Raw genomic sequence first — 72,089 nt, forward strand, 5'->3', positions numbered from 1 at the left:
GCAAGTGGACATTTGGAGTGCTTTGCGGCCTATGGTAGAAAAGGAAATATCTTCACATAAAATCTAGACAGAAGCAATCTGGGAAACTTCTTTGTGATGTGTGCATTCATCTCACAGAGTTAAACCTTTCTTTTGATTGAACAGCTTGGAAATGCTCTTTTGTAAAATCTGCAAGTGGACATTTGGAGCATTTTCAGGCCTATGATGGAAAAGGAAATATCTTCACATGAAAACAACACAGAAGCATTCTGTGAAACATCTTTCTGATCAGTGCATTCATTTCACTGAGTGAAACCTTTCTTTTGATTGAGCAGTTTGGAAACTCTCTTGTAGAATCTCCAAGTGGACATTTGGAGAGCTTTGAGACCTGTTGTGGAAAAGGAAATATCTTCACATAAAAACTGGACAGAAGAATTCTGAGAAACTTCATTGTGATGTGTGTATTCAACTCACAGGGCTGAACCTTTCTTTTGATTGAGTAGTTTTGAAACACTCCTTTTGTAGAATTTGCAAGTGGACATTTGGAACACATTGTGGCCTATAGTAGAAAAGGAAATACCTTCACCTAAAATTTCAACAGAAGGAATCTGGGAAACTTCTTTGTGATGTGTGCATTCATCTCACAGAGCAAAACCTTTCTTTTGATTGAGCAGATTTGAAACTCTCTTTTTCTAGAATCTGCAAGTGGACATTTGGAGTGTTTTGAGGCCTATTGTGGAAAAGGAAATATCTTCACATAAAAACTAGACAGAAGGATTCTGACAAAATTCTTTGTGATCTGAGCACTCACTCACAGAGTTGAACTTTACTTTCGATAGAGGAGCTTTGAAACCCTCTCTTTGTAGAATGTGCAAGTGGACATTTGGAGCACTTTGGGGCCTATGGTGGAAAAGGAAATATCTTCACATAAAAACTAGGCATAAGCATTCTGACAAACTTCTTTGTGATGTGTGCATTCACCTCACAGAGTTGAAATTTACTTTTGATAGAGCAGCTTTGAAACTCTCTTTTTGTAGAATCTGCAAATTCCCATTTGGAGCGCTTTGAGGCCTATGGTGGAAATGGAAATATCTTCACATAAAAACTAGACAGAAGCATTCTGACTAACTTCTTTGTGATCTGTGCATTTGTCTCACAGAGATGAACCTTACTTTTGATGGAGCAGTTTTGAAACCCTCTTTTTGTAGAATCTGCAAGTGGACATTTGGAGTGCTTCGAGGCCTATGGTGGAAAAAGAAATATCTTCTCATAGAAACTAGGTAGAAGCATTCTGACAAACTTCGTTGTGATGTGTACATTCATCTCACAGAGTTGAACCTTACTTTTGATAGAGCAGCTTTGAAACTCTCTTTTTGTAGAATCTGCAAGTGGATATTTGGAGCGCTTTGAGGCCTATGGTGGAAAAGGAAATATCTTCACATAAAAACCAGACAGAAGCATTCTGACAAACTTCTTTGTGATGTGTGCATTCATCTCACAGAGTTGAACCTTAGTTTTCATTGAGCAGTTTTGAAATAGTCCTTTTGTAGAATCTGCAAATGGACATTTTGAACCCTTTGGGGCCTATGGTGGAAAAAGAAATATCTTCACATGAAAACTAAACAGAAGCATTCTGACAAACTTCTTTGGGATGTGTGTGTTCATCTCACACAGTTGAACATTATTTTTGATAGAGCAGCTTTGAAACACACTTTTTTTTTTAGTTTTGTTTTTTTTATTATACTTTAGGTTTTAGGGTACATGTGCATAATGTGCAGGTTTGTTACATATGTATCCATGTACCATGTTGATTTCCTGCACCCATTAACTCGTCATTTAGCATTAGGTATATCTCCTAATGCTGTCCCTCCCCTCTCCCCCAACCCCACAACAGTCCCCGGAGTGTTCCCCTTCCAGTGTCCATGAGTTCTCATTGTTCAATTCTCACCTATGAGTGAGAACATGCGGTGTTTGTTTTTTTGTCCTTGCGATAGTTTACTGAGAATGACGTTTTCCAGTTTCATCCATGTCCCTACAAAGGACATGAACTCATCATTTTTTATGGCTGTGTAATATTCCATGGTGTATATGTGCCACATTTTCTTAATCCAGTCTATCATTGTTGGACATTTGGGTTGGTTCCAACTCTTTGCTATTGTGAATAGTGCCACAATAAACATACGTGTGCATGTGTCTTTATAGCAGCATGATTTATAGTCCTTTGGGTATATACCCAGTAATGGGATGGCTGGGTCAAATGGTATTTCTAGTTCTAGATCCCTGAGGAATTGCCACACTGACTTCCACAATGGTTGAACTAGTTTACAGTCCCACCAACAGTGTAAAAGTGTTCCTATTTATCCACATCCTCTCCAGCACCTGTTGTTTCCTGATTTTTTAGTGATGGCCATTCTAACTGGTGTGAGATGGTATCTCACTGTGGTTTTGATTTGCATTTCTCTGATGGCCAGTGATGATGAGCATTTCTTCAAGAAAACACACTTTTTGTAGAATCTCCAAGTGCACATTTGTTGCGCTTTGGGGCCTATGGTGGAAAACGAAATATCTTCACATAAAAACTACACAGAAGCATTCTGACAAACATCTTTGTGATGTGTGCATTCACCTCACAGAGATGAACATTACTTTTGATAGAGCAGCTTTGAAACACTCTCTTTGTAGAATCTGCTAGTGGTCACTTGCAGTGCTTTGAGGCCTGTGATGGAAAACGTAATATTTTCACAAAAAAACTGGACAGAAACATTCTGAGAAACTTCTTTTTGATGTGTGAATTCATCTCATGGAGTTGAACTTTATTTCTGATAGAGGAGATTTGAAACACGCTTTCTGTAGAATCTGCAATTGGACATTTGGAGCACTTTGAGGCCTACAGAGGAAAATGAAATATCTTCACATAAATACTAGACATTAGAATTCAGACATACTTCTTTGTGATGTGTGCATTAAGTTCACAGAGTTGAACCTTACTTTTGATAGAGCAGCTTTGAAACACTCTCTTTTTAGTATCTGCAAGGGGACATTTGGAGCAATTTGAGGCCTATGGTGGAAAAGGATATATCTTCACATAAAAACTAGGCATAAGCATTCGGACAAACTTCTTTGTGATGTGTGCATTCATCTCACAGAGTTGAAACTTACTTTTATGGAGCAGTTTTGAAACACTGTTTTTGTAGAATCTGCAAGTGGACATTTGGAGAACTTTGAGGCCTATGGTGGAAAAAGAAATATCTTCACATAAAAACTAAACAGAAGCATTCTGACCAACTTCTTTGTGATGTGTGCATTCGTCTCACAGAGTTGAACCTTACTTTGGATAGAGCAGCTTTGAAACACTCTTTTCATAGAATCTGCAAGTGGACATTTGGAGTGCTTTGAGGCCTATGGTGGAAAAAGAAATATCTTCTCATAAAAACTAGACAGAAGCATTCTGACAAACTTCTTTGGATGTGTGCATTCCTCTCACAGAAACGAACCTTACATTTCATGGAGCAGCTTTGAAACTCTCTTTTTGTAGAATCTTCAAGTGAATATTTGGAGCGCTTTGATGCCCATGGTGGAAAAGGAAATATCTTCACATAAAATCCAGACAGAAACATTCTGACAAACTTCTTTGTGTTGTGTGCATTCGTCTCACAGATTTGAACCTTACTTTTGATTGAGCAGTTTTGAAACACTCTTTTTGTAGAATCTGCCGGTGGACATTTGGAACCCTTTGAGGCCTACGATGGAAAAGGAAATGTCGTCATATAAAGAGTAGACAGAAACATTAAGAGAAACTTCTTTGTGATGTGGGCATTCATTTCACAGAGTTGAACATTACTTTTGATAGAGCAGCTTTCAAACCCTCATTTTGTAGAATCTGGAAGTGGACGTTTGAAGTGCTTTGAGGACTATGGTGGAAAAGGAAATATCTTCACATCAAAACTAGGCATAAGCATTCTGAAAAACTTCTTTGTGATGTGTGCATTCAACTCACAGAGTTGAACCTTACTTTTGATAGAGCAGGTTTGAAACTCTCTTTTTGTAGAATCTGCAAGTGGACATTTGGAGCGATTTGAGGCCTGCGGTGGAAAAGGAAACATCTCCAAAAAAAAACCAGACAGAAGTATTCTGAAAAAGTTCTTTGTGATGTGTGTTTTTATCTCACACAGTTGAACTTAACTTTTGGTTGAGGAGTTTTGAAACACTATTTTGTAGAATCTGCAAGTGGACATTTGCAGTGATTTGAGGCCTATGGTGGAAAATGAACTATCTTCACATAAAACTTGACAGAAACATTCTGAGAAACTTCTTTGTGATGTGGTCATTCATCCCACACAGTTGAACATTACTTTTGATAGAGCAGCTTTGAAACACTCTTTTTGCAGAATCTGCATGTGGACATTTGGAGCACTTTGTGGCCTATGGTGGAAAAAGAAATATCTTCACATAAGAAATAGAAGCATTCTGACAAAGTCTTTCTGATGTGTGCATTGATTTCACAGAGTTGAACCTTATTTTTGATAGAGTAGCTGTGAAACACTCATTTTGTAGAATCTGGAAGTGGACAGTTGGAGCACTCTGAGGCCTATGGTGTAAAAGGAAAAATCTTCATATAAAAATGAGGCAGAAGCATTCTGACAAACTTCCTTGTGATACATGCATTCATCTCACAGTGATGAACTTTACTTTTGATAGAGCAGTTTTGAAACTCTATTTTTATAGTATCTGCAAGGGGATATTTGGAGTGGTTTGAGGCCTATGGTGGAAAAAGAAGTATCCTCACATAAAAACTACACAGAAGCATTCTGACAAACACCTTTGTGATGTGTGCATTCATCTCACATAGGTGAACCTTACTTTTGATGGAGCAACTTTGAATCTCTCTTTTTGTAGTTTCTGCAAAGGGGACATTTGGAGCACTTTGAGGCCTATGGTGGAAAACTAAATATCTTCACATAAAAACTACACAGAAGAATTCTGACAAACTTCTTTTTAATGTGTGTGTGCATCTCACAGAGTTGAACCTTACTTTTGATAGAGCCGCTTTGAAACTCTCTTTTTGTAGAATCTGGAAGTTGACATTTGGAGCACTTTGAGGCCTATGGTGGAAAAGGAAATGTCTTCACATAAAAACCAGACAGAAGCATTCTGACAAACTTTTTTGTGATGTGTGCGTTCATCTCACAGAGTTGAATCTTACATTTGATGGAGCAGTTTTGTAACACTTTTTTTGTAGAATCTACCAGTGTACTTTTGGAGCCCTTTGAGTCCTATGGTGGAAAAAGAACTATCTTCAAATAAAAACTAAACAGAAGCATTCTGAAAAACTTCTTTGTGATGTGTGCATTCATCTCACAGAATTGAACCTTACTTTTGATAGAGCAGCTGTGAAACACTCTTTTTGTAGAATCTGCAAGTGGACATTTGGAGTGCTTTCAGGCCTACAGTGGAAAAGGAAATATCTTCCCAAAAAAACCAGACAGAAGCATTCTGACAAATTTCATTGTGATGTGTGCTTCATCTCACACAGTTGAACTTTACTTTTGATTGAGCAGTTTTGAAACATTTTTTTGTAGAATCTGCAAGTGGACACTTGCAGCGCTTTCAGGCCTATGGTGGAAAATGAAATATTTTCACATAAACTAGACAGAAACATTCTGAGAATCTTCTTTGTGATGTGGGCATTCATCTCACACAGTAGAACATTACTTTTGATAGAGCAGCTTTGAAACACTCTTTTTGTAGAATCTGCATGTGGACATTTGGAGCGTGTTGAGGCCTACGGTGGAAAAAGAAATATCTTCACATAAGAAATAGACAGAAACATTCTCACAAACTTCTTTCTGATGTGTGCATTGGTCTCACAGAGTTGAACCTTACTTTTGATAGAGCAGCTGTGAAACACTCATTTTGTAGAATCTGGAAGTGTGTTGGAGCACTCTGAGGCCTATGGTGTAAAAGGAAATACCTTCATATAAAAACGAGGCAGAAGCATTCTGACAAACTACTTTGTGATACACGCATTCATCTCACAGAGACGAATTTTACTTTTGGTAGAGCAGTTTTGAAAGTCACTTTTTCTAGTATCTGCAAGGGGATATTTGGAGTGGTTTGAGGCCTATGGTGGAAAAAGAAGTATCCTCACATAGAAACTACACAGAAGCATTCTGACAAACACCTTTGTGATGTGGGCATTCATCTCACAGAGATGAACCTTACTTTTAATAGAGCAGCTTTGAAACTCTCTTTTTGTAGTTTCTGCAAGGGGACATTTGGAGCGCTTTGAGGCCTACAGTGGAAAGCGAAATATCTTCACATAAAAACTAGACAAAAGAATTCTGACAAACTTCTTTGTATTGTGTGCGTTCATCTCACGAAGTTGAACCTTACTTTTGATAGAGCTGCTTTGAAACTCTCTTTTTGTAGAATCTGCAAGTGGACATTTGGAGCACTTTGAGGCCTATGGTGGAAAAGGAAATACCTTTAAATAAAAACTACACAGAAGAATTCTGAAAAACTTCTCTGTAATGTGTGCATTCATTTCACGGAGTGGAACCTTACTTTTGATAGAGGCGCTTTGAAACTCTCTTTTTGTAGAATCTGCAAGTGGACATTTTGAGCGCTTTGAGGCCTATGGTGGAAAAGGAAATATCTTCACATAAAAACCAGACAGAAGCATTCAGAGAAACTTCTTTGTGATGTGTGCATTCAGCTCACAGAGTTGAACCTTACTTTTGATAGAGCAGCTTTGAAACTCTCTTTTTGTAGAATCTGCAAGTGGACATTTGGAGCACTTTGAGGCCTATGGTGGAAAAGGAAATATCTTCACATAAAAACCAGACAGAAGCATTCAGACAAACTTCTTTGTGATGTGTGCATTCATCTCACAGAGTTGAACCTTACTTTTGATAGAGCAGCTTTGAATCTCTCTTTTTGTAGAATCTGCCAATGAACACTTGGAGCTCTTTGCGGTCTATTGTGGAGAAAGAAATATCTTCACATAAAAACTAAACATAAGCATTCTGACAAACTTCTTTGTGATGTGTGCATTCATCTCACAGGGTTGAACCTTACTTTTGATAGAGCAGCTTTCAAGCACTCTTTTTGTAGAATCTGCAAGTGGACGCTTGCAGTGCTTTGAGGCCTATGGTGGAAAAGGAAATATCTTCACATAAAAACTAGACATAAAAATTCTGACAAACTTCTTTGTGATGTGTGCATTGATCTCAGGGAGTTGAACCTTAGTTTTGATAGAGCAGTTTTGAAACTCACATTTTGTAGAATCTGCAAGTGGACATTTGGAGCGCTTTGAGGCCCGTGGTGGAAAAAGAAATATCTTCTCATAAAAACTAGACAGAAGCATTCCAAGAAACTTCTTTGTGATGTGTGCATTCATCTCACAGAGTTGAACCTTACTTTTGATATAACAGCTTTCAAACTCTCTTTTCATAGAATCTGCAGAAGGACATTTGGAGACCTTTGATGCCTATGGTGGAAAAGCAAATATGTTCACATCAAAACCAGACAGAAACATTCTGACAAACTTCTTTGTGATGTGTGCATTCATCTCACAGATTGGAATCTTACTTTTGATTGAGGAGTTTTCAAACTCTCTTTTTGTAGAATCTGCAGGTGGACATTTGGAGCCCTTTGTGGCCTATAGGGGAAAAAGAAATATCTTAACGTGAAAACTAAACAGAAGCACTCTGACAAACTTCTTCATGATGTGTGCATTCATCTCTCAGAGTTGAACTTTTCTTTTGATAAACCAGCTTTGAAACTATCTTTTGTAGTATCTGCAATGGGACATTTGGAGCACTTTGAGGCCTATGTTGGAAAAACTAGACATAAGCAGACAAACTTCTTTGTGATGTGGGCATTCATCTCACAGATTTGAACCTTACTTTGGATAGAGCAGATTTGAAACACTCTTTTTGTAGGATTTGCAAGTGGACATTTGGAGCGCTTTGAGGCCTATGGTGGAAAAGGAAATATCTTCACATAAAAACTAGCATAAGAATTGTGACAAACTTCTTTCTGATGTGTGCATTAAGCTCACAGAGTTGAACCTTACTTTGGTAGAGCAGTTTTTTTGTTTTTTTTTTTTTTGAGATGGAGTCTCGCTCTGTCGCCCAGGCTGGAGTGCAGTGGCGCAATCTCGGCTCTCTGCAAGCTCCGCCTCCTGGGTTCACGCCATTCTCCTGCCTCAGCCTCTCTGAGTATCTGGGACTACAGGCGCTCACCACCACACCCGGCTAATTTTTTTGTATTTGTAGTAGAGACGGGGTTTCACCGTGGTCTTGATCTCCTGACCTCGTGATCCGCCCGCCTTGGCCTCCCAAAGTGCTGGGATTACAAGCGTGAGCCACCACACCCGGCCCGGTAGAGCAGTTTTGAAATGCTCTATTTGTCAAATCTGCAAGTGGACATTTGGAGCGCTTTGAGGCCTATGGTGGAAAAGGAAATATCTTCACATCAAAACTAGGCATAAGCATTCTGACAAACTTCTTTGTGATGTGTGCATTCATCTCACAGAGTTGAGCCTTACTTTTGATAGAGCAGCTTTGAATCTCTCTTTCGTAGTATCTGCAAGGGGACATTTGGAGGGCTTTGAGGCCTATGGTGGAAAAGGAAATATCTTCACATAAAAACTAGACAGAAGCATGCTGACAAACAACTTCTTTGAGATGTGTGCGTTCATCTCACAAAGTTGAACCTTACTTTTGATGGTGCAGTTTTGAAACACTCTTTTTGTAGAATCTTCAAGTGGACATTTGGAGTGCTTTGAGGCCTATGTTGGAAAAAGGAATATCTTCTCATAGAAACTAGACCAAAGCATTCTGACAAACTTCCTTCTGATGTGTACATTCATCTCACAGAGTCGAACCTTACATTTGATAGAGCAGCTTTCAATCTCTCTTTAATGCAATCTGCTAGAGGACATTTGGAGCGCTTTGATGCCAACGGTGGAAAAGGAAATATCTTCACATAAAAACCAGACAGATGCATTCTGACAAACTTCTTTGTGATGTGTGAACGTTACTTTTGATTGAGCACTTTTGAAACACTCTTTTTGTAGAATCTGCAGGTGGACATTTGGAGCCCTTTGTGGCCTATAGTGGAAAAAGAAATATCTTCATGTGAAAACTAAGCAGAAGCATTCTGACAAACTTCTTGGTGATGTGAGCATTCATCTCACAGAGCTGAACCTTATTTTTGATAGAGCAGCTTTGAAACTCTCTTTTGTAGTATCTGCAAGGGGACATTTAGAGTGCTTTGAGGCCTATGTTGGAAAAACAAATATCTTCACATAAAAACTAGCCATAGGCATTCAGACAAACTTCTTTGTGATGTGGGCATTCATCTCACAGAGTTGAACCTTACTTTGGAATGAGCAGATTTGAAACACTCTTTTTGTAGGATTTGCAAGTGGACATTTGGAGCGCTTTGAGGCCTACGGTGGAAAAGGAAATATCTTCACATAAAAACTAGACATAAGAATTGTGATACACTTCTTTCTGATGTGTGCATTAAGCTCACAGAGTTGATACTTACTTTGATAGAGCAACTTTGAAACACTCTTTTTGTAGAATCTGCAAGTGGGCATTTGGAGCACTTTGAGGCCTTTGGTGGAAAAGAAAATATCTTCACATCAAAACTAGGCGTGAGCATTCTGACACACTTCTCTGTGATGTGTGCATTCATCTCACAGAGTTGAACCTTACTTTTGATAGAGCAGCTTTGAAACTCTCTTTTGTATTATCTGCAAGGGGACATTTTTAGAGCTTTGAGGCCCCTGGTGGAAAAGGAAATAACTTCACATAAAAACTAGACAGAAGCATACTGACAAACTTCTTTGAGATGTGTGCATTCATCTCACAAAGTTGAAACTTACTTTTGATCGAGCAGTTTTGAAACACTCTTTTTGTAGAATCTGCAAGTGGGCATTTGCAGCGTTTTGAGTCCTATGGTGGAAAAACGAATATCTCATCATAAAAACTAGACAGAAGCATTCTGACAAACTTCTTTATGATGTATGCTTTCATCTCAGAGCTGAACCTTTCTTTTGACAGAGCAGTTTTGAAAGTCTCTTTTTGTAGTATCTGCAAGGGGACATTTGGAGCGCTTTGAGGCCCATGGTGGAAAAGGAAATATCTTCACATAGGAACTAGACAGACGCATTCTGACAAACTTCTTTGTAATGTGTGCATTCATCTCACAGGGTTGAACCTTACTTTTGATGGAGCAGTTATGAAACACTCTTTTTGTAGAATCTGCAAGAGGACATTTGGAATGCATTGAGGCCTACGGTGGAAAAAGAAATATCTTCACATAAGCACTAGGCATCAGCATTCTGACAAACTTCTTTGAGATGTGTGAATTCATCTCACAGAGTAGAACCTTACTTTTGACAGAGCAGATTTGAAACTCTCTTTTTGTAGAATCTGCAAGTGGACATTTGGAGCACTTTGAGGCCTATGGTAGAAAAGGAAATATCTTCACATAAAAAACAGACAGAAGCATTCTGACAAATTTCTTTGTGATTTGTGCATTCATCTCACAGAGTTGAAACTTACTTTAGATTGAGCAGTTTTGAAACACTCTTTTTGTAGAATCCACAAGGGGACATTTGGAGCCCTTTGAGGCCTATGGTGGAAAAAGAAATGTCTCCACATAAAAACTAGACATAAGCATTCTGAAAAACTTCTTTGTGATGTGTGCATTCATCTTATGGATTTTAACTGTACTTTTGTTAGAGCAACTCTGAAACACTGTTTTTATAGAATCTACAAGTGGACATCTGGAGCACTTTGAGGCCCATTGTGGAAAAGGAAATATCTTCACATAAAAACTAGCCGTAAGGATTCTGACAAACTTCTTTGTGATGTGTGCATTCATCTCACAGTGCTGAACTTTACTTTTGATCGAGCAGCTTTGAAACTCTCTTTTTGTAGAATATTCATGTGGACATTTAGAGCACTTTGAGGCCTACGGTGGTAAAAGAAATATCTTCACATAAGAAATCGGCAGAAACATTCTGATGAACTTCTTTCTGATGTGTGCATTCATCTCACAGAGTTGAACCTTACTTTTAATAGAGCAGGTTTGAAACACTCATTTTGTAGAATCTGGAAGTGGACTTTGGAGCACTTTCAGGCCTACAGTGGAAAAGGAAATATCTTCATATAAAAACGAGACAGAAGCATTCTGACAAACTCCTTTTTGATACCAGCATTCATCTCACAGAGATGAACTTTACTTTTGATAGAGCAGTTCTGAAACTCTCTTTTTCTAGTATCTGCAAGTGGACTTTTGGAGTGCTTTGAGGCCTATGGTGGAAAAAGAAGTATCTTCATATAAAAACTAGACAGAAGCATTGTCACAATCATCTTTGTGATGTGTGTGCTCATCTCACAGATGTGAACCTTACTTTTGATTGAGCAGTTTTGAAACACTCTTTTTGTAGAATCTGCAAGTGGACATTTGCAGTGATTTGAGGCCTATGGTGGAAAATGAAATATCTTCACATAAAAACTAGACAGAAGCATTCTGACAAACTTCATTGTGATGTCAGCATTCATCTCACAGAGTTCAACCTTACTTTTGATAGAGCGACTTTGAAACACTCTTTTTGTAGAATGTGCACGTGGACATTTGGAGTGCTTTGAGGTCTATGGTGGAAAAGGAAATATCTTCACATAAAAACTAGGCATAAGCATTCTGACAAATTTGTTTGTGGCATGTGCATGCATCTCACAGAGTTGAAACTTACTTTTGATAGAGCAGATTTGAAACACTCTTTTTGTGGAATCTGCAAGTGGACATTTGGCACTCTTTGAGGCCTATGGTGGAAAAGGAAATATCTTCACATGAAAACTAGACATAAGAATTATGACAAACTTCAGTGTGATGTGTGCATTCATCTCATGGAGTTGAACCTTACTTTCGATAGAGCAGTTTTGGAAGACTCCTTTTGTAGAATCTGCATGTGGACATTTGAAGCTCTTTGAGGCCTACGGTGGAGAAAGAAATATCTCCACATGAAAACTAAACAGAAGCATTCTGAAAAACTTCTTTGTGATGTGTGCATTCATCCCACAAAGATGAACCGTACTTTTCAAGAGCAGCTTTGAAACACTCTTTTAGTAGAATCTGCAAGTGGACATGTGGAGCGCTTTGAGGCCTATGGTGGATAATGAAATATCTTCACATAAAAACTAGGCATAAGCATTCTGACAAACTTCTTTGTGATGTTTGCATTCATCTCACAGTGTCAAACTTTACTTTTGATAGAGCAGCTTTGAAACTCTCTTTTTGTAGAATATGCATGTGGACATTTGGGGCACTTTGAGGCCTATGGTGGAAAAGGAAATGTCTTCACATTAGAAATAGGCAGAAGCATTCTGACAAACTTCTTTCTGATGTGTGCATTCATCCCAAAGAGTTGGACCTTACTTTTGATAGAGCAGTTTGAAACACTCATTTTGTAGAATCTGGAAGTGCACATTTTGAGTCCTTTGAGGCCTGTGGTAGAAAAGGAAATATCTTCGCATAAAAACGAGATGGAAGCATTCTGAGAAACTTCTTTGTGATGTGTGCATTCATCTCACAGAGTTGAACCTTACTTTTGATAGAGCAGCTTTGAAATTCTCTTTTTGTAGAATCTGCAAGAGGACATTTGGAGCGCTTTGATGCCTATAGTGGAAAAGGAAATATCTTCACATAAAAACCAGACAGAAACATTCTGACAAATTTCTTTGTAATGTATGCATTCACTCACAGAGTTGAACATTACTTTTGAAACAGCAGATTTGAAATACTCTTTTTGTAGAAACTGCAAGTGGACATTTGGAGCGCTTTGAGGCCTATGGTGGAAAACGAAATATCTTCACATAAAAGCTAGACAGAAACATTCTGACAGCTGGGCGTGGTGGCTCACGCTTATAATCCCAGTGCTTTGGGAGGCTGAGGCAGGCGGATCATGAGGTCAGGAGATCGAGACCACGGTGAAACCCCATCTCTACTAAAAATACAAAAAAAAAAATTAGCCGGGCGTGGTGGTGGGCGCCTGTAGTCCCAGCTACTCGGAGAGGCTGAGGCAGGAGAATGGCATGAACCCGGGAGGAGGAGCTTGCAGTGAGCCAAGATTGCGCCACTGCACTCCAGCCTGGGTGACAGAGCGAGACTCTGTCTCAAAAAAAAAAAAAACATTCTGACAAACCTCTTTGTCATGTATGCATTCACTCACAGAGTTGAACCTTACTTTTGATAGAGCATATTTGAAACACTCTTTTTCTAGAATCTGCAAGGGGACATTTGGAGCACTTTGAGGCCTATGGTGGAAAAGGAAATATCTTCATATCAAACTAGGCATAAGCATTCTGACAAGCTTCTTTGTCATGTGTGCATGCATCTCACAGATTTGAACCTACTTTTGGTAGAGTAGTTTGAAACTCTCTTTTGTAGTGTCTGCAAGGGGACATTTGGAGCACTTTGAGGCCTATGGTGGAAAAGGAAATATCTTCACATAAAAACTAGACAGAAGCATTCTGACAAACTTCTTTGTGATGTGTGAATTCATCTCACAGAGTTGAATCTTACTTTTGATGGAGCAGTTTTGAAACACTCTTTTTCTAGAATCTGCAAGTGGGCATTTGGAGCGCTTTGAGGCCTATGGTGGAAAAAGGAATATCTTGTCATAAAAACTAGACAGAACCATTCTGACAAACTTCTTTGTGATGTGTGCATTCATCTCACAGAGTTGAACCTTACTTTTGATAGAGCAGTTGCGAAACACTCTTTTTGTAGAATCTGTAAGTGGACATTTGCAGTGCTTTGAGTTCTGTGGTGGAAAAGGAAATATCTTCACATAAAAACTAGACAGAAGCATTCTGACAAACTTCTTTGTGATGTGTGAATTCATCTCACAGAGTTGAATCTTAATTTTGATGGAGCAGTTTTGAAACACTCTTTTTGTAGAATCTGCATGTGGACATTGGAGTGCTTTGAGGCCTATGGTGGAGAAAGAAATATCTCCCCATAAAAACTAAACAGAAGCATTCTGACAAACTTCTTTGTAATGTGTGCATTCATCTCACAAAATTCAACTGTACTTTTGATAGAGCAGCTTTGAAACACTCTTTTTGTAGAATCTGCAAGTGGACATTTGGAGCGCTTTGCGGCATATGGTGGAAAAGGAAATATCTTCACATAAAAACTAGGCATAAGCATTCTGACAAACTTCTTTGTGATGTGTGCATTCATCTCATGGTGTCGAACCTTACTTTTGATAGAGCAGCTTTGAAACACTCTTTTTGTAGAATATGCATGTGGACATTTGGAGCGCTTTGAGGCCTATGGTGGAAAAGGAAATATCTTCATATAAGAAATAGGCAGAAGCACTCTGACAGACTTCTCTCTGATGTGTGCATTCATCTCACAGAGTTGAACCTTACTTTTGATAGAGCAGCTTTGAAATGCTTATTTTGTAGAATCTGGTACTGGACATCTGGAGCGCTTTGAGGCTTACGGTGGAAAAGGAAATATCTTCTCATAAAAACGAGATGGAAGCATTCTGAGAAACTTCTTTGTGATGTGTGCATTCATCTCACAGATTTGAACCTTACTTTTGATTGAGCAGTTTTGAAACACTCTTTTTGTAGAATATGCAGTTGGATATTTGGAGCCCTTTGAGGCCTATGGTGGAAAGAGAAAGATCTTCACATGAAAACTAAAGGGAAGCATTCTGACAAACTGTTTGGTGATGTCTGCATTCTTCTCACAGAGTTGAGACTGATATCCTTGATGAACACAAATGCCAAAATCCTTAACAAAATACTAGCTAACCAAATCCAAAAGCATATCAAAAAGATAATCTACCATGATCAAGTGGGTTTTATACTAGGGATGCAGGAATGGTTTAACATATGCAAGTCAATAAATGTGATACACCACATAAACAGAATTAAAAACAAAACTCACACAATCATCTCAACAGATGCAGAAAAAGCATTCTACGAAACCTAGCATCCGTTTATGATTAAAGCTCTCAGCAAAATATGCTGAAAAACAAGGAACATACCTTAATGTAATAAAAGCCATCTGTGACAATCCCACAGCCAACATTATACTGAATGGAGAAAAGGTGAAAACATTCCTTCTGAGAACTGGAGCAAGACAAGGATGCCCACTCTCATCACTCCTCTTCAACATAGTACTGGAAGTCCTATCCAGAGCAATCAGACTAAAGAAAGAAATAAAGGACATCCAAACTGGTAAAGAGGAAGTCAAACTCACTGGCTGCTGATGATTTGACCTTTTACCTTGAAAAACCTACGGAATCCTCTAGAAACCTCCTAGAACTGATAAAATAATTCAGCAAACTTTCCAGATACAAAATTAATGTACACAAATCAGTAGCTCTTCTGTACACCCACAGTGACCAAGCAAAGAATCAAATCAAGAACTCAACCCCTTTTATAATAGCTGCAAAAAAAATACTCGGGAATATACCTAATGAAGGAATCAAAAGACCTCTACAATGAAAATTACAAAACACTGCTGAAAGAAATCATAGATGCTGAAGCAGGAGAATCGCTTGAACCTGGGAGGCAGAGGTTGTAGTGAGCCAAGTTCGTGCCATTGCATCCATCCTCTGGGACGAGTGAAACTCCATCAAAAAAAAAAACGTAGATGACACAAACAAATGGAAACACATCCCATGCTCATGGACAAGTAGAATCAATGTTGTGAAAATGACCATGCTGCCAAAAGCAATCTGCAAATTCAATGCATCACACTGTCTGATTTCAAACTGTACTATAAGGCCATAGGTACCAAAACAATGTGGTACTGGTATAAAAATAGGCACACAGACCAATGGAACAGAATAGAGAACCCAGAAATTAACCCAAATACTTACAGCCAACTGATTTTTGACAAGGGAAATGAAAACATAAAGTGGGAAAAGACATCCTTTTCAACACATGGTGTTGGGATAATTGGCAAGCCACATGTAGGAGAATGAAACTGGATCCTCATCTCTCACCTTATACAAAAATCTACTCAAGATAGATTAAGGACTTAAACCTATGTCCTGAAACTATAAAAATTCTAGAAGGTAACACTGAATAAATCCTTCTAGATATAGGCATAGGCAAGGATTTCATGACCAAGGACCCAAAAGCAAATGCAATATAAACAAGGATAAATAGCTGGGACCTAATTAAACTAAAGAGGTTTTGCATAGCAAAGGGAAGAGTCAGCAGAGTAAATAGACAACCCACAGAGTGAGAGAAAATCTTCACAATCTATACATCTGACAGAGGACTAATCCAGAATTTACAACGAACTCAAAAAATCAGTAAGAAAAAACAAACAACCCCATCAAAAAATGGGCTAAGGACATGAATAGACAGTTCTCAAAAGAAGATATACAAATGGCCAACAAACATATGAAAAAATGCTCAACATCACTAGTGATCAGGGATGTGCAAATCAAAACCACAATGCAATACCACCTTACCTGCTGCAAACCATAAAAAAAAGTAGATGTTGGCATGGATGCGGTAAACAGGGACCACTTCTACACTGCTGGTGGAAATGTAAACTAGCACAGCCACTATGGAAAACAGTGTGGAGATTCCTTAAAGAACTAAAAGTAGAACTACCATTTGATCCATCAATCCCACTACTAGGTATATACCCAGAGGAAAATAAGTCATTATTCAAAAAAAGATACTTGCACACACAAGTTTATAGCAGCACAATTCACAATTGCAAAATAGTGGAACCAACCTAAATGTCCATCAATCAACAAGTGGACAAAGAAACTGTGAGATATATATTTTATATATATATGTGTGTGTATATATATTTTATATATATATTTTATATATATGTCCATATATATGTATATATATTATTTATATTTTTATATATGTCCATTTATATGTGTATATATATGTCCATTTTATACATATATATATATGTCCATATATATATATGGAAAACTCAGCATCGTATGCTCTCACCAATATATGACAGCTAAGCTATGATGATGTAAAGGCATAAGAATGATGCAATGGAATTTGGGGACTTTGAGAGAAGAGTGGGAGGGAGGCGAGAAATAAAAGACTATGACTATGGTGCAATGTATACTGCTTAGGTGATGGGTGCACCATAATCTCACAAATCACTACTAAGGAACTTACTTACATAAACAAATACCATCTGTACCTCAATAAATTATGGAAAAATAAAATGTAACACACCAAGAAAGTGAAGAGACAACCCACAGAATGGGAAAAAATGATTGCAACCTACCCATAAGACAAAGGATTAATAACCACAATATATAAGGAGCTCAAACAACCCTGCAAGAAAAAAAACTAATAATCTGATTTTTTTAAATGACCAAAAAAGATTTGAATATATATTTCTCAAAAGAAGACATACAAATGGCAAACAGTCATATGAAAATGTGCTCAATATAATTGATAGAGAAATGCAAATCAAAACTGCAGTGCAATATCGTCTCACTGGAGTTAAAATGGCTCATATTCAAAAGACAGGCAATAACAAATGCTGGCTAGAATTTGGAGAAAAGGGAACCCCCATATACTGTTGTTGGGAATGTAAATTAGTACAACCACTGTAAAGAACAGTTTGGAGGCTCCTCAGAAAAATAAAAATTGAGCTACCACATTATTCAGCAATCCTACTGTTGGGTATATACCCATAAGAAAAGAAATCAGTATGTTGAGATATCCGTACCCCTGTGTTTGTTGCAGCACTGTTTACAATAGCTGAGATTTGGAAGCAACCTGAGTGTCCGTCAAGAATGGATTTTTAAAATGTGGTACATATACACAATGGAGTACTATTCAGCCTTAAAAAAGAATGAGATCCAGTCGTTTGCAAGACTATGAATGGAACTGGAGATCATTATGTTAAGTGAAATAGCCAGGCACAGAAAGACAGACATCACATGTTCTCACTTATTTGTGGGATCTCAGTATAAACCCACTTGAACTCATGAACATAGAGAGTAGAAGGGTGATTACCAGAGGCTGGGAAAAATATTGGGGGTCGAAGGGGAGGTGGACATTGTTCATGGGTACAAAAATAGAATGAATGGGACCTGCTATTTGATAGCACAATAGGGTGACTATAGTCAATAATAACTTAATTGTACATTTTTAAATAACTTAAAGACTGTAATTTGATCGTTCACAACTCAAAAAATAAATGCTTGAGGAAATGGATGTCTCATTCTTTGTGATGTGATTATTTAACGTTGTACATCTGTATCAAAACATCTCGTGTATGTTATAAATATATACACCTATATACCCACAAAAATTAAAAATTGAAAATTATAAGATGCCTGGCTCAATTTGAATTTGGGGTAAGTAATGTTATTATTTTGTATAAATGTCTTCCAATAATTGCTTAAACATATTACACACAAATATGTACATATTGCATAGCTGTGCTAAAAAGTTATTCATTGCTTATCTCAATTTTAAGCTTTACCGTGTTTCTCATATTTTCTTTTGGTGAATCTGATACACCCATTATAGAAGTATCATAGGATTTACAATAACATTATACAAACATGGGGAAAAAAGAATAAAAGAAAAATCCTTAGAGGTCATATGGATTGGTAAGGGTATAAAAAAAATGAGCCCTAAATGATACATTAAAAACATAAGTCAGGATGTACATCTGAGCTCTCACCAGGAGACATGGCAACCAGATTGTCCTTGGTCTGACAGTGAAGTCCCTGAGCACTCTCAGAGACAGACAATGCAAATCAAATTCATTCTCATTGAGATTGCTTTACCTGCAAAATTGTGTAAGTCCCTAAGCCTATATATATGAATATATATATGAATAACTGTGGGAAAATTAACACCATTAAATGTACCAAACAAAAGACTGATCACAAATACTGCAGGTGTTTAGATCAGATGTCTGAAGGAAAGAAAGAGAGTGTGATGAAAGATAATTTGAAGAAAATAGAGCTTGAGTAATCAGGTTATTCATCTTTATAATAATGTTAAATTTGTTGAGTTTTTTTAAAATGACATGATTTGTCTACAGATCATTGTACTCTATCTGGCTTAAACTAAATGTATATACAACTTATATAATAAAGTACTGGGCTGTTTTATTGTTATATCGATCATGTCTTGGTCACCACCACTTTCACCGTATTCTATAAATGGCACTGTAAGACCTACGACTGGTTACCAACAACATAAAGTGATTATGAGAGTTTTATCTGACATGTGAAGGAAGGTTGGTTGGATCCTTGGCAATAGTTGGCAACCAGAGAAACTGAGCTCAAAATTTTAGAAAAGTATTATTCTTTCTAACTAGATATTTTCATGAAAAGAACCTTGTGAAATGCAGAAATGTCAAAAGAATAATTATGATAAGTATAAGATAATAACCAAATAACTAAAATACATCTGAATTTCCCTGGCAATTTAACTTAATTCAGGGTGCAGCCAGAATCACAATGTTTACTAACATAGACATTTAAGATCTCAAGACATTTAATTCTTAGCTCATTGAGGAAAAATTAGTAGAAGTGTTACTGCAGAGAAAAAAGACAGAAAACAGTGGAGGGGCTTGATCACAAGTCATATGTTACAATTTTTGGAAACCTCTACAAATCCTGCCTAGTGATAGGTTTTCTCATCTCATTATTGAAGAATGTATGAGCAGGCTGGTCATGGTGGCTCACACCTGTAATCTGAACAATTTCGGAGGCCAGTGTTGGAGGATCACTTGAGGCCAGGAGCTCAAGACTAGCCTGGGCATTATAGCAAGACCCTGTCTCTACAATTTATTTTTAAACCAGCCCACTGTGGTGGCATATGCCTGTAGTTCCAGCTACTAGGGAGGCTGATGTGGGAGAATTGCCTGAGCTAAGGTGTTTGAATCTGGAGTGAGTTATGATTGTGCCACTGCACTCCAGCAAGAATGACAGAGCTAGATCCTGTGTACAAATAAATACGTATTGTATATATTGTCAATGACCAGTCATAGTTCTTACAATGCTATTTATACAATATGGTTAAAATGGTGCTGACAAAGAAATTAACAAAATAATAATAATAAAAGCCCAGGATGTTATTATATTATGTAAGTTGTTTATACATTTAATATAAATGAGGCAGTGTATGAAGATCTGTGGACAAATAATGTGATTTATTTTTTTAATCTCAACATAATAGACCTTTTTTTTTTTTGAGTTGGAGTCTCCCTCTGTCACCCAGGCTGGAGTGCAGTGGCTCGATCTTGGCTCACTGCAACCTCTGCCACCCTGGTTCAAGCAATTCTCCTGCCTCAGCCTCCTGAGAACCTTGGATTATAGGCTCCTGCCACCGTGCCTGGCTAATTTTTGTATTTTTAGTAGAGATGGGGTTTCACCATCTTGGCCAGGCTGGTCTTGAACTCCTGACTTCATGATCCACCCACCTCGGGCTCCCAAAGTGCTGGCATTACAGGCAGAAGCCACCGCACCTGGCCAATATTTCTTTTTTAAAGTGAGCAAGCTCTTTGACCATCATGTCTCTGTGCATCACTGTAATAAGATATCCAGAGTAACTGTTTCCACTGTGGAGTTGGAGGAGATAAAGACACATCCTTTGTACTTTGGGTGCTCTGATCAGGATCAGGGGAGGTCCCTGCACTCTGACTTTATCTCTCCTAAATGTGCAAAGTGCAGAGATTTTTAACATGAATAATTTTAAGAGAAATTTAAAATTCTATTATGTTCAGGGACATGCACGTTTTCTATTGATCATGTTTCTTCTTGATATTTTTAGGCCTGGCAGGCCACAAATGAATAATCTCTGTCATTATCATTGTGTTCCTTTGTGCTTTAACTTATCCTGATTCCATTCTCTCTGCCTTTTATTTTGAAAAAGAATAAACACCAGAAAATTCTATCCCTACCAAATGCAAGAAAACCCCAAAATTATAAATATTAACATTTACAAGTCACGTTTGTGAATATGTGTTTTAATTAAAAAATTACAACTTGAAAGTTTCAGAGGAAATGGTAGTAATATAAGAGGACATTTTTATAATAAGGAACTCATATTCTTAATATTTTGCAAATCATTATTCTCTCATCACCAAATAATCTTATCTAAAGTAATATACAACCAATTTAATAAGTTTAGTTTAAAAAAGCACAAAATTACAAAATAATTAATACAATATTTGAAATCGTGATGCATATTGCAAGCCTCCCTTCGGGTAAAGTTTTATTAACTCTACACTTTTATAAATAGCAGATGTTACATTTCCAGATAGTTTTCTGGTAACCAAAAAAGAATTGATTTATTAGCAATTTTCGTAACACATTGAGACAAAATATTATATGTGATAAATATCATTATTGTAACACATTTAAAAGATCTCAGGTATTAAGAAATCACAATTTAGATGTGTCCAAGCTGGCCGATTAGAAGCAGCTGTGGCCAGTGGCTCTCGCTGAGAGCAATGAATACTGCAGTGAATTCTGCACCTTCAATTGCGGTATCCACGTTCTTGCATTGGGACTGACTAGGCAGACAGCTAGACCCACAGAGAGTGAGGAAAAGCAAGTGGGGTGATGGCCCACCCAGCTGTGGCGCGGAGCTAGGGCAGCCCCCACTCACAGACAAGGGAGGCGGTGAGTAATTGTGCAACTCTGCCCCGGAAACCATGCTTCTCCCACGGACCCTTGCAACCTGTAGATCAAGAGATTCCTTTCTGAGCCCAGCCACAATGGTCTTGGGTCTGAAGCACAGTTTGTGGAGTCTCAGGGGAGTGCTCGATGGCTCACTGGGGCATGCGTGGAAAAGCAGGAGTTTTGCATATTCTGCCCCAAGAATTCCAGCAAAGCGGGAGATGCATCCATGCAGTCCCCTAGGAAGGGGGCTGAATCCAGGGAGCCAAGTAGCATCATTCTGCGGGACCCACTTCCGAAGCAACTCACAATTTTAAGACCTATTGGCTTGGAATTCCAGCTGGCCAGCAGCAGCAGGCTGGACATAGCCGGAGAGGGACCGAGTTCCCTGGGTGAGGGGCAGCCGCTATATCTGTGGTTTGAGTTAGCCGCTCTAGGCTGCTGGCACCAGGGACCAGGAGCAGTTCCCCACACGCAGCACAATTGCTGTGCCTGATCGTGGCCAGTCTGCTTCTTTAAGTGAGACCCCCAATCCATCCCTCCTCATTGGACAGGGCCTTCCCATCGGAATTTTAGCAACTCCAGTCAGAGTTGTATGGACAGAACTCTGATTTCTCCCTGGGACAAAGTCCCAAGGGAGAGAGGCAGCTGCTGTCTCTGCAGTTCAGCCACCATAAAAGAGATACAAGATTGGTTCAACATAGGCAAGTCTACAAATGTAATTCATCACATAAACAGAACTAAACACAAAAACAACACGATTATCTCAATAGATGCAAAAAAGGCCTTCAATAAAATTCAACATCCCTTCAAGTTAAAAAGGCAGTTAGCCTTTTCAGCCTGCTGGCTCTGGAGACCCCCAGCGGTCGGCACAGCACACCTGCTCTGCCAAGGGGCAGCCAGACTACTTCTTTCAGCAGTCGCTGATCCTGCTCCTCCTGACTGGGTGAGACCTCCCAACAGGGGTCTCCAGACACCTACTACAGGAGTGTTCCAGTTGGTATCAACTCGGTATCCCCTTGGACAGTGCTCCCAGAGGAAGGATCAGGCTGCCATCTTTGCTGTTTTGCAGCCTTCACTGGTGATACCTCCAGGTGCAGGAGAGACTGAGGTGACTAGGGTCTAGAGTGGACCCCCGGAAAACCACAGCAGCCCTGGGGAAGAGTTGTCTGACTGTTAAAAACAAACAAACAGAAAGCAACAACAACATCAACAAAAAAGACCCCACACAAACCCCATTCAAAGATCAGCACCCTCAAAGATCAAAGATAGATAAGCCCACAAAGATGAAAAAGCATCAGCAAAAAAACACTGAAAACTCGAAAAGGCAGAAGCCTCTTCTTTTCTAAATGACAGCAACACCTCTCCAGCAAGGGCACAGAACTGGGCTGAGGCTGAGATGGCTGAATTGACAAAAGTAGGCTTTAGAAGGGGGGTAATAACAAACTTCACTGAGCTAAAGGAGCACGTTTTAAACTAATGCAAAGAAGTTAAGAATTACGATAAAACAATACAGGAGCTGATAACCAGAATATCCAGTTTAGAGAGGAAAATAACTGACCTGGTGGAGCTGAGAAACACAACATGAGAACTTCACAATGCAACCACAAGTATCATTAGCAGAATAGGCCAAGTGGAGGAAAGAATCTCAGCGCTTGAAAACTATCTGTCTGAAATAAGACAGGAAGAGAAGAATAGAGAAAAAAAAAAAAAAAAAAAAAAAGAATGAACAAAACCTTCAAGAAATATAGCATTATGTAAAAAGACTAAATCTATAACTAATAAGGGTACCTTGGTCCACAATGATGATCAAGATGGCTTCATCCCCAAGATACAAGGTTGGTTCAACATAGGCAGATCTACAAATGAAATTCATCACATAAACAGAACTAAACATAAAAACAACATGATTATCTCAATAGACGCAAAAAAGGCCTTCGATAAAATTCAACATCCCTTCATGTTAAAAACTCTCAATAAATTAGGTATTAAAGGAACATACCTCAAAATAATAAGAACCATATATGACAAACCCACAGCCAATATCATACTGAATGGGCAAAAGCTGGAAGCATTCTCCTTGAAAACTGGCACAAGACAAAGATGCCCTCTCTTACCATTCCTATTCAACATAGTATTGGAATTTCTGGCCAGGGCAATCAGGAAAGAGAAGGAAATCAAGGGTATTCAAATTGGAAGAGAAGTCAAATTATCTTTGTTTGCAGATGACATAATCCCATATCTAGAAAACTCCATCATCTCAGCCCAAAAGCTTCTTAAGCTGATAAGCCACTTCAATAAAGTCTCAGGATACAAAATCGATGTGTAAAAATTGCTAGCATTCCTATACACCAGCAACAGGCAAGCAGAGAGCCAAATCATGAATGAATTCCCATTCACAATTGCTACAAATAGAATAAACCGCCTTGGAATACAGCTAAAAAGAGATACAGCTAATTCTTCTTCAAGGAGGACTACAAACCACTACTCAGAGAAATCAGAGAGGACACAAACAAAAGAATAAACATTTCATGCTCACGGATAGGAAGAATTAATTCTTGAAAATGACCATACTACCCAAAGTAATTTGTAAAATAATTTAATGCTATTTCTATTAAACTACAATTGACATTACTTATAGAATCAGAAGAAACTTTAAAAATTCATATGGAACCAAAAAATAGCCCAAATAGCCAGGACAATTCTAAGCAAATAGAACAAAGATGGAGACATTACACTACCCAACTTCAAACAACACTGTAAGGCTACGGTAACCAAAACAACATAGTACTGGCACAAAAACAGACACATAGACCAAAGGAAGAGAACAGAGAACTCAGAAATAAGACCATACACATACAACAATCTGAACTTTGACAAACCTGACAAAAACAAGCAATGGAGAAAGAATTCCTTATTTATTTATTTTTTTTCGTATTTTTTATTTTTATTTTACTATCATTATTATTATTATTATTACACTTTAAGTTTGAGGGTACATGTGCACAATGTGCAGGTTTGTTACATATGTAGCCATGTGCCATGTTGGTGTGCTGCACCCATTAACTCATCATTTAGCATTAGGTATATCTCCTAATGCTCTCCCTCCCCCGTCCCCCCACCCCACAACAGTCCCTGGAGCGTGATGTTCCCCTTACTGTGTTCATGTGTTCTCATTGTTCAATTCCCACCTATGAGTCAGAACATGCGGTGTTTGGTTTTTTGTCCTTGCAATAGTTTACTGAGAATGATGGTTTCCAATTTCATCCATGTCCCTACAAAGGACATGAACTCATCATTTTTTATGGCTGCATAGTATTCCATGGTGCATATGTACCACATTTTCTTAATCCAGTCTATCACTGTTGGACATTTGAGTTGGTTCCAAGTCTTTGCTATTGGGAATAGTGCCACAATAAACATACGTGTGCATGTGTCATTACAGCAGCATGATTTATACTCCCTTGGGTATATACCCAGTAATGAGGTGTCTGGGTCAAATGGTGTTTCTAGTTCTAGATCCCTGAGGAATCTCCACACTGAGTTCCACAATGGTTGAACTAGTTTACAGTCCCACCAACAGTGTAAAAGTGTTCCTACTTCTCCACATCCTCTCCAGAACCTGTTGTTTCCTGACTTTTTAATGATCGACATTCTAACTGGTGTGAGATGGTATCTCATTGTGGTTTTGATTTGCATTTCTCTGATGGCCAGTGATGATGAGCATTTTTTCATGTGTTTTTTGGCTGCATAAGTGTCTTCTTTTGAGAAGTGTCTGTTCATGTCCTTTGCCCACTTTTTGATGGGGTTGTTTGTTTTTTTCTTGTAAATTTGTTTGAGTTCATTGTAGATTCTGGATATTAGCCCTTTGTCAGATAAGTAGGTTGCAAAAATTTTCTCCCATTCTGTAGGTTGCCTGTTCACTCTGATGGTAGTTTCTTTTCCTGTGCAGAAGCTCTTTAGTTTAATTACATCCCATTTGTCAATTTTGGCTTTTGTTGCCATTGCTTTTGGTGTTTTAGACATGAAGTCCTTACCCATGCCTATGTCCTGAATGGTATTGCCTAGGTTTTCTTCTAAAGTTTTTATGGTTTTAGGTCTAACATTTAAGTCTTTAATCCATCTTGAATTAATTTTTGTATAAGGTGTAAGGAAGGGATCCAGTTGCAGCTTTCTACATATGGCTAGCCAGTTTTCCCAGCACCATTTATTAAATAGAGAATCCTTTCCCCATCTGTTGTTTTTGTCAGGTTTGTGAAAGATCAGATAGTTGTAGATATGTGGCATTATTTCTGAGGGCTCTGTTCTGTTCCATTAATCTATGTCTCTGTTGTGGTACCAGTACCATGCTGTTTTGGTTACTGTAGCCTTGTAGTATAGTTTGAAGTCAGGTAGCATGATGCCTCCAGCTTTGTTCTTTTGGTTTATGATTGACTTGGTGATGCAGGCTCTTTTTTGGTTCCATATGAAGTTTAAAGTAATTTTTTCCAATTCTGTGAAGAAAGTCATTGGTAGCTTGATGGGGATGGCATTGAATCTATCAATTACCTTGGGCAGTATGGCCATTTTCATGATATTGATTCTTCCAACCCATGAGCATGGAATGTTCTTCCATTTGTCTGTATCCTCTTTTATTTCATTGAGCAGTGGTTTGTAGTTCTCCTTGAAGAGGTCCTTCACATCCCTTGTAAGTTGGATTCCTAGGTATTTTATTCTCTTTGAAGCAATTGTGAATGGGAGTTTACTCATGATTTGTCTCTCTGTTTGTCTGTGATTGGTGTACAAGAATGCTTGTGATTTTTGTACATTGATTTTGTATCCTGAGACTTTGCTGAAGTTGCTTATCAGCTTAAGGAGATTTTGGGCTGAGACAATGGGGTTTTCTGGATATACAATCATATCATCTGCAAACAGGGACAATTTGAGTTCCTCTTTTCCTAATTGAATACCCTTTATTTCCTTCTCCTGCCTGATTGCCCTGGCCAGAACTTCCAGCACTATGTTGAATAGGAGTGGTGAGAGAGGGCATCCCTGTCTTGTGCCAGTTTTCATAGGGAATGCTTCCAGTTTTTGCCCATTCAGTATGATATTGGCTGTGGGTTTGTCATAGATAGCTCTTCTTATTTTGAGATACGTCCCATCAATACCTAATTTATTGAGAGTTTTTAGCATGAAAGGTTGTTGAATTTTTTCAAAGGCCTTTTCTGCATCTATTGAGATAATCATGTGGTCTTTGTCTTTGGTTCTGTTTACATGCTGGATTACATTTATTGATTTGCGTATGTTGAACCAGCCTTGCATCCCAGGGATGAAGCCCACTTGATGATGGCGAAAAAGCTTTTTGATGTGCTGCTGGATTCGGTTTGCCAGAATTTTATTGAGGATTTTTGCATCAATGTTCATCAGGGCTATTGGTCTGAAATTCTCTTTTTTGGTTGTGTCTCTGCCAGGCTTTGGTACCAGGGTGATGCTGGCCTCAAAAAATGTGTTAGGGAGGATTTCCTCTTTTTCTATCGATTGGAATAGTTTCAGAAGGAATGGTACCAGTTCCTCCTTGTACCTCTGGTAGAATTCGGCTGTGAATCCATCAAGTCCTGGACTCTTTTTGGTTGGTAAGCTATTGATTATTGCCACAATTTCAGAGCCTCTTATTGGTCCAGTCAGAGATTCAACTTCTTCCTGGTTTAGTCTTGGGAGGGTGTATGTGTTGAGGAATTTATCCATTTCTTCTAGATTTTCTAGTTTATTTGCGTAGAGGTGTTTGTAGTATTCTCTGATGGTAGATTGTATTTCTGTGGGATCGGTGCTGATATCCCCTTTTTCATTTTTTATTGCATCTATTTGATTCTTCTCTCTTTTCTTCTTTATTAGTCTTGCTAGCGGTCTATCAATTTTGTTGATCTTTTCAAAAACCAGCTCTTGGATTCATTAATTTTTTGAAGGGTTTTTTATGTCTCTATTTCCTTCAGTTCTGCTCTGATTTTAGTTATTTCTAGCCTTCTGCTAGCTTTTGAATGTGTTTGCTCTTGCTTTTCTAGTTCTTTTAATTGTGATGTTAAGGTGTCAATTTTGGATCTTTCCTGCTTTCATTTGTGGGCATTTAGTGCTATAAATTTCCCTCTACACACTGCTTTGAACGTGTCCCAGAGATTCTGGTATGTTGTGTCTTTGTTCTCGTTGGTTTCAAAGAACATCTTTATTTCTGCCTTCATTTCATTATGTACTCAACAGTCAATCAGGAGCAGGTTGTTCAGTTTCCATGTAGTTGAGCGGTTTTGAGTGAGTTTCTTAATCCTGAGTTCCAGTTTGATTGCACTGTGGTCTGAGAGACAGTTTGTTATAATTTCTGTTCTTTTACATTTGCTGAGGAGAGCTTTACTTCCAACTATGTGGTCAATTTTGGAATAGGTGTGGTGTGGTGCTGAAAAAAATGTATATTCTGTTGATTTGGGGTGGAGAGTTGTGTAGATGTCTATTAGGTCCACTTTGTGCAGAGCTGAGTTCAATTCCTGGATATCCTTGTTAACTTTCTGTCTCGTTGATCTGTCTAATGTTGACAGTGGGGTGTTAAAATCTCCCATTATTATTGTGTGGAAATTTAAGTCCCTTTGTAGGTCACTGAGGACTTGCTTTATGAATCTGGGTTCTCCTGTGTTGGGTGCATATATATTTAGGATAGTTAGCTCTTCTTGTTGAATTGATCCCTTTACCATTATGTAATGGCCTTCTTTGTCTCTTTTGATCTTTGTTGGTTTAAAGTCTATTTTATCAGAGACTAGGATTGCAACCCCTGCCTTTTTTTGTTTTCAATTTGTTTGATAGATCTTTCTCCATCCCTTTATTTTGAGTCTATGTGTGTCTCTGCACATGAGATGGGTTTCCTCAATACAGCACACTGATGGGTCCTGACTCCTTATCCAGTTTGCCAGTCTGTGTCTTCTAATTGGAGCATTTAGCCCATTTACATTTAAAGTTAATATTGTTATGTGTGAATCTGATCCTGTCATTATGATGTTAGTTGGTTATTTTGCTCGTTAGTTGATGCAGTTTCTTCCTAGCCTCGATGGTCTTTACAATTTGTCATGTTTTTGCAGTGGCTGGTACCGGTTGTTCCTTTCCATGTTTAGTGCTTCCTTCAGGAGCTCTTTTAGGGCAGGCCTGGTGGTGACAAAATCACTCAGCATTTGCTTGTCTGTAAAGTATTTTTTTTCTCCTTCACTTATGAAGCTTAGATTGGCTGCATATGAAATTCTGGGTTGAAAATTCTTTTCTTTAAGAATGTTGAATATCAGCTCCCACTCTCTTCTGGCTTGTAGAGTTTCTGCCGAGAGATCAGCTGTTAGTCTGATGGGCTTCCCTTTGTGTCTTGGAGTTGCTCTTCTCGAGGAGTATCTTTGTGGTGTTCTCTGTATTTCCTTAATCTGAATGCTGGCGTGCCTTGCTAGGTTGGGGAAGTTCTCCTGGATAATATCTTGCAGAGTGTTTTCCAACTTGGTTCCATTCTCCCCGTCACTTTCAGGTACACCAATCAGATGTAGGTTTGGTCTTTTCACATAGACCCATATTTCTTGGAGGCTTTGTTCATTTCTTTTTATTCTTTTTTCTCGAAACTTCCTTTCTCACTTCATTTCATTCATTTCATCTTTCATCGCTGATACTCTTTCTTCTAGTTGATCACATTGGCTACCGAGGCTTCTGCAATCTTCACGTAGTTCTCGAAACTTGGCTTTCATCTCCATCAGCTCCATTAAGCCCTTCTCTGCATTAGTTATCTTAGTTATACATTCATCTATTTTTTTTCAAAGTTTTTAACTTCTTTGCCATTGGTTTGAATTTCTTCCCATAGCTCAGAGTAGTTTGATCATCTGAAGCCTTCTTCTCTCAACTCGTCAAAGTCATTCTCTGTCCACCTTTGTTCTGTTGCTGGAGAGGAACTGCATTCCTTTGGAGGAGGAGAGGTGCTCTGCTTTTTAGAGATTCCAGTTTTTCTGCTCTCTTTTTTCCCCATCTTTGTAGGTTTTTCTAGTTTTGGTCTTTGATGATGGTGATGTACAAATGGGTTTTTGGTGTGAGTGTCCTTTCTGTTTGTTAGTTTTCCTTCTAACAGACAGGACCCTCAGCTGCAGGTCTGTTGGAATTTGCTAGAGGTCCACTCCAGACCCTGTTTGGCTGAGTGTCAGCAGCAGTGGCTGCAGAACAGCAGATTTTCGTGAGACCACAAATTCAGCTGTCTGATCGTTCTTCTGGAAGTTTTGTCTCAGAGGAGTACCCGGCCGAGTGAGGTGTCAGTCTGTCCCTACTGGGGTGTGCCTCCCAGTTAGGCTGCTGGTGGTTCAGGGACCCACTTTAGGAGGCAGTCTGCCCGTTCTCAGTTCTCGAGCTGCGTGCTGGGAGAACCACTACTCTCTTCAAAGCTGTCAGACAGGGACATTTAAGTCTGCAGAGATTCCTGCTGTCTTTTTGTTTGTCCATGCTCTGCCCCCAGAGGTGGAGCCTATGGAGGCAGGAAGGCCTCCTTGAGCTGTGGTGAGCTCCACCCAGTTCGAGCTTCCTGGCTGCTTTGTTTACCTAAGTAAGCCTGGGCAATGGCAGGCACCCCTCCCCCAGCCTCGCTGCCACCTTGCAGTTTGATCTCAGACTGCTGTGCTGGCAATCAGTGAGGCTCTGTGGGCATAGGACCCTCTGAGCCAGGTGCGGGACACAATCTCCTGGTGTGCCATTTTCCAAGCCCATTGGAAAAGCGCAGTATTAGGGTGGGAGTGACCCAATTTTCCAGGTGCCATCTTTACCCCTTTCTTTGACTAGAAAAGGGATCTCCCTGACCCCTTGTGCTTCCCGAGTGCAATGCCTTGCCCTGCTTCAGCTGGTGTGCTGCACCGACTGTACTGCACCCACTGTTTGGCACTCCCCAGTGAGATGAACCCAGTACCTCAGATGGAAATGCCAAAATCACCCGTCTTCTGTGTCACTCACACTGGGAGCTGTAGATCGGAGCTGTTCCTATTTGGCTATCTTGGCTCCACCCTCAGGATTCCTTATTTAATAAATGGTGCTGGGAAAACTGGCTAGCCATATGCAGAAAACCAAACCTAGATGTCTTCTTTGCACTTTATACAAAAACTAACTCAAGATAGATTAAAGACTTAAACATAAGACCGAAAATCATAAAGACCCTAGAAGAAAACCTAGGCAATACTATTCAGGACATAGGCATGGGCAAAGACTTCATTACTAAAACAACAAAAGCAATGGCATCAAAGGCCAAAATTGACAAATGGGATTTAATTAAACTAAAATGCTTCTGCACAGCAAAAGAAACTATCATCAGAGTGAACAGAAAAACCTACAGATCAGGAGAAAATTTTTGCAGTCTATCCGTCTGACAAAGGGCTAATATCCAGAATCTACAAAGAACTCAAAAATATTTACAAGAAAAAACAAACAACCCCATCAAAATGTGGGCAAAGGATATGAACAGACACTTCTCAAAAGAAGACTGCAGCCAACAAAAGCATGAAAAAAACCTCATCATCACGGGTCCATTAGAGACATGCAAATCAAAACCACAATGAGATACCATCTCACACCAGTTAGAATGACAATCATTAAAAAGTCAGCAAACAACAGATGCTGGAAAAGATGTGGAAAAATAGGAACACTTTTACACTGATGGTGGGAGTGTAAATTATTTCAACCATTGTGTAAGACAGTGGAGTGATTCCTCAAGGATCTAGAACTAGAAATACCATTTGACCCAGCAATCCCATTACTGGGTATATTCCCAAAGGATAATAAATCATTCTACTATAAAGACACATGTACACATATGTTTATTGCAGTACTGTTCACAATAGCAAAGACTTGAAACCCACCCAAATGCCCATCAATGTTCGACTGGATAAAGAAAATGTTGCACATATACACCACGGAATACTATGCAGCCATTAAAAAAGGATGAGTTCATGTCGTTTGCAGGGACATGGATGAAGCTGGAAACCATTATTCTCAGCAAACTAACACAAAAAAGGAAAATCAAACACCACATGTTCTCACTCATAAGTGGGAATTGAACAATGAGAACATATGGACACAGGGAGGGGAACAGCACACACCAGAGCCTGTCAGGGCGTTGGGGACTAGGGAAGGGATAGCATTGGGAGAATACCTAATGTATATGACAAGTTGATGGGCTCAACAAACCACCATGGCACATGTATATCTATGTACCAAACCTGCACGTTCTGCACCTGTATCCCAGAACTTAACATATGACCAAAAAATAAATAAATAACTTTACATAAGTGCATAAAGTCTAGTATAGCTAATATATTATAATGAAATGTCAACTATAATCTTAGCTCAAAGAGAACACCACAAAATTATGAAGGCCTTCCCGCAAATCTCTAAATGTGTGTTCTCATAACATTACGTTTCTAATTCTTCTTGCTTAATTTCTTGATTTTAGCTATGGTTCAGTGACAGTAAGATGGGAATTATGAGAAGAAAATTATCCTAATGCTCCTTTGAGAAAATCCTGCCTCATTTCACCACACACCTGCATCTTAAGCAGCCACTCCTAATGCAGCTGAATAATAGATACTTACCCAGCTGATTCTATGAATTTAATCTACGGTAATAAGCTGGGAATGTCATCACCTCATCTTGCTTCAGGCCTGTATTTGTCATGCTTTCTTGTAGAAGCAGGACAGTGCTAGCATTGGGATTGTTAGAAACAGAGGATATCAAAGTGAAAACTGGACTTCCCTAATTTTTGGAAAACAGCAGATTGGAAACAGATGGGCTCCAATGTTTTCCATGTGTGAGGTCATTGTCCCAGGTGGCCTTGCTCAGGTGGGTGGTCTGGCCTCACTTCTTGTCAGCAAAACAGAAGTCAAACAATATTTCTACCTTCCAAGAAAATAAAACATAATGTCAGATTTTCTCATGGATTCCCACTAGTTCAAAAAACTTTTGTGGCCTTCATTTATTTCTTCTGTAGTTGTCTCAGGGTCACCTAGAAATATAAGCTACTTCGTTGGAATTTGGAAGATACCTCCTGCTCCAAAACTACTTAAAAGATGTGCTCTTTCTCCCTGGGAACAGAGCCCCAATTCTAAGCATCTGGAGTGGGAAGCAGAATGTAGGCTGCTTTTCACCTCTCACATAGTAGGACTGCTGTATTTATCAAAGGCAGAAAAAAACACCTCCATTTCAGGCAACACTGATGACTGAGATGGACACTGTCTTTCTTTATATACCTTATTTTGATGTAAATTTCCAGGAATCTGTGTTTGCCATCTCATCCATTTTTCCCGTTTATTGTTTCTACTCTTGGGGCTGTTTTATTTAACAAACTAGAACACCCACTTCTTGGCAACAGACAAACTTTTTGCTTTGTGACACCCACCAACCAAACGTAAATATAACTTTAACCTTAGCACTGATTATAACTGCCACATTTGTGATTCTTTTAATAAAAAAAACGATGTTATAACAATAGCTTTTCTTCCCATAAACCTATATATCTTTGCACAGAGTACCAGCTCAGCCTGTTCGGGTTGGGCCTGGTGTGTTCCCATGCATTGTCTTTGATTCTATAGCAAACAAGTCTTCCAACTGACCTCATTATGACACCCTCACCCTCAGACTTCTGCTCTCTGCAAATACAAATCTGCCTGAACTCTCTGACTGAATCCATTCTCTCATTAGCTGCCATAACTACAACCTTGATACTCAACATTTTTTGTTTCTTAGCTCTTGATTTGTTCATTTAATTGCTTTATTTGAAGTTTCTTTGTTTCTTCTTTTTAAACTTTCCTTGGCCAGTGCTCATAGAAAACAAAAAAACTGTCAACTAAGAATCCTATACCTAGCAAAGCTATATATCCAAAATTGAGAATTGCTTGAGTTCAGGAGTTCAAGACAGGCCTGGACAACATAATGAGACCTCATCTCTGCTAAAAAATAAAAAATATATATTAGCCAGGTGTGGTGGTGTGAACCTGTAGTCTCTCAGATACTTGGGAGGCTGAGGTGAGAGAATTGCTTGAGCTCAGGAGATCTAGACGGCAGTGAGCTATGTTTGTGCCACTGAACTCCAGCCTGAGTGACAGAGTGAGGTCCTGTCTCAAACAAACAAACAAAACAACAAGAACAACAACATAGAACCTTAGGGAATCTAACAGAAATGTAGTTTTGGCCAATTTTTGCTAATTTAAATTCCTGATTTTCCCTTACATTCTAAAGCAAAGGGAAATGAAAGCATTGGTGAGACCTAGGCTGAAGGGGCTTGCCTTAGGCTTATCATGTTGCCTCTGGGTGACGCCTACAAAATCTCCAGAGATATCTGGGCTGAGGAATAAGCCAATGTCAGCATCTCAGAAAAGGTTTTCACTTTAGGCCTTCCTGAGGCAAGATCCTAAGAGAGTTGGGATCTAGCAGGAACACACTGTGCTCTCTTAAGCATTTCCCACCAAGTAACCTGGATAGAGGGCTGTCTCTAGGATGTGGGTGCTTGGTTATCAGAGTTCTAAGTTCTGTTGGGGTCTGTCACCGAGGAAGTAAGATCACTTTTACCCCCTACTTCCTAGTACTATTACACTGGGGGCTAGGATTTTAACCTATACAATTTTTGGTGGGAAAATGTTCAGTCTATTGCAACTCTCATTATGTAATTATCAAAAAAGCCGTCATTTTCTCCTAGTCACTTTTTTCTGTGTTTTCTCCCTCTTTCTGTCTCTCTATTTCTCTCATCTCTTCTACTTACTCTATCCAGTGTTTTCTCCCTTATTCTCTGCCTATGTCTTTCTCTTTCTCTGTCAATATGTTTCTCTCCCTGTCTTTCTACTGCATTCCTCAAATTCATAAAGTAAGCTTCAGTGTTATCAGCTGCCCTATGCAGAAGCCTACACAACAGAGAATAAGGGAGTGCCCAGGCCCCCAGAGACACTCAGGCTCTCAGTCTACACTGAATCCAGCCAATACCCACATGAGTGTGCTTGGGAGCCAATCCTCCCACAGCCCAGCTTCAGCTGAGAACATAGCCCCAGCCTCATGGAGCCCAATGTATAGGCAGCCAGCAAAGCTGTGTCCAGATTCTTGTCCACATAAACCATGAGATAGTAAGTATTTGTTGTTTAAAGGTGATACATTTGGGGACAATGTTGTCAGAGATAAGCAGATCACTATCTTCTTCTTCCAGACCCCAGAGTCTCATTCTCTCTCCTCTTCTCTTCCCTAGGCTCCCTCTAGCCCCACCGGCCTCTTTCTCACATCCTCTGCCAAAGTCACTTCTGCCTGCATGTTTCTGCACCAGGAGTGGCATCTCTCTGGCACACTGTTCCCAGACTTATGCAGGGCTGGCCGGCTGTTTTCATCCTGGTCATGGCATAAATGTCACCTCAGTAAGGCATTTGGGTCCCTCGAATGCTATGGCTCCCCTGCCCTCCCTCCTAACATCCTACTTTATTTTTATTATAGCACTTACTCTTCTTTTACATGCACTTGCATTAGTGTTTTGTCTATACATCTTCAGACTGTGGGCTCCTTGAGTGGGGTAAAGGGCCATTCAATCATTTCTCAGCACCACATGCTGGACCCACCAGGGCATTTGGCACAGGTTTAGTTCTGTGGCAGGGTTGCTGAGTCTATGAGGGAATGTCTAACCTCCTTGTCTCCTTCTGATCACTTCATAATGGTATATTTATTTATTTATTTTTAGAAACACAATGATAATTATAGTTGATAGTAAAACATAAATGGCAAAATAATAAAAATTTGTGAAGTTTCCTGTTGAGTATTTTAATAGCTTTTATTATATAATTATCTCTGTTATTGTTAAGATTTTAAATTTTATGATAACTTTAACATAAGTAGTTTGATTTTTAATGAAAATCTATTTTATTTAACTCTGAGTTGTAACAATAAATTTTATAGTCTATCTCCAAATTTTTCTATAGCTTAATAATTTTATTCTTGTTTTTATAAATGATTTTGGCCCTGATATTTATTTTGGAAAGAGGAATTCTACAAGTTTCCTACCAAGTCAGACCAATTACATTGTGTCATCCAGGATTTAGCATCTGATCTTCTAATTAACAGGTATGCAAGGTGATATGTCAAGTAACCCTGAGCCATATGTGACTTAAATAATTCTAAATTATTTGATGAATATTTGATTTTTTTTGTTTAGTCTTTAAAAGTTGTTAATTATAACTTGTTAGTTCATGTACAACTCTGAACTCATGCACTGGATTTAAATTCTGCAGTTGCTTACATATCTGGCTCATGGTAAATGTGGATCTTTAGATGGAACAAACAATTTGGGAATTTATGACAGTTGGGAAAATAATTTCAGAACAAAAAGCAAGAAGAAAAAGTCAATGGTGGGGCAGAAGAAGGGAGATCAGAATCATCAGTGGCAGGAGGGATAGCTGCACACCAGAAGGCAACTGAAAGACAAGAAGGTGAAGGATTTGCTAAAAAATGTGTCTAGTTTTGTTGCTTCTGATTGTAAAATTTTTCATCATTAGTCGTCTTTAACCACAGAATATTTTAATGGAGCAATGTGTAACTCATAATTACATGTGGAGTCCTCTGCCTACCAATTAAAAATACTGCCCACTGGACCTGAGGAATCTATTTTTCTAAAGTGCCTCTCAAAGGAAAAATGTTTCTCTAGTCAACATTCATTAACGTGGCCATTAAGTGTTCAAATAATCCTTGATTATTTTCTAATCAGAAAAATAAGTGTAAGAATTGTCATAAAAGTATATATAGTTACCAATAATTTTATCTTACAATAAGTATTCAGAGTACAGTTTGTATGTAATTCTGTTTTTTATTATACTTTAAGTTCTGGGGTACATGTGCCAAACTTGCAGTTTTGTTACATAGGTATACACATACCACAGTGGTTTGCTATTTGATTCTTCTCTCTTTTCTTCTTTATGAGTCTGGCTGGTGGTCTATCTATTTTGTTGAACTTTTCAAAAAACCACCTCCTGGATTCATTGATTTTTTGAAGGGTTTTTCATTTCTCTATCTCCTTCAGTTCTGCTCTGATATTAGTTATTTCTTGTCTTCTGCTTGCTTTTGAATTTGTTTGCTCTTTCTTCTCTAGTTCTTTTAATTGTGATGTTAGGGTGTTGATTTTAGATTTTTCCTGCTTTCTCTTGTGGGCATTTAGTGTTATAAATTTCCCTGTAAACACTGATTTAGCTGTATCCCACAGATTCTGGTTAGTTGTGTCTTTGTTCTTATTGGTTTCAAAGAACTAATTTATTTCTGCCTTCATTTCATCATTTACCCAGTAGTAATTCAGAAGCAGCTTGTTCCATTCAGTTGCCATGTAGATGTGCAGTTCTGAGTGAGTTTCTTAATTCTGTTTTAATTTGTTCACACTGTGGTCTGAGAGACTATTTATTATGATTTCTGTTTTTTTTCCATTTGTTAAGAAGTGTTTTACTTCAAATTATGTGGACAATTTTAGAATAAGTGCAATGTGGTGCTGAAAAGAATGTATATTCTGTTGGTTTGGGGTGGAGAGTTCTGTCAATGTCTATTAGGTCCGCTTGGTCCAGAGCTGAGTTCAAGTCCTGAATATCCTTGTTAATTTTCTGTTCCATTGATCTGTCTAATATTAACAGTGGAGTGTCAAGGCCTCCCACTATTATTGTGAGAGAGTCAAACTCTCTTTGTAGGTCTCTAAGAACTTGCTTTATGAATCTATGTTCTCTTGTATTGAATGCATGAATATTTAGGATAGTTAGCTATTCTCATTGCATTTATTTCTTTACCACTATGTAATGCCTTTCTTTGTCTCTTTTGATCTTTGTTGGTTTAAAATCTGTTTCACCAAAGACTAGGATTGCAACCTATGCTTTTTTTTTTAACTTTCCATTTGTTTGGTAAATATTCCTCCATCCCTTTATTTTGAGCCTATGTGTGTTTTTGCATCTGAGATGAGTCTCCTGAATACAGCACACCAATGGGTCTTGACTCTTTATCCAATTTGCCAGTCTGTGTCTTTTAATTGGGGCATTTAGCCCATTTACACTTAAAGCTAATATTGTTATAGGTGAATTTGATCCTGTCATTATGATGCTAACTGGTTATTTTGCCTGTTAGTTGATGCAATTTCTTCATAGTGTTGATGTTCTTTACATTTTGGGTATATTTTTGCAGTGGCTGGTACTGATTGTTCCTTTCCATATTTAGTGCTTCTTTCAGGAGCTCTTGTAAGGCAGGCCTGGTGGTGACAAAATCTCTCAGCTTTTGTTTGTCTGTGAAGGATTTTATTTCTCCTTTGCTTATGAAGCTTAGTTTGGCTGGATATGAAATTCTGGGTTGAAAATTCTTTTCTTTAGGCATGTTGAATATTGGCCCCCACTCTCTTTTGGCTTGTAGGCTTTCTGCAGATAAATCTGCTGTTACTTTGATGGGCTTCCCTTTGTGAGTAAACTGACCTTTCTCTCTGCCTGTGCTTAATGTTTTTTCCTTCATTTCAATCTTGGTGAATCTGACAATTATGTGCCTTGGGGTTGCTCTTCTCAAGGAGTATCTTTGTTGTGTTCTGTGTATTTCCTGAGTTTGAATGTTGGCCTGTCTTTCTAGGTTGGGAAAGTTCTCCTGGATAATATTCTGAAGAGTGTTTTCCAACTTGGTTCCATTCTCCCTGTCACTTTCAGGTACACCAATCAAATATAGATTTGGTCTTTTCACAAAGCCCCATATTTCTTGGAGGCTTTGTTCATTCCTTTTCCTTCTTTTTGCTCTAATCTTGTATTCATGCTTTATTTCATTAAGTTGATCTTCAATCTTTGATATCCTTTCTTCTGCTTGATCAATTCAGCTATTGATACTTGTGTATGCTTCAAAAAGTTCTCATACTGTGTCTTTCAGCTCCACCAGGCCATTTATGTTCTTCTCTAAACTGGTTATTCTAGTTAGCAATTCGTCTAAGCTTTTTTCAGGATTCTCGGCTTCCTTGCATTGGGTTAAAACATGCTCCTTTAGCTCGGAGAAGTTTGTTATTACTCACGTTCTGAAGCCTACTTGTGTCAATTCATCAAACTCATTCTCCATCCAGTTTTCTTCCCTTGCTTATGAGGATTTGTGAACCTTTGGAGAAGAAGAGGCATTCTGGCTTTTGGAATTTTCAGTCTTTTTGTGCTGGTTTCTCCCCAGCTTCATGGATTTATCTACCTTTGGTCTTTGATGTTGGTGACCTTTGGATGGGGTCTCTGAGTGGATGTGCTATTCCTTTCTGTTTGTTAGTTTTCCTTCTAACAGTCAGGTTCCTCTGCTACAGGTCACCCTGGAGTTTGCTGGAGGCTCACTCTAGACCCTGTATGTCTGGGTATCACCAGTGGAGGATACAGAACAGCAAAGGTTGCTGCCTGTTCTTTTCTCTGGAAGCTTCGTCCCAGAGGGGCACTTGCCAGATGCCAGCCAGAACTTTCCTGTATGAGGTGTCTGTCGGCTATCTGTTATGAACAGATAGATGGGAGGATGAAAGAATGGATGGATGGACAGATGTTTAAAAAAGCAGAAAGTAGAAAACAGTCAAAATGAGAAAGAGAATATAATTGAAGAATCAGGACAGATGCATGGAATACAGGCACAATCTCCAGCCTTCCTGCATCTCACCCAGCCCCACCACCACCTACCTTGAGCAGCAGTGACATGTGCTTTTAAATGATGTCCCCAGTCACCGTGCTGCTGCTGCAGAGGGTGCCCTAGACCTGGAGCCAATCATAGCTCATGAGGATATGCTGAGGGCCAGTAGGAAAAGCCTCAGCACAATGAAGACAATGCAGGTCTTTTCATCTGCCATGGCTACCTGACCAGGCCCTAATGTGCCATTCAGTGTAAACACCCTGACAGGCTCACAGGGAGGGGTAAAGTTCTGGGATCACTGCAAATCAAAGCTTAACGTTAAAGTGAGAGTAAGACCCTTTCAGGTCCAGAAACAGACCCTGGGTCCACAAGTTCAACAGGCCTAGAGACAGCATGCTTTAGTGGATTAATGCACCTACCCACCCACCTTCACTCCTCACCTTCTCCCTGGGCCATGCAGGCCTGGATTGCATGTGTAAACCTGATGAGGGAGCATGCATGGGAGCCAAGGCTTTGACATCACTTTATCTGCCAACTGTAGGGCTTAACTGGTTGTCTCCAAGAAGCAGTATACAATTCTGCAGCCAAAAGATGTTAGAATGCTGCTGGAGGATTCCAGAATCCCACAGTCTGGCATTTTAGAATCCTGAACTTTAGACTTGTCAAGGACATGTGCTTATCTGTGGTTCAGACATAATACACTATATTTGCTAGATGCTAACTATATGCATGGCACTGTTCTAAATACATTTCAGCTATTAAGTCATTTAAGGGACTCCATGAGGCTGATACTACTATCCCCTCCTTACAGTGGACACTGAGCACAAACAAGTAATTTGCCCACTGTCACAAAGGTGGAAATGCCAGAGAAGCTGGGATGTGAACCGAGAGGCTGTGTACCTAACCACAGCGCAATTCTGCTTAACTGCCAAACAAGGTTATGGGTGCAAGCTCTGATGACAAGGCAGGATGCACAGGTTTAGATTCTGCCTCCTGTACTGTGGGGCAGCATGGTCTTGAGCGAGTTAGCTGCCTGTGCTTCAGTTTCCTTCTCTGTAAGATGGGCATATAACAGTACCTCCTATGATTGGAGTTTTGTCAAGACCTAGCCTTCCTAGGTTCCTCTGTCCCCTTCTTATTCTGTGCATTATCAAGACCTGCTTGTAATGAGCTCCTCCCATCACCCACCAAGACTTTGGTGAATTAATGTCCCTTCAGGGTGTGAATGACTGATAACAACTTCCTCAATATCCTTTCAGCCTAATCTAGTAATATGCCTTCCAAAGAATAGCATTCTAATGTGGAATTTTATTCCTGAGGACAGCCTGATGGGAGAAATTAGATTCCTTTACAGCATTACTGGAAAATGAGGACTATCAGTATCTCCAAAAGAAAATGCTCTCTTAGAGTGTTGATGGGGTTAAATGGCCAATGCAGGATAAAGGCTTTCATTTGGCTCCCTGATTTGGTGGGTTTGGGAATTTTCCTGTTCTTGGTTATCACCTTCACCCCTCTGCTCAGCATGGCTGTGCTTGGTCCCTAACTTTACACCTGTGATCACACCTATAGGGTGGGGACATTGTTTCATTCACAGCTATATACCCAGGGGCTAGAACAGGGTAGGCTCTGGATATATATGTGTGAATGGAGGGGCAGATTCTAAGTGCCTGGGAGAGGGAGGTGGGGATAGGAAAATACAGGCAAGAACCCTCCTGAGGCTGAGGCGTCTGATATTTCTCACAGAGGTTATGCAGGGGAGAGAAATGAATCAGAGATTAATTTTTGATTAGGAAGCAAAAGATTCAAGTAAGCAATAATTAGCAGCTGGAGGATAAATGGGAAATTTCTGACTGGGACTGTCTGGGTTAAGATGGAGAACTCCAAAGTAAAGGGTCATCAGCCCACTCAGAGTGTAACAGAATCCCGGAAATACCCCAAGGAAAGCATGAAAGAGGTCTGAGCTCTGAGGGCCCCTGACACCCAAGCCTCTAGTGGCCAGTGTAAGATGGGGTCTGAATAGCAGGTGAAGAAACTGGATGGTTGGGTCCAGAAAGAAGAAGACCATGGATGGAATAGATGCCTACTGGAGGCCACAGAGTGGCAGAGATATCTGTCATGTGGTTTCTTTGTCAGGCACCTGCCGGTGAGCATAAGAAGCCAATGTTCACTGCAAAGCCACTCTGACTCTTAGAATGGGACAGAGACTCACATTGGTCAGGAGACTGTCTCCCTCGGTGGCCCTGGCTCAGCCCCCTCCAAGGTTCTGGTGACCTTGAGCAAGTCACCACCCCTCCTGCAGGCTTTCCGTTAGGACACACATGAGTGGATTAGAGACAAAAGCAGAAAAGGTGTTTCATGCTTCCAGCCCTACCCTCCCCTGTCTCTTTAGCACCTGTCTGGTAAAGTGGTGCCTCTTGGTCAGGCACGCAACTCATTAGGTCACCTGTTCTGGGGGATATTTCTCACCTTGGGGTTAGGAGGTTCTACTATTAACCCTTTAGGAATTGCAGATGATCTAATAAATCCAGCCCTATATGTCCAGCCCAAGGCCACTTTAAATCTACACTTTTAGGGTGGAGCAAAGATGGTCAAATAGGAACAGCTCCGGTCTATAGCTCTCCATGTGAGCAACAAAGAAGACAGGTGATTTGTGCATTTCCATTTGAGGTACCAGGTTCATCTCACTAGGGAGAGCCAAACAGTGGGTGCAGGAAAATCGGTGCAGTGCACTGTGCATCAGCTGAAGCAGGGCAAAGCATTGCCTCACTCAGGAAGTGCAAGGGGTCAAGGAGTTCCCTTTCCTAGTCAAAGAAAGGGGTAACAGATGGCACCAGGAAAATGGGGTCAGTCCCACCCTAATACTGCGCATTTCCAAAGGGCTTGGAAAATGTCACACCAGGAGATTGTGTCCCACACCTGGCTCTTAGGGTCCTATGCCCATGGAGTCTCACTGATTGCTAGCACAGCAGTCTGAGATCAAGCTGCAAGGCAGCAGCAAGGCTGGGGGAGGGGCACCCGCAATTACCCAGCCTTGCTTAGGTAAACAAAGCAGCCAGGAAGCTCGAACTGGTTGGAGCCTAACACAGCTCAAGGAGGCCTGCCTGCCTCTGTAGGCTCCACCTCTGGGGGCAGGGCACAGACAAACAAAAAGTCAGCAGGAATCTCTGCAGACTTAAATGTTCCTGTCTGACAGTTTTGAAGAGAGTAGTGGTTCTCCCAGCACGCAGCTGGAGATCTGAGAACGGGCAGACTGCCTCCTAAAGTGGGTCCCTGAACCCCCAGCAGCCTAACTGGGAGGCACCCCCCAGTAGGGACAGACTGTCACCTCCCTCGGCCGGGTACTCCTCTGAGACAAACCTTCCAGAGGAACTATCAGACAGCTGAATTTGTGGTCTCACGAAAATCCACTGTTCTGCAGCCACTGCTGCTGACACCCAGCCAAACAGGGTCTGGAGAGGACCTCTAGCAAAGTCCAACAGACCTGCACCTGAGGGTCCTGTCTGGTAGAAGGAAAACTAACAAACAGAAAGGACATCCACACCAAAAACCCATTTGTACATCACCATCATCAAAGACCAAAAGTAGATAAAACCAAAAAGATGGGGAAAAAACAGAGCAGAAAAACTGGAATCTCTAAAAAGCAGAGCACCTCTCCTCCTCCAAAGGAGCGCAGTCCATCACCAGCAATGGAACAAACCTGGATGGAGAATGACTTTGATGAGTTGAGAGAAGAAGGCTTCAGACAATCAAACTACTCCAAGCTTCGGGAGGAAATTCAAAACAATAGCAAAGAAGTTAAAAACTTAAAAAAAAATTAGATGAATGGATAACTAGAATAACCAATGGAGAGAAGGGCTTAAAGGAGCTGATGGAGCTGAAAGCCAAGTATCGAGAACTACGAAAAGATTGCAGAAGCTTCGGTAGCCGATGTGATCAACTGGAAGAAAGGGTATCAGTGACGGAAGATGAAATGAATGAAATGAAGTGAGAAGGGAAGTTTAGAGAAAAAAGAATAAAAAGAAATGAACAAAGCCTCCAAGAAATATGGGTCTATGTGAAAAGACCAAACCTACGTCTGATTGCTGTACCTGAAAATGATGGGGAGAATGGAACCAAGTTGGAAAACACTCTGCAAGATATTATCCAGGAGAACTTCCCCAATCTAGCAAGGCAGGCCAACATTCAGATTCAAGAAATACAGAGAACGCCACAAAGATGCTCCTCGAGAAAAGCAACTCCAAGACACATAATTGTCAGATTCACCAAAGTTGAAATGAAGGAAAAAATGTTAAGGGCAGCCAGAGAGAAAGGTTGGGTTACCCACAAAGGGAAGCCCATCAGACTAACAGCTGATCTCTCGGCAGAAACTCTACAAGCCAGAAGAGAGTGGGGCCCGATATTTAACATTCTTAAAGAAAAGAATTCCCAACCCAGAATTTCATATCCAGCTAAACTAAGCTTAAGGAGAAATAAAATACTTTACAGACAAGCAAACTCTGAGTGATTTTGTCACCACCAGGCCTGCCCTAAAAGAGCTCCTGAAGGAAGCACTAAACATGGAAAGGAACAACCGGTACCAGCCCCTGCAAAAACATGCCAAATTTTAAAGACCGTCAAGGCTAGGAAGAAACTGCATCAACTAACGAGCAAAATAAACAAGTAACATCATAATGACAGGATCAGATTCACACATAACAATATTAACTTTAAAGGTAAATGGGCTAAATTCTCCAATTAAAAGACACAGACTGGAAAACTGGATAAGGAGTCAGGACCCATCAGTGTGCTCTATTCAGGAAACCCATCTCACATGCAGAGACACACATAGACTCAGAATAAAGGGATGGAGGAACATCTATCAAGCAAATGGAAAACAAAAAAAGGCAGGGGTTGCAATCCCAGTCTCTGATAAAATAGACTTTAAACCAACAAAGATCAAAAGACACAAAGAAGGCCATTACATAATGGTAAAGGGATCAATTCAACAAGAAGAGCTAACTATCCTAAATATATATGCACCCAACACAGGAGCATCCAGATTCATAAAGCAAGTCCTGAGTGACCTACAAAGGGACTTAAACTCCCACACAATAATAATGGGAGATTTTAACACCCCACTGTCAACATTAGACAGATCAACGAGACAGAAAGTTAACAAGGATATCCAGGAATTGAACTCAGCTCTGCACAAAGTGGACTTAATAGACATCTACAGAACTCTCCACCCCAAATCAACAGAATATGCATTTTTTTCAGCACCACACCACACCTATTCCAAAATTGACCACACAGTTCAAAGTAAAGCTCTCCTCAGCAAATGTAAAAGAACAGAAATTATAACAAACTGTCTCTCAGACCACAGTGCAATCAAACTAGAACTCAGGATTAAGAAACTCACTCAAAACCGCTCAACTACATGGAAACTGAACAACCTGCTCCTGATTGACTATTGGGTACCTAATGAAATGAAGGCAGAAATAAAGATGTTCTTTGAAACCAATGAGAAAAAAGACACAACATACCAGAATCTCCGAGACACATTCAAAGCAGTGTGTAGAGGGAAATTTATAGCACTAAATGCCCACAAGAGAAAGCAGGAAAGATCCAAAATTGACACCCTAACATCAAAATTAAAAGAACTAGAAAAGCAAGAGCAAACACATTCAAAAGGTAGCAGAAGGCTAGAAATAACTAAAATCAGAGCAGAACTGCAGGAAATAGAGACACAAAAAACCCTTCAAAAAATTAATGAATCCAGGAGCTGGTTTTTTGAAAAGATCAACAAAATTGATAGACCACTAGCAAGACTAATAAAGAAGAAAAGAGAGAAGAATCAAATAGATGCAATAAAAAATGAAAAAAGGGATATCACCACCAATCCCACAGAAATACAATCTACCATCAGAGAATATTACAAAAACCTCTATGCAAATAAACTAGAAAATCAAGAAGAAATGGATGAATTCCTCGACAAATACACCCTCCCAAGACTAAACCAGGAAGAAGTTGAATCCATGAATAAACCAATAACAGTATCTGAAATTGTGGCAATAATCAATAGCTTACCAACAAAAAAGAGTCCAGGACCTGATGGATTCACAGCCCAATTCTATCAGAAGTACAAGGAGGAACTGGTACCATTCCTTCTGAAACTATTCCAATCAATAGAAAAAGAGGGAATCCTCCCTAACACATTTTATGAAGCCAGCATCGTCCTGATACCAAAGCCTGGCAGAGAAATAACCAAAAAAGAGAATTTCAGACCAATATCCTTGATGAACATTGATGCAAAAATCCTCAATAAAATATTGGCAAACCGAATCCAGCAGCACATCAAAAAGCTTATACACCATGATCAAGTGGGCTTCATCTCTGGGAAGCAAGGCTGGTTCAACATATGCAAATCAATAAATGTAATCCAGCATATAAACAGAACCAAAGACAAAAACCACGTGATTATCTCAACAGATGAAGAAAAGGCCTTTGACAAAATTAAACAACCCTTCATGCTAAAAACTCTCAATAAATTAGGTATTGATGGGACGTATCTCAAAATAATAAGAGCTATCTATGACAAACCCACAGCCAATATCATACTGAATGGGCAAAAACTGGAAGCATTCTCTTTGAAAACTGGCACAAGACAGGGATGCCCTCTCTCATCACTCCTATTAAGCATAGTGCTGGAAGTTCTGGCCAGAGCAATCAGGCAGAAGAAGGAAATAAAGGGTATTCAATTAGGAAAACAGGAAGTCAAATTGTCCCTGTTTGCAGATGACATGATTGTATATCTAGAAAACCCCATTGTCTCAGCCCAAAATCTCCTTAGCTGATTAGCAACTTCAGCAAAGTCTCAGGATACAAAATCAATGTACAAAAAGCACAAGCATTCTTGTACACCAATCACAGAGAAACAGAGAGCCAAATCATGAGTGAACTCCCATTCACAATTGCTTCAAAGAGAATCAAATACCTAGGAATCCAACTGACAAGGGTTGTGAAGGACCTCTTCAAGGAGAACTACAAACCACTGCTCAATGAAATAAAAGAGGATACAAACAAATGGAAGAACATTCCATGCTCATGGGTTGGAAGAATCAATATCATGAAAATGGCCATACTGCCCAAGGTAATTGATAGATTCAATGCCATCCCCATCAAGCTATCAATGACTTTCTTCACAGAATTGGAAAATACTTTAAAGTTCATATGGAACCAAAAAAGAGCCCGCATCGCCAAGTCAATCCTAAGCAAAAAGAACAAAGCCGGAGGCATCACGCTACCTGACTTCAAACTATACTACAAGGCTACAGTAACCAAAACAGCATGGAACTGGTACCACAACAGAGACATAGATCAATGGAACAGAACAGAGCCCTCAGAAATGATGCCACATATCTACAACTATCTGATCTTTGACAAACCTGACAAAAACCAAAAATGGGGAAAGGATTCCCTATTTAATAAATGGTGCTGGGAAAACTGGCTAGCCATATGTAGAAAGCTGAAACTGGATCCCTTCCTTACACCTTATACAAAAATTAATTCAAGATGCATTAAAGACTTACCTGTTAGACCTAAAACCATTAAAATCCTACCAGAAAACCTAGGCAATACCATTCAGGACATAGGCGTGGGCAGGGACTTCATGTCTAAAACACCAAAAGCAATGGCAACAAAAGCCAAAATTGACAAATGGGATCTCATTAAACTAAAGAGCTTCTGCACGGCAAAAGAAACTACCATCAGAGTGAACAGGCAACCTACAGAATGGGAGAAAATTTTTACAACGTACTCATCCAACAAAGGGCTAATATCCAGAATCTACAATCAACCCAAACGAATTGACAAGAAAAAAACAAGCAACCCCATCAAAAAGTGGGCGAAGGACATGAACAGACACTTCTCAAAGGAAGACATGTATGCAGCCAAAAAACACATGAAAAAATGCTCATCATCACTGGCCGTCAGAGAAATGCAAATCAAAACCACAGTGAGATACCATCTCACACCAGTTAGAATGGCCATCATTAAAAAGTCAGGAAACAACAGGTGCTGGAGAGGATGTGGAGAAATAGGAACACTTTTACACTGTTGGTGGGACTGTAAACTAGTTCAACCATTGTGGAAGTCAGTGTGGCGATTCCTCAGGGATCTAGAACTAGAAATACCATTTGACCCAGCCATCCCATTACTGGGTATATACCAAAAGGACTATAAATCATGCTCCTATAAAGACACATGCACACATATGTTTATTGCAGCACTATTCACAATAGCAAAGACTTGGAACCAACCCAAATGTCCAACAACAATAGACTGGATTAAGAAAATGTGGCACATATGCACCATGAAATACTATGCAGCCATAAAAAATGATGAGTTCATGCCCTTTGTTGGGACATGGATGAAACTGGAAAACATCATTCTCAGTAAACTATCGCAAGGACAAAAAGCCAAACACTGCATGTTCTCACTCATAGGTGGGAATTGAACAATGAGAACTCATGGACACAGGAAGGGGAACATCACACTCTGGGGACTGTTGTGGGGTGTTGGGAAGGGGGAGAGACAGCATTAGGAGATATACCTAATGCTAAATTACGAGTTAATGGGTGCAGCAAAACAACGCGGCACATGGATACATATGTAACAAACCTGCATATTGTGCACATGTACCCTAAAACCTAAAGTATAATAATAAAAAAATAAATAAATAAAGTGCATAAACCAGAAAAAAAAAATTTTTTTTGCACAAAGTTTGCACCTGGCTATGTGATTGGTCAGAAAAGATAGCACAGCCTAAGTCATAATGAGAATGTTGTTTCTTTCCATAAACTGTTACTGGAGAACATAAACAATAGAGAATTTTATTAATCACAGGTATTTACCTGGATTATCTGTGTGCTTCATCTTTCCCCACCTTTTTTCTTTGTCCTGTGCATTTCTTTCATTTGACTTTTCCTGGGTTGTATCTTTTATAATAAACTGGTTAACATAACTACAGTTTTTGCTGAGTTCTGTGAGTAGCTCTATCAAATTATTGAACTTGAGGGAGGTTATGAGAATCCACAATTTTTAAACAGTAGCTCAGAAACATATATGAGCTAATGGGGTTTGTGACTGGATTCTCAGTGAGACTGAGCCCTGAATATGGGTCTGTGCTGACTCTAGGTGATATTAGAATTCAAATGTTAGACCATGAGTTGGTGTTGGAGAATTGCTTGGTGTTCAGCAAACTATACATATTTGGTGCCAGAAGAATAGATATCACAGAGACTTGGCCTGGAATAAAACTCTGGGTTTCTACTAATGGGAGCCTCTGCTCTCCTGTACACAGGCTGTCACACTGTCCATTGTCCTGTGATTCCAGATCTCATCCCAGGGTGAGAGAGGACTGAAAACTCAGAGGAAAGGGCTGTGATGACAGACCCTCTTTTCTCACAGCTACCGCCACAGGATTTCCACCCACTTACAAACATACCCACTAGACATTGATGTGTCCACACCACTCCCAGGTCTAGGTGCCACCTTCAGAAATTTCACCACATTTTTGATCCTAGTGTTTCTTGCCGAAAACCCACAAAAGTATCTACAGATCTCCTGGCATATCTTCACCCTCAGATACTGAATCTGCAGAAGCAACCTGCTTTCTCCACCAACATAGGTTTCTGGGCCACCTGTTTATAATCTCATCTTCCTGCATGGACACAGAAATAAATCAAAGTACGGCCCCACCTGTGCCTCTGTAGCACAATTGAGTTCTTTGACTTATATTAAACTCCTCCCTGACTTATGATTTTTTTTCTTTATAGCTTCTTTTTTTTTTGGTTCAGGGTTACATGTGCAGGTTTATTATATAGATAAAATTGTGTCATGGAAGTTTGATGTAGATTTATTTTGTCACCGAGGTATTAAGAATAGCCCAAACAGGTATTTCTTCTGATCTTCTTTGTTTTCCCACCCTTCACCCTTAACTAGGTCTCAGTGTCTGTTGTTCCCCTCTTTGTGTCCATGTGTTCTTATTATTTAGCTCTTTACTTATAAATGAGAACATGCATTTGGTTTTCTGTTTCTGCATTAGTTTTCTAAAGATAAGGGTCTTCAGCTCCATCCATGTTGTGGACATGATCTTGTTCTTTTTTTTTTAATAACAAAACTGTATTCCATTATGTTTATGTACCATATTTTCTTTTAAAAAAATATTTTATTTTTGTTGGGGGATAGTGGGGAAACAGGGCCTCAGTCTGTCACCCAGGCTGGATTGCAGTGGCGTGATCTTGGCCCACTGCAGTCTCAACTTTCTGGGCTCAAGCAATTCTCTTTTCTCAGCCTGCCAAGTAGCAGAGACTATAGATGCACACTACCACACCCAGCTAATTTTTCTTGTATTCTTTGTAGAGATGGGGTTACCCGATATTGCCTTGGCTGGTCTCAAACACCGGAACTCAGACAATCTGCCTGCCTTGGCCTCTCAGAATGCTGGGAATACAGGCTTGAGCCACTGCACCAGATCATATCACATCTTTATCTAGTCTGCAGTTGGCAGGCATTTAGCTCGATTCCATGTCTTTGCTATTGTGGGTTGTCCTACAATGAACATACATGTGCATGTATCTTTATGATAGAATAATTTATATTTCTTTGGGCATATACTCAATTATGAGGTTTCTGGGTCAAGTGGAAATTCTGTTTTTAGTTCTGCAAGGAATTGCCACACTGGTTTTTTACAATGGTTGAACTTACACTCATACCGGCAATGTACAACCATTTTCTTTTCTCCACAACCTTGCCATCATCTGTCATTGTTTGACTTTTTAGTAATAGCCATTCTGACTAGTGTGAGATGGTATTCACTGTAGTTTTTCTTTGCATTTCTTTATTAGGGATTGCATTTTTTTCACATGTTTGTTAGCCACATGTATGCCTTTTTTGGAAAGCATCTGTTCATGTCCTTTGCCTACTTTTTAATAAGTTTTTTTTTAAGTTATTTATGGATTCTGGATATTAGACCTTTATCAGAAGCATAGTTTGCAAATATTTTCTTTTATTCTGTAGGTTTTGTTTACTCTGCCAACAGTTTCCATTGCTGTAAAGAAGCTCTTTAGTTTAATTAGTTCCCATTTGTCAAGTTTTGCTTTTGATGAAATTGCTTTTGGTATCTTATCATGAAATCTTTGCCAGTTCCTATGTCTACAGTGGTATTTCCTAGGTTATCTCCCAGGTTTTTTTTATAATTTTAAGTTCTACACTTAAGTCTTTAATTCATCTTGAGTTGATTTTCATATATGGTGTAAGGAAGGGATTTACTTTCCACCTTCTACATAGTGCTAGCGAGTTATTCTAACATCATTTATTAAATAAGGAATTCTTCCCACATACCCCTTGTCAGCTTTGTAAAAAATCAGATGGTTGTAGGCAAGCAGCATTATTTCTGGGCACTCCATTCTGTTGCATTGGTCTATGAGTCTGTTTTTGTACCAGTATTATGCTGCTTTGGTTTCTGTAGCCCTGTAATGTAGTTTGAAGTCAGGTAATGTAATGCCTCCATCTTTGTTCTTTTTGCTTAGGATCCCCTTGCTATTTGGCCTCTCTTTTGGTTCCGGATGAATTTTAAAATAGGATTTTTTAGTTTTGTTAAGAATGTTTTTGGTAGCTTGATGGGAATAGCATTAAATTTGTAAATTTTGGGGAGCAGTATGGCTATTTTGATAATATTAATCTTTTCTATCCATAAGTGTAAAATAGTTTTCCATTTGTTTGCATCATCTCTGACTTCTGTAAGCAATATTTTCTAATTCTTGATGTAGAGATCTTTCTACTCCCTGTTTAGCTGTATTCCTAGATATGCTGTTCTTTTTGTGACAGTTGTAAATGGAATTGTGTTTTTAATTTGGCTTTTGGCTTGGATGTTGATTATGCACATGGATGCTACTGATTTTTGTGCATTTTTTTGTATCCTGAAATTTTGCTGAAGTTGTTTGTCAGTTTAAAGGGCTTTTCTGCCGAAACTGTAGGGCTTCCTATATATAGAATTATGTCATCTGCAAATGGATAGTTTGGCCTCCTCTCTTCCTGTTTGGATGCATTTTATTTCTTTCTCTTGCCTGATTGCTCTGGCCAGTACTTCCAAGTCTGTGTTGAATAGGAGTGGTGAGAGAAGTCATCCTTGTTTTGTGCCAGTTTTCAAAGAGGAATGCAGCTTGTGACCATTCAGTATGTTTTTTGTGGGTTTGTTATAGATAATTCATTAGTTTGAAGTGTGTACCTTCAATCCCTAGTTTGAGAGTTTTTAAGATGAAGGATGTTAAATTTTATGCAAGCCTTTTCTGCATCTATTGAGATACTCTTGTGGTCTTTAGTTCTGTTTATCCTAAATTTAATAAGACTAGACTTGTTATATGGCCTAACAGAATAGACCAGGCGCAAATAAGAATATTGTGTATTTGCTTGCTTTTGACTGGAAAGTTTTGTACGTGTCTGTTAAGCCCATTTGGTCAATGATATGGTTTCAATGTCCATGTTCTCCAAACCTTATGCTGCAATGTAATCCTCCATGTTAGATGTGAGACCTGGTGGGATGTGTTTTTTTCATGGGGGCAAATTTTTCATGAATGGCTTGACGCCATCCTCTTGGTAATGAAAAAAATTACACTCTATTAATTCAAATGAGAGTGACTTTATTAAAAGAACCTGGCTCCTTCACCTAACACTTGCTCTGTCTTTTACCATGTGGTATGTTCAGTTACTTTTTGACTTCCATGATGATTGTAAGCTTCCTGAAACCCTCACCAGAAGCAGATGCTGGCACTTTTTTTTTGTACAGTTTGCAAAAATGTAAGCCAAATAAACCTTTCTTCTTTATAAATTATCCACTCTCAGGTAGTCCTCTATATGCAAAATAATCAGTACAGTCTCTAATGTTGTCTGTGTTTTATGTTTTCTTATTGATCTTTCATCTGAATATTCTATTTATTATTGAAAATGAGGTCTTATTATGTTGCTATATATTTCTGGTTTCACTTTTGTTAATTTTGCTTTATGTATTTTGGAGGCTGATGTTATAAATACACATACCTATAGATAGATAAATACATTAGTTATAGATTCTTGGTAAATTGACCTATTTTACCATTATATAATGCCAATACTTTTCTCATGCTAGTACTTGATATAAACCACATTCTGTCTAATATAATTATGACGACCTCACTGAATTGTAGTCACTATCTGCATAGAATACATATTGTTTCTACTCTTACTTTCAGTCTATTTGATTCTGCTAAAATGAGTCTCCTGTAGCTAGCATATTGTGTGCATTTTTTCATAATCCACTCAGGCATTTTATGTCTTTTGCTTTATATACATTTATTTATTTACTTATTTATTCATTTATTTTTGAGATAAGGTGTCACACACACTGTCAACCAGTCTGTTTTGCAGTGGCATGTTCGTGGCTAACTGCAGCCTCAACCTCCCAAACTCTGATGATCTCATTTCAGCCTCTCAAGTAGCTGGGTTACAAGTATGTGCCAATACACCTAGCTAGTTTTTTTTTGTTTGTTTTTTTTGTTTGTTTGTTTTTGCTTTTTCTATATTTTGTAGAGACAGGATTTTGTCGTGGTGCCCAGGCTCGTCTTAAACTCCTGAAATAAGTGATCAGCTCATTTTGGGCTCCCAAATTCCTGGGATTACATTTTTTTATTAAGTAGTTTAATTAATTTATATTTAAAATGAATGCTTAAAGAAATAAAGTTAGCATTACCAGTTTCAGTGTTATTGTTTTATGGGTTTTTTTGAAGATATGTTTTTATTTCCTGTTTTACTGCCTTAATTTTTGTTTATTTTTATTTTGCCGTGATGTTTTATTTTTTATTTTACATACTTTCTATAAATATTATCTTTGTAATCATCTCGAAAAATGGCGACTACATAAAACATCTTAAAGTTAAAACAATGTATTTTAATCTCAAACAACTTTAATTGAATAAAAAAACTATACCTCTATATTTCCAGTTTATTATTGATACTAAAAATCATTTTATATTGTGTATCTATTAACAGATTTATGCAGATTTATATTTTGTTTTTTATATTACATAGATGAACTTTCAGGGTTCTAGGCACCATCATTATAATAGTAAAGGATCCTATAAGTGTCTGTATATTTACATTTAATAGATGTTTACATTTAATGGAGCTTTATATTTGTATACAGTTCTATGATGCTGTCCAGTATTATTTTATTTTTCAACATAATGGACTCATTTTAGCATTTCTCCTTTTTTATATGCAAAGTCTCACTATGTTACTCAGGCTGATCTTGAACTCTTGTTCTCACTTAGTCTGACTTCCTTGGCCTCCTAAAGCTGTAGGATTACAGGCATGAGCCACTGTGCCTGGCCACCATGTAGCATTTTTTGTAGAACTGTGCTAGTTATAATGAACACCCTCACCTTTTATTTTGGAAAGTCTATTGATGTCTTGTTTTTGAAGTAAAATAATTTTGACTCAAGTATTGGTTAAGAATTTTATTACATCAAAAAAGTTTGCAGCCTTTTTTATCTTCAAGTAACATCCATATTACTTTTTCCCTATATTCTTCGAAGACTCCTTTCATTAATATATTGATCTACTTAATGGTGTCCAATAAGTTTTACATTCCATGTTTTAAATTTTTCTGTTACATATTTTAGGGTATGCCACCTCACACCAGTTAATTGTGTTTCAATTTTTTAGTTTATAATATAATTCTGTATGACAATACTTAACTTTGTGCAATTTAAGACAGTGTGGTGCAGAATCAAATATGAATCAGCTGTATGTATATTGCCAATATAATTATCTCTACATTTATTTGTCTAGATAAATTTATCCCTGTATTTTTTATGACATGTATATTTGTTGTGTAGGTTTGTTATGAATGGTTGTTTAATTCTGTCCAGGTGAGTAGTCATGAAAGCTTTTCTAATTCCAACATCTATTTGGGAATCTTTATTATTTTTGTGTGGGATAAGCACTTTTGGATTTGATGATAATTTAAAAACTATGCTAACTCTGAATCTCTTTTAGGTATTATTGTTGACTTTTACTTGTCAAAAACACAACACAATTTACAATACAATATTTTTAAATATTGAGTTCAGTCATGTTAATTATATTGGCATTGCTATGCAACATATTTCTAGAATGTTTTTATCCTGCAAAGCTAAATCTCAATGCACATTAAACACCTTTGATTTTGATTTTTCTCATTTCCTTGCACTTTTCCAGCACCATTCTGTTCTCTGTTCTTAAGGGTGTAACTGCTTTGTATATTTTATACAGTTTATGTCATTTTGTGGCTGGCTCATTTCGTTTTGCATAATGTCATCAAGGTTTATCTTTAGAGTTGTTAGAATATTTTCTGCTTTTTGAAAACGAAGTAATATTCCAGTATTTTTTTACTTCAAATTATATCTACTGAATAACTTGGTGACAGAAATTTGCATTGCTTTTACCCATTGGATTTTAGCAATAATGCTGCAATAATTGCAAATGACTATTATGACCATATATGTGAAAGTTTATATGTGCTGCATTCTATTTATTAGTCTACTTTTTCACCTTTTGACTCATACCAATTTGTTTTAATTCTGTAGCTTTGTAATGTGTTTTAAAATCAGAAACTGTAACGCCTCCAACATTGTTCCTTTTTTGAAGATTGTTGGGTACTTTATTGCCTCTTGAGATTCCATATACTTTTGAGGTTACTGCTTCTGTTTCTTCAAAAATGCAATGAGAAGTTTGAAGGGCATTGCATTAAATCTGTAGATTACATTGAGCCATATAGACATCTTCATAATGTTAATTACTTCAACCTTTCAACAAGAGCATGACAAATAGTGTGTTGTTTAATTTCTATATATTTGTGAATTTTTTAGTTTTTTTCTATTATTGTTTTATACTCTCATTCCATTTTGATGATAGAAAGTAATTTATAAAGGTTCAGTTTTAAAAAATTAGTTAAGACTTTTTTTGGCCTAACAGGTGGTCTATCAAGAAAAATGTTATATCAGCTATTGAGAAGGGTGTGTATTCTGATGTTGTTGAAAGTGTTCTCTGTACCTCTGTCAGATATAATTGTTTTATACTGCCTTGAAGTCCTCTCTTTCTTTACTAATATTCTTTTATTTTAATTACAGAAAGTGGGATATTGAAATATTCTACTAGAATTATATTGTTCTCTATGTGTTTCTTCAATTCTGTAAATATTTGCTTTATATATTTGGAATTCTAATGTGAGATACATACATACACACACAAACACTTGCAAACACACATACATGCACATATATACAAATTTGACATAGGTTTCTAGTGAATGAATCCATTATTGCTTAATGTCCTACTTTGTGTCTTTGGAGTTTTAACTTCAAGTACATTTTATAAAATATGACAGTTTTTTACTTAAGATGTAGCTTGTCTAATATTGTTTTTACCTATTCTGCTCTCATTTGGTTAATATTTACATGAAATATTTACTTCTATCTTGCCACTTTTAGTCTTTTTTTCATCATTAGATCTCAACTGACTCTTGTAGAAAAGGAAGTTGGATCTTGATTTTTACATTTTTAAAATAAATTATTTTATTTTAAAAGCATGTCTCTTGATTGGAAAGTTAAATATTTATATATAATTTTCTGAAAGAGAAAGACCTATTAATGTTATTTTGTTTTATTTGATTCTTGTATCTATGTCCCTCATCTTCTCTCTTTCTGTCTTTGTATATTTTTGATTTTTGTATTAATATGCTTTTACTTATTTCTTGTTTTCTTTTGTTTATACATACGGATTTTTTTGTGTGTGGTACCTTGGAGATTACATAAAACCTCTAAAAGATATAACAATATATTGTAATCTAATAAAAATTTAACTTCAGCTAAATACAATAGTTTTTCATTACCTCTCCTCTCATTTGTTACTGATATTGCTAATTATGTTAACAGATGTTTATAATAATTTCTATGCTTTTATCTTTCAAATTTTAGAGAACAAAAATGTTTCTGCACCATTGCGGTAATGCTAAGAAATTCTATTTTTGAATATGTGCATATGTTTCCCAGAATGTTATGTATTTTCATATGATTATATGGTTTTTTTGTGGATCATGTTACTTTTAGTGGATGGAACTTATTTCAGCTGCTTTGATATGTAGGGCATATAGAGTGCCAATATACTGTCTCAGAGAATTTATTTGGTAGGACAGTTTTGCTGATTCTATTATTCTCACTTCACATGAAGTTTTGTGTTTTTTGTTTTTGTTTTTGTTTGTTCGTTTGTTTCCCAGAACTTTGACAATATCACACAGTTCCATTCTGGCCTGCAAAATTTTTGTTGACAAATTCACTAGTTATCTTATAAGACTATGCTTATAAATGACAAATCACTTCTATCATCCAACTCATAAGATTCTTTTCTTGTCTGTGACTTTTGAAATTGTGCTTATGTATTTGTTTGTTATAAATATCTCTGTGTGTATCCTAATTTGCTTGTTGAGCTTCATCATTGTATCATTTTTTCTTACTTTCAGAATTTTTCAGTTCTTTTGTTATTTATTACCTCCAGTTTTTTTTGTTTTTAATATTTTTGCTGTTATTCCTATTTTTCTGAATTTTGATAGCTGCCTGTGTTCCTGTTTCACTCACTATTATTCATTAAATATTTTTAAAATTAATGTATACATCTTAATTTTTGTATGGTTGCTTTCTGAAAATTTTATAATTTTTTTGATGGGACCATATTGCCCTAATATTTTGTATACATTTTCATTTTTGACTGAGATTTTGGACCATCAAAAAAAAGAAGCTATGTTTCCCAATCTTTATAATGTAGCTTCGTCCTGGCATAAGCTGAAACCAATTATCTTGGCTAGAGATCTTGGGAGTCTCTCAGACATGTTCTTAAGATGTGTCGTGTCTAAAATTTTTTGTTTTTTCATAAAGGAGTTTATTCATGTTTCTTCTTAATAGTCAGTAATCACTTGCTACACCTGCTACCTATCTGTGGCACTGCAGTCTCTCTGCTGCTGTAACATTTATCTTTGGTCTCAGCAGACTCAAATTGTCTTTGCAAATTATACCACCATTTCTTTCAGCATTTTATATCGTGGAAGACAGAAACCAGTGTCTGAAAAGGCACCTAGAAGCCAGAAAAAAAGATGTAGTGACACTGCTTTTCTTCTCTTCTAAGAATGAAACCAGGAGGCTGGGAACAGTGGCTCACACCTTTAATCCCACCACTTTGGGAGGCTGAGGTGGGTGAAATTAGCTGGATGTGGTGGTGGGTGACTGTAATCCCAGCCACTCAGGAGACTGAGGCAGGAAAATTGCTTGAACCTGAAAGGTGAAAGTCACAGTGAGCCAAGGTCATGCCTCTGCATTTCAGCTGAATGATGGAGTGGGACTCCATCTCAAAAAAAAAAAAAAAAAGAAGTTGGCAATTTACTTCCAAAGGCACTATATTTTATTGGGGAGAAGGAAGAGCTGTGTTGGTTAAATGCAATGGAATTTTTTTTCTTTTTATGTGGCTCTTTGCATTGTTCTCACCTGGAGCACAGCACACACTTAACTCATTAAATCTTCCACAAACGTATTTTGGTCAGGATGTTTTTGTTACATTTATATGTCTCTGAAGAAATTTGAGTCTGTGGTATTTTGCCATGCTGTCTTGCTTTTGTGGTTTCTATAATCTTATAGGTTAGATTTGTAAAGTATATTTGAGTCTAGTACGTGGAGTAATTTGGTTTTTCTTATTTCTTTTAGTTATGTGTTCTCATTTTCCTCAACTCCTTTGGCCAGAGCAAGATATAAAGGATTCTTTCCAAAAAAAGATCCTGAGAAGAAATGAAAAATGAGGACATGAGAATTTACAATTAAAGAAAGGCTGTAAAAGTGTGGATGAGTGTAAGGTACACAAAGGACATAATGATTTTAACCAATGTTTAACAACTACCCAGAGTAACATATTTCAATGTAATAGATATGTAAAAGTCTTTCACAAATTTTTAAATTCAAATAGCCCTAAGATAAGATGTACTAGAAAGAAACCTTTCAAATGCAAAGAATGTGGCAAATCATTTTGCATGCTTTCACAACCAAATCAACATAGGAAAACTCATACTAGAAATAAGTTCTACAAATGTAAAGTTTGTGGTAAAGGCTTTAACTCGTCCTCAAGCCTTACTAAACATGAGAGAATTCATACTGGGGAGAGGCCATACAAATGTGAAGAATGTGGCAAAGCCTTTAACCAGTCCTCAAACCTTACTAAACATAAGAGAATTCATACTGGAGAGAAAACCTACAAATGTGAAGAATGTGGCAAAGCATTTTACCAGCCCTCAGATCTTACAAAACATAAGAGAATTCATACTGGGGAGAAACCCCACAAATGTGATGAATGTGGAAATACCTTTAACTGGTTCTCAACTTATGCTAGACATAATGTAATTCATACTGGGAAGAAACCTTATAAATGTCATGAACGTGGCAAAGCATTTTACTGGTCCTCAACCCTGACTAGACATAAGAGAATTCATACTGGAGAGAAACCCTATAAATGTGAAGAATGTGGCAAAGCTTTTAACCATTTCCCACACCTAACTAGACATAAGATAATTCATACTGGAGAGAAACCCTACAAATGTGAAGAATGTGGCAAAGACTTTAGTTTTTTCTCAACTTTTACTGAACATAAAAGAATTCATACTGGAGAGAAACCCTACAAATGTAATGAATGTAGCAAAAGCTTTATGTGGTCCTCAGTTCTTACTAAACATAACAGAATTCATACGGGAGAGAAACCATACAAGTGTGAAAAATGTGACAAATCTTTTAACTGTTCCTCACACCTTACTAGAAATAAGAAAATTCATACTGGAGAGAAACTCTACAAATGAGGAAAATGTGGCAAAGTCTTTAGGGCATTCTCAATCTTTACTGAACATAAGGTAATTTATACTGGGAAAAAAAACCCTACAAATGTGATAAATGTGGCCAAGGAGTTAACTGGTCCTCAACCTTTACTAAACATAAGATAATTCATATTGGAGAGAAACCTTACAATGTGAAGAATGTGGCAAAGCCTTTAACAAGTCCTCAATTCTTCACAGACATAAGATCATTCATATCACAGAGAAACTCTACAAACCTGAGAATTGGTGCAATGCTTTTGACAACACCTCAAATTTTCTAAACATAAAATAAATCATAACAGTGTAGAACCCTAGAAATGTGAAGAATATGAAAAAGCCTTTAAATGGTTGTCACACTTGATTGTGTGTAAGATAATTCATACTGGAGAAAACTCCTACAAGTGTGAAGAACGTGAGAAAACTTTTTACAAATGCTTACCTTACTGCACAGGAAAGCATTTATGCTTGAGGAAAATTATATCAATATAAAGATGTGGAAAAGCAATTAGTATCTGCTCACAGCATTCTCAACATCAGAGAGTTTGTACTTAATAAAAGCACTATAAATGCAATTTTTGTCAAAAGATCTTTCAGGAAATGTAACCCTTTAAAGTGAAGAGTATTCTGAAGACAAACATTACAAATATAAAAATGGTTGTAATATCTTTACTTGTTTCATAGATCTTATTGTACACATTTTGTACCAGAGGAAAACTCTAAAGCCAGTTGCTCAAACTTTGTTCAACAAGACAGAGTTTATTTTCGGGTTTAAAAAACCTGCAAATGTAATGACTTCGGGAAAGCATTTTTTTTCAAAAACTAAAGCTTAAAAAACACAGAGCATTCATACTAAAATATATTTTTGCAAATGCAATAAATTTGAAAATATTTAATCCAAAATTAAATCAATGTAAATGTCAGAGAATACACAGTAGAAATACCTAAGTCACTGACACTTCAGACACCACTCAAAATCAGAGTTTTGAGTACAGAAATTTATGTAAAACTAAAGTTGTTAAATAAATTATTTGTATATAACTTTAAAAGGAGTAGAAGATATTTTGGAAAGCTATTACATTCAAAGCATACTTTCCTGAAAAAATTATAGATTTTTTGAAAAGCAAATAAGGGTATTCAACTCTCAAATTACACACATGAAAGCATGTGACCTACTGTTACTGCATCAGAGATATGAAAAATTCTTATTAAGTGGGCATTGTTTATGACCTTTTCTATGGAAAAGGAAGGACATTAAAATGAAAGATGCATCATGGAAATCCAAATAGAGAGACTCTTTTTGATTAACTTATAATATTGAGTGATGCATGAGGTAGGTGTTCAGGAGAATATTCTTCTGCATTATAGTGAGAAGAACATTTTTAATTTTAGTTTAAATTAAAGGTAATTAATTAGTGGTATATCATTTTACTAATTGTTTTGGGAGTTTTTTTGTATGTGTTTTTGATATGGAGTGTTGCTGTGTCACCCAGGCTGGAGTGCAGTGGTGCAATCTCAGCTCACTGCAACCTCTGCCTCCCAGGTTCAAGTGATTCTCCTACCTCAGCCTCCTGAGTAGCTGGGACTACAGGCACCTACCATCATGCCCAGCTAATTTTTGTATTTTTGGTAGAGACAGTGTTTCCCCATGTTTGCCAGGCTGCTCTTGAACTCCGAACCTTAGGTGATCCAAGTGCCTCAGCCTCCCAGAGTGCTGAGATTACAGGCATGAGCCACTGTGCCCAGCCCTAATTGTACTTTTATGCAATAGAATGCAGTACAGTTTTAAATTTTTAGATTACATGTGAGCTTAATTTTTTAATTCAACATTTTTTAATATGTTAAGACTATTGTTCATTCAAAGAAGCATTATTATGCCACTAACTTTAACCTGTCGCACCTCACTAAAAAATGTAGGTAAAAGATGGTAATGATATATTAGTTGGTGATATGGTTTGGCTGTGTCCCCACCTAAATTTCATCTTGAATTCTCACACATTGTGGGAGGAACTCAGTGAGAGGTAATTGAATCATGGTGCAAGTCTTTTCCACACTGATCTTTTGATAGTGAATAAGTCTCACAAGATCCAATAGTTTTAAAAAGAGGAGTTTCCCTGCACAAGTTCTCTCTCTTTGCCTGCTGCCATCCATGTAAGACATTACTTGTTTCTCCTTTCCTTCCACCATGATTGTGAGGCTTCCACAGCCACAGGGAACCATTAAGTCCAATTAAACTTCTTTCTTTTGTACATTGTCCAGTCTTGGGTATGTCTTTATCAGCAGTGTGAAAATGGACTGGTACAGTAAATTGGTACCAGTAAGTAGGGCACTACTGAAAAGATACCCAAAAATGTAGAAATGACTTTGGAACTGCATAACAGAGGTTGGAACAGTTTGGAGGGCTCCAAAGAAGATAGGGAAAATGTGGGAAAGTTTGGAACATCCTAGAGACATGTTGAATGGCTTTCACAAAAATGCTGATTGTGATAAGAACAATAAGGTCCAGGCTGAGGTAGTCTCAGATGTCAATGAGAAACTTGCTGGGAACTGGAGCAAAGGTGACTCTTGTTATGTTTTGGCAAAGAGACTGGCAGCATTTTGCCCCTGCCCTAGAGATTTGTGGAACAGTAAAATAGATGGAAAGAATTTAGGGTATCTAACAGAAGAAATTTCTAAGCAGCAAAGCATTCAAGAGGTGACTTGGGTGCTGTTAAAGGCATTCAGTTTTATAAGGGAAGCAGAGCATGAAAGTTTTAAAAATTCACAGCTTGACAATGTGCTAGAAGAGAAGATCCCATTTTCTGAGGAGAAATTAAAGCTGGCTGCATAAATTTGCATAAGTAAGAGCCAAATGTTAATCTTCAAGACAATGGGGAAAATGCCTCCAGGCATGTTAGAGCTTCATGGCAGCCTCTCCTGTGGGGAAAAGAAAGAGAGATCAGATTGTTACTGTGTCTATGTAGAAAAGGAAGACATAAGAAACTCCATTTTGATCTCTCTTTCTTTTCCCCACATCTCCTATCTATCACAGGCCTGGAGGTCTAAGAGGAAAAAGTGGGTTCTTGAGCCAGGCCCAGCGTTCTCATGCTGTTTGCAGCCTAGGGACTTGGTACCCTGCCTCCCAGCAACTCCAGCCATGGCTGAAAGGGGCCAACATAGAGCTCAAGTCATGGCTTCAGAGGGTGCAAGTCTCAAGCCTTGGCAGCTTCCACTTGATGTTGAGCCTGCCAGTACAAAAAAGTCAAGCACTGGGGTGTGGGAACCTCCACCTTGATTTCAGAAGATGTATGGAAATGCCTGGATGTCCAGGCAGAAGTTTGCTGCAGGGACAGGGCTCTCATGCAGAACCTCTGCTAGGGCAATGCTTAATGGAAATGTGGGGTCCGAGCCCCCATATTGAATCCCTACTGGGGTACTGCCTAGTGGAGCTGTGAGAAGATGGCCATGTCCTCCAGACCCCAGAATGATAGATCCACTGACCGCTTGCATTGTGCACCTGGAAAAGCCACAGACATTCAATAGCAGTCAATGAAAGTAGCAAGGAGGGAGGCTGTACCCTGCAAAGACACAGGAGCCGAGCTGTCCAAGACCATAGGAACCCAGCTTTTGCATCACTGTGGCCTTGTTGTGGGATTCAGGAGGACAAGAGAGACCTCGGGTTGAAACAGGAGAATCTTTGTTGAGTGCACTCAGGCCCAGCTGACTCAACGTCCAAAAGACTGGGTCTGGAACAAAGACAGCACCTGACTTTTATACACACTTCACAAAAGGCGCTGGGCTAGCTTGAAGGATGCTTATGTTGGTGTGAAAGCAGGGATAGAGAGGCAGGACAAAGACAAGATTGCACATGACTGTTGCCAAGCAACCCAGATGTCCATTATCTAGGTTTGCCTGGGCATGGGCTTATCTTATAACCTTCACTATGGTGCCCAGGCAGCTATAGTTCAGGCCTACTCAGGCTGCTCATGACCTTCCTTGTACTTAAATAAAACAGAATACTTGAAGTCACTAGTTACTGAGAACAGGAATCTATAAACTTATTCCATAAAACAAAGGAAAATGTGTTTTTCTTCTTATGTTGAGGGAGTGCTGGGAGAGTCTCCAGAGCACATTAGATAATATTATCAAGAATTTTCCTGGGTCTGGGCTGTGCCTGTTTCTGCCTCTGGGACAAGTCAGCCTAATACAGGAAAACTTATTTCTCTTTCTTTTTAATTTTATTTTTCTTTAATATCCCACCTCAGCATGGCTGTGAGATATGGAGTCAAAGGAGATCATTTTGGAACTTTAATATTTGACTGCTCTGCTGTATTTTGGACTTGCATGAGGTCTGTAGTTCCTTTGTTTTGGCAAATTTCTCTCATTTGAATGGTTGTATTTACCTAATGCCCACACCCCCCAATGTGTCTAGAAAGTAACCTGCCTTTGATTTTACAGGCTTATAGGTGGAAGGGACTTGCCTTGTCTCAAATGAGACTTTAGACTACGGACTTTTGAGTTAATGCTGGAGTGAGTTAAGACTTTGGGGGACTGTTGGGAAGGCATGTTTTGTTTCAAAATGTGAGGACGTAAGATTTGGGAGGGGCCAGGATGGAATGATTTGGTTTGGCTGTGTTCCCACCCAAATCTCATCTTTAATTCACACATGTTTTGGGAGGGAGCCAGTGGGAGATAATTGAATAATGCGGCAAGTCTTTCCCATGGTGTTCTCATAAGAGCGAATAAGTCTCACAAGATCTGATGGTTTCCAAAAGAGGAGTTCCCCTGCACAAGTTTTCTCTCTTTGCCTGCTGCCATCCATGTAACACGTGACTTGCTCCTCCTTACATTCCACCATGATTGTGAGCCTTCCCCAGCCACATGGAACTTTAAGTCCAATTAAACCTTTCTTTTGTAAATTGCCCAGTCTCAGGTATGTCTTTATTAGCAGCATGAAATGGGCTAATATATTTGGTAATATAATGAACTTACATCTCCAGTAGTCTCTTTTGCCAGTGTCTTTAAACTGCAAATAAGCTTAGGAATATTGTTCCTGTAGGTTAAATTACTATTTTTTGTCTTTAAATTTGTTTTTCTTAATTTTTGTGGTATATATTATGTATAAATATTCATGCCAGGTATGGCATATTTTTATACAGGCTTGTAATATGTAATAATCACATCAAGGTAAGTGAGGTATTCATTACCTCTAGCATTTATCCTCTGTATTAGAAACAATCTATTTATACACTTTCAGTTAATTTAAAATGTACAAGTAAACTTTTATTTCCTACATGGTCATTTTAATGATTACAATAAAAATTACGTAAATGGATAAAATTCATACATTTCTGAGTCCTAAATAATTTTTTTTTCTGAGACAGAGTCTTGCTCTGTTGCCCAGGCTGAAGTGCAGTGACGTGATCTCAGCTTACTGCCACCTCTGCCTCCCTGGTTCAAGTGATTCTCCTGCCTCAGTCTCCCAAGTAGCTGGCAATACATGTTCCCGCCACCACTGCCAGCTAATTTTTATATTTTTAATAGAGATGGGATTTTGCCATGTTGGCTAGGCTGGTCTTGAGCTCCTGTCCTCAAATGATCCACCCACCCACGCCTCCCAAGGTGCCAAGATTACAGGCATAAGCCATGGTGCCCAGCCCTAAATAAATTTTGTTTAATTTATTATATATTTTTCTTTGAACATGTGGCCTCTCTGCCTGCAAACACATATAGACTTAGTTTTGATTTACATAGAGTTAAACATACACATACATTACTTTAAAGATAAACCTTTGGTGTAAGGAAATTATGGAGTAAATAAATGTGTTTGTGTCAGTATAAGTTTGTATCTATTTTCAGAAAACAAAAAGCAGTATTGGAACAAACAAATCTTTTAAGATGACTAATTAACTAAAAAACTAAAAACCTCAAAAATGCTGAAAGCAAATCTATACTCTGCTTTGTATTGTATTCATTACTGTAAAATTTTATGGTTTATGGTTCAGCATCTCCCCATGTAAATTCTCTTTCACTTCTCTGGTACTCATGCTAAACCCACAGTTTTCTTCTTTCTTATCTTTTTGTTTTGTTGTTTTATAGTGTATGGAGTATTCATCATGTGAGCTGGTCAGAAATTATATGAATGATTTTCATATAATGTAGTAGTGCACACAAAATAATTGTTAGATGTAATTTCACAGTGTATTAAGTTACATTTCATTTAGTTAGAACATTCTATTTTATTCTTTTAATTGGAGAACTGTAAATAAGCCTACTGTTTTTTAGTTATTGTGTCTTTCCATTTTTATAATTTACATAAGTGCATTTATTTACTGATTGAGCTAATTTGTTCAGGTGAATAGTAGGGAGGTTTCATTAAGTTAAGAGGACATTGTATATAAAGTATCAAACAAACATGACAATGCTTGCTGTGTAATAGATTCTCCATGATAAGCCATAAATATTCCTGCTGGAGTTAATTTGTAACTTCAAGTCAGATATAGATATATCCTCCCTCCCTCCCTTCTTTCTTTCTTTCTTTCTTTCTTTCTTTCTTTCTTTCTTTCTTCTTTCTTTCTTTCTTTCCTCTCTCTGGCCCAGGCTACAATCTACTCGGCTTGCTGCTGCCCGCGCCGCGGACTGCCTGGGACTGCCGGCGCCCGCCACCGCTGCCTGCCTTTTCTCCTTTCGCTGCAGGCATGCGTTCGCCATCTTGGCCAAGCTGGTCACCAGCTCCGGACGCTGAGTGCTCTGCCCGCCTCAGCCTCCCGAGGTACTGGGACTACAGACGGAGTCTCGCTCACCCAGTGCTCGGTGTTGCCCGGGCTGGAGGGCGGTGGCGTGGTCTGGCCTCGCGGCAGCCTCTACCCCCTGGCCGCCTGCCTTGTCCTGCCAGGGTGCTGGGATTGCAGCCCCTGCCCGGCCGCCGCCCCATCTGGAAGGTGGGGAGCGCCTCTGCCCGGCCACCCCGTCTGGGAGGTGAGGAGCGCCTCTGCCCGGCCGCCCCGTCTGGGAGGTGAGGAGCGCCTCTGCCCGGCCACCCACCGTCTGGGAAGTGAGGAGCGCCTCTGCCCGGCCACCCACCGTCTGGGAAGTGAGGAGTGCCTCTGCCCGGCCACCCACCGTCTGGGAAGTGAGGAGCGCCTCTGCCCAACCACCCACCGTCTGGGAAGTGAGGAGCGCCTCTGCCCGGCCACCCACCGTCTGGGAAGTGAGGAGCGCCTCTGCCCGGCCACCCACCGTCTGGGAAGTGAGGAGCGCCTCTGCCCGGCCACCCACCGTCTGGGAAGTGAGGAGCGCCTCTGCCCGGCCGCCCCGTCCGGGAAGAAATGAGGAGCGCCTCTGCCCGGGCGCCCCATCCGGGAAGAAGTGAGGAGCGCCTCTGCACAGCCACCCATCGTCTGGGAAGTGAGGAGCGCCTCTGCCCGGCCACCCACCGTCTGGGAAGTGAGGAGCGCCTCTGCCCGGCCACCCACCGTCTGGGAAGTGAGGAGCGCCTCTGCCCGGCCACCCACCGTCTGGGAAGTGAGGAGCGCCTCTGCCCAACCACCCACCGTCTGGGAAGTGAGGAGCGCCTCTGCCCGGCCACCCACCGTCTGGGAAGTGAGGAGCGCCTCTGCCCAGCCACCCACCGTCTGGGAAGTGAGGAGCGCCTCTGCCCGGCCACCCACCGTCTGGGAAGTGAGGAGCGCCTCTGCCCGGCCGCCCCGTCTGGGAAGAAATGAGGAGCGCCTCTGCCCGGGCGCCCCATCCGGGAAGAAGTGAGGAGCGCCTCTGCACAGCCACCCATCGTCTGGGAAGTGAGGAGCGCCTCTGCCCGGCCACCCACCGTCTGGGAAGTGAGGAGCGCCTCTGCCCGGCCACCCCGTCCGGGAAGAAGTGAGGAGCGCCTCTGCCCGGCCGCCCCGTCCAGGAAGAAGTGAGGAGCACCTCTGCCCGGCTGCCCCATCCGGGAAGAAGTGAGGAGCGCCTCTGCCCGGCCGCCCCGTCCGGGAAGAAGTGAGGAGCGCCTCTGCCCGGCCGCCCCGTCGGGAAGAAGTGAGGAGCGCCTCTGCCCGGCCGCCCCGTCTGGGAGGTGAGGAGTGCCTCTGCCCGGCCACCCATCGTCTGGGAGGTGAGGAGCGCCTCTGCCCAGCCACCCATCATCTGGGAGGTGAGGAGCGCCTCTGCCCAGCCACCCACCGTCTGGGAAGTGAGGAGCGCCTCTGCCCGGCTGCCCCATCTGGGAAGTGAGGAGTGCCTCTGCCCGGACACCCATCGTCTGGGAAGTGAGGAGCGCCTCTGCCCGGCCACCCATCGTCTGGGAAGTGGGAAGCGCCTCTGCCCGACCACCCATCGTCTGGGAAGTGAGGAGCGCCTCTGTCCGGCCACCTATCGTCTGGGAAAAAGTGAGGAGCGTCTCTGCCTGGCTGCCCCATCTGGGAAGTGAGGAGCCCCTCTGCCCAGCCGCCCCGTGTCTGGGTAGAAGTGAGGAGCTCCTCTGCCTGGCCGCTCCGTCTGGGAGGTCTACCATGGAGGCCAGAAGCAATGTGGGGGCTGGACGTGGTGGCTCACGCCTGTGGTCCCGGCACTCTGGGGGGCGAGGCGGGTTGATCACTTTGGGCTAGTTCGAGACCAGTCTGGCCAACTTGGCGAAACATGAAGAATACAACAGACAAACCAACCAACCAACTCAATGACAACAAAACAGGTCTACCCTGGAGTCATACTCTAATTTTTTCTATTTTCCTCCCTTTCTGATCCTTTATCCCACTTTCTTTTTCTTCCTCTTCCTTCTCCCTCTTCTTTGTCAAATAGAGGATTGAGTTATTATCACTGATCCATATAAAGTCCCTCTCTCATTTATTTTAACTCCCACCCCCATTTCTATTCCCCGACTTCCCATGTGCAACCTTCCTAATATGTTTGATATGCATCTTTTTGTTTGTATGTATTTTTAGAAAATGTTTATTGTTTTTGTATGCAAAAAAAATTAATAAAAAAAAGATATAGATATATCACTGATGAAGAAATAACACTTTTTTTTTTGACACCAGAGTCTTGCTGTGTCACTCAGACTGGAGTTCAGTGGCAGGATCTGGCCTCATAGCAGCCTCCTCCTCCCAGGTTCAGTGATTCTTATGGCTCAGCCTCCTGAGTAGCTGAGACTACAGGTGTGTGCCACAATGCCTGGCTAATTTTTGTATTTTTCAGTAGATGTCGGGGTTTGCCATGTTGACCACTTGGTCTCAAACTCCTGACCTGAAGTGATGTGATCCACATGCCTCAGCCTCCCGAAGTGCTGGGATTACATGCATAAGCCACTGTGCCTGGCCAGCATTGATTCTTTATGTTTAGTGGACATTCTGTTCCAGGCTACAAAGCTGACTCTTGATGAATTTAAAGGGAAATTCTACCTTTAATTTCATGTTTCTTATTAATTCATATTCCAAATAATGTATGCGTCACAGCCTTTTTTTTTTTAATTTTTCTGAGTTAAGGCTGTAGTTTTCTCACTGTTGCCTTCATGCCACATCATTTTGCATGGTACTTTGTAGGTTCTGATGAGACAGTTGGTATTTTTTACTGCACTGAAAAATTGGTTTTAACTGGAGAATTTGCCTATCAATGTAACTTTCAAATCAGTTAATTAAGATAAGAAGCATACACTGTCCAAAGGTAAGAAGATTACATCAGTTAGCATTGTTTTTCTTTGTAAAAAGAAAATGTTATTAGATTCTTACACAAAGTGTGGCAAATGTAAGATGTGTTAGAAAGTGTATATTTAAAATTAGATTTTTAAGAGAGTTGAAATGGTAAGTGAAAAATTCTAAATTCAATTTTCTATGATACACTTAGAGCACAACTTATGTTTCCAGGCAGGATGTTCTATTTTTAAGTGTAATTGTTACATGTCGTAAAATAATCTCTGGATTTGAAATTTAAAACAATATTTCTTTTCCATATTGATATTACAATTTGGAGAAATTTCTCACTCTTATTCTATTTAATTTTTTAGTGGGTGAAGTTCAGCCTACAGTTTTTATCCTTAGTCACCTAACTGTAGCCAACTCTTTGGACACTTTCTCTGGAAAAATTTTGAAGATCATGGCAGCTTTTGGACTAAAACATTTTCTGTTATTTTGCATGCAAACTTGTTTACTGTGTTCACAGAGCGGCCAGTCCATGGGACCATAAGCAACACCTGACCTTTTACTGTCTTTCATAGCATTACCATCAGCACCAGAAACTCCAGGTGCCAGAAGCTTAAAGTAAAAGCCCTAAACTACATTGGCTCCTCCCATTTACTGTCCTGGGTCTAGAAAATGCTATTAAATATCAGCCTTTCTATGGTTATGACTGACAAATTAAATGACAAGGACAGCACAAAAACTATATATTTTTGATACCATTTAGCTACGTTTATGACAGACACAGATAGTATTTGAAATATTGGTATCCTATAATGTTTTAAAAATCTATTTTTTAACTTGACAGATAAAATATGTATTTAGTTTATAAAACATGATGTTTTGAAGTACATATACATTGTCAAATGCTTAGTTCTAGGTAATCAATTCTTTACCACACACAGTTACATATTTGTTTTGAGACCACATGAAACTGTCTTAGTATTTTTAAAAAATTTAATACAGTATTATGAACTATAGTTACTATGCTATACAATAAATCTCTTGAAATTTTTCCTTCTATCCACCTGTAGTTATGTATTTTTTAGCAGACATGTTTGTGATCCTCCCCTTCTAAATACCCTGATACCTGGCAATCACCATTTTACTCTTTATTTCAGTGAGATTAAGTTTTTTAGAATCTATGTGCAAGTGAAATTAGATATTAATCTTTCTGTGCCTGGCTTATTTCAACTAATATAATGTCCTCCAGATTCATCTATGTGACTGAAATTAATAGAAATTTCTTTTTTAAAGACAAATAGTATTCCATTGTGTATATATACCACATTGTCTTTATCTACTCATTAGATGTTAAACTGCTTATATTTTGGCTATTGTGAAGAGTGTTGCAAACAACATAGAAGTGCAAATGCTTCTTCATTCTGATTTAATTTGTTTTGGATATATATCCAATATTGCAATTGCTGTATTACATGGTAGTTTAATTCTAAATTTTTTGAGAAATCTGGTTTCTTTAACAATGGCTGTCCTGATTTACATTCAAACCAACAATGTGCAAGCATTTTCTTTGTCTCACATCTTTATCAACACTTCTTTTTCTTTTAATAAGAGTCATTCTCACAGGAGTGAGTTGATATCTCAGAATTTTTGTGGATTGTCTTTGCCTGATAATAATTGACATTGAGCATTTTTTAATATATCTCTTGGCCATATGTATGTCTTTTTTTGAAAAATATTTAAGGCTTTTTCTCATTTTTAGTAGTGATTTGTTTTTTGTTGTATAGTCATTTGACTTTCATACATATTTTTATATAACCCCTTGTCACATGTATGATTTGCAAAAATTGCCTCCCATTTTTTAATTGTCTCATCTTGTTGATTGTATCAGCTTCTGTGCCATGACTTGTTAATTTGAAGTAATCTGACTTATGTGTTTTACCTTTTGTTCCCTGTTATTTTGAGATTAAATTTAAAAAGTCACTGCCCCAACCAATGTTATGGGGCTTTCAGTGTATATCTTTTGTAGCAGTTTTAGAGTTTCAGAACTTACACTTAAGTATCCAGTTTATTTTGAGTTGATTTTTATATATGATGTGAGATAAGGGTCTCATTTTATTGCTGTACATGTAGCTATAAGTATCCTCAACACCATTTATTGAAGATACTGACCTTTCTCTAAAAAATTGTCACCTATATCTAAAATCATCTGTAAACACATGAATATATTTCCCATCTCTTTTTTCTGCTCCATTGGCCTATATGTCTGTTTTTATTCAAGTACCACACTGTTTTGGTTACTATGGTTTTGTAGTATATTTCAAAATTAGGTAGGATGATACCTTCAGCCTTCTTTGCTTCATTGCTTTGGCTATTCAGGGTCTTTTGTAGTACCATATAAATTTTAGACATCTTTTTTAAATGTTCTATTAAGTATGTCACTGGCATTTTGATAAAGTATCATCTCTTCAGATCATTTTGTGTAATACAGATACTTAACAATATTAATAATTCCAATTCATGAATGAGTAATATTTTTTATTTGTGTATTGCTTAATTTCTTACTTTAATGTTCTTTAGATTATAATATACAGGTGTTTCAATGTTTTAGTAAAATTTATTTTAAAGCATAGTTACCACAGTTATTGTAAATAGGTTTGTTTTTAATTTTATTTTGAGATACTTAATTATTGTATAGAAGTGCTACTAACTTTTGGGATGTTAATTTTTTATTCTCCAAGGGATAATTTAACTTCTTCCCCCCACCCCCCAATCTGGATGCCTTCTACTTTATTCTCTAATTTGTTTGAAAAGAATTAGAAAACTTCTAAGAAATAATTTGAGTTATACCTGCCTGAGACCACATATCTTACTTGATTAGATCAATATTTTCTGCGTGTTGGTGTGTATGACTAAATCCTTATAGCCTTAGGAAACTTAGGAATTGCATTCAGGAAAACAAAAATTTAGGCTTTGAGACTTTAATTCAGCTTAAAAAATATTTACAGAATCTGCCTAATGTCCCTAGCAATATATTCCAGGATTATGTTTTCATCACAATCTACTAAACATTTTCATTTTAAGTAGTTTTTTTGTTTTCTTTTGTTTTGTTTTTGAGATAGAGTTTTGCTCTTATTGCACAGGCTGGAGTGGAGTGACGCGATCTCCACTCACTGCAGCCTCCACCTCCTGGGTTCAAGTGATTCTCCTGCCTCAGCCTCTGGAGTAGCTGGGA

This window comes from Symphalangus syndactylus, chromosome 24 (genome assembly GCF_028878055.3).
Source record: "Symphalangus syndactylus isolate Jambi chromosome 24, NHGRI_mSymSyn1-v2.1_pri, whole genome shotgun sequence".
Classification (NCBI taxonomy): domain Eukaryota; kingdom Metazoa; phylum Chordata; class Mammalia; order Primates; family Hylobatidae; genus Symphalangus; species Symphalangus syndactylus.